This window comes from Mesoplodon densirostris, chromosome 8, assembly GCF_025265405.1.
Source record: "Mesoplodon densirostris isolate mMesDen1 chromosome 8, mMesDen1 primary haplotype, whole genome shotgun sequence".
Taxonomy (NCBI): domain Eukaryota; kingdom Metazoa; phylum Chordata; class Mammalia; order Artiodactyla; family Ziphiidae; genus Mesoplodon; species Mesoplodon densirostris.
In genome coordinates, this window is record NC_082668.1 from 889181 (window position 1) to 958716 (window position 69536).

Below are 69536 nucleotides of genomic sequence, written 5' to 3' on the forward strand. Positions count from 1 at the left end.
AGAAAAATCCTTTTTCCTAAGTATACAACTTTATGTTGAACAAGTAAAAACAGCGTCTCCTACATTGATTGAACTTTCATTGAAATATAAAAAATCTTACCTCTCCTGGGAGCAGTCTGGGCAAGGAGGGTCCAGAAATCGCCAGCAAGAACATTGGTCAAATAGTGCGTGGCTCTCATGTCAATGTTGAGAAGTCTTTCCGACCCCTTTTGCATTTGGGGTGTATTCCTCTTTCATCTGTGCACGTTTACTAGGCACCTCCTCTGTGCTGGAAGATTCAGTCCCAAAGGTGTGACGCTGAGACGCCAGTGGCCACCACAGAGAGGCAAGTGTTGACACTTTCCAAGTGTCAATCTCCAGCTTCCGGGTCCTTCCTCCCCACCCGCCAACCCTGGGGTCCTTCCTCCACGAGGGAGCTGCCCACCGGGTTGCGGGGTCGCCGGGTCGGGGAGGAAGGGAAGGGACTTGCCTACTAAATGCCAGGCCCTGAGCATCAGAGCCGTGTGTCTCCCGACCCTACCCTTCCTGTCTGTACCAGGCTCTCCAATGGTGGGGGCAGCCGCTGCGTTGCTACGTGCGCCAATGGGCCGCTGAAAGCTGGTGAATAACTGGGTGGGAACACCACCGCTAACGCCTCCTTTGCCCAGAGCAGCGTTGTTAATGGGTCACCATGCTCTTCCCCTCTGAGTCTGGGCTAAACTTCAGAATCCTTCTCAACACAGCCACCAATAATCAGGCAGAGCTGACAGGCAGAATGAAACCGATTTTTTGTGCAGTTCACAACATATGGCAACTCTGTTACTAGGTTCAGTCAGAAAGGAAGGCCTGACAGGACAGCCTGTTTTAAGTGCGGGATCGTGACTGGAATGGGTGGGCTCCAGGAGCTTTGGCCCTTCTCACCCCCATGAGTCCTGGAGGAGGAGGTGCTTGGTGGGGGTGGCAGCTAGCACCTGTGGACGCAGGAATTTCCTGGGCTGGCTGGTGCCCCGCAGATGTTGTAAACACGTCACTTACAAAACAAAAGAGGCCATTTGGAGAGGAAACAAATCACTCTGACCAGTGTTCACGGGGGAAAAGAGAGAAAATGCTAACAGGTGAACCAGGCATCAGCCTAAGATGGCTGCCTCAGTCTCCGTGGCAACCAGGGCTGGATTCCCGCAGGAATTTTCCCAGAGTTTATAGGCTGGGAAAGTGGGTGGTTCTCTAACAACTTTAACGTTTACACCCTGATGCCTCTCAGGGGCAGTGAGTCACCGGGAAGGGGGGGGCGGTGGTGGGGAGCACGGGGGTGGGGTGGGGACTGGACTCTGAGTCACTTGCAGCCACCTGCCACTGTGACGGCCCTGCAGTTCCTGTATACGGAGGTCCGGCCGCCTCTGTGCGCAGGGATGTGGTAGCTGGGCCCTGCGGGACATTATGTTTTTGGCTCCAGTTGGTGGAAATGTTTTCCACGTGTTTCCCCATGTTTACAGAGCCGAGGGCACGGAATGCAGCCCGTAGCTGCGGAAGCTGGCCTGCTGGGGCCTGGCCGCCGGGGTCTGGCCGGGTCAGCACATCCACAGCGGTGCCAGGGCCGATGCCGGCCGCGGGAGGCTCCGTGCGGCCGGGGAGGGGCGTGTCGGAGAGCAGCGGCCCTGGAGCTCGGGCCACGCCAGCCGGAGGCGGGGGTCCCAAGGGCTGGGGGAGCTCTGTGGTCAGGGGATCAGAGGGTGCCCACTGACTCCTGGCGCGGGTGGTGGCTTCCCCGGCCCGGTGCCCCTCGAGCTCGGCCCCCCGGCTGAGCAGCACGAGGCGTCGCTTCCCCAGCAGCGGTTCTGCTGCCGCGCTGGTCGGGGCAGTGGCAGCCGGGCCACCCAGGGGTCGGGAGCCGGGCTCACTTCTCGGCCCGGAAGGCCTGGCCAAGGCGGGCTCGTCACCGCTGCTGCACTTCCTGGTCCCGCGGCTCCTTCAGGCTGGCCACCTGGGGACAGGACAGGAGCTCAGGCGGGCGGGCGGGCCCCGTGGCTGAGCTCCGTGACCGGAAGGGCTTGGAGGCCGCGGCCCACGGCTCCCAAGGCGGGCGGTGTGCGTGGAGAGAAACCCCGGCAGACAGACTCACCAGAGGCCAGACGGGGCGTGCAGTGTCCCACCTCTGATCAGGGTCACCCACCCGTGGGCTCTTAGGGACTGGGCTGACCACCACTCACAGCGGGTGGGCCTCCTTCCACTCAGCCATGAACTCACTCAGAATGATGAGGAAATCATGCTCCTGGGCTTATAAAGTGAGCAAACGTGGCTTGGAGGGTCAGGGACACTAACTCAGGGTGTCAGGGGGCCGTCACTTTATGTCTCTGGGTCTCAGTTCCCTCCTCTGTTCCCTCATCAAGCAGCTCCCCTGAGGCAGAGAGCTCGGAGCCCGCGGGGCAGCCCCGGCTGGCATGTCTGTGTATGTGCGCGTGCACGTGTGTGTCTGTGTGGGTGTGTCTGTGTGGGTGTGGGTGTGCACGCATGCACGTGTGTGTCTGTGTGCGTGTCTGCATGCACGTTTGTATCTGTGTGCGCGCACATGCACGTGTGTGTCTGTGTGGGTCTGTGTGTGCACATGCATGTGTGTTCGGGGGTGTGGTCAGCACAGGCACACGCTCAAGGCTCTGTCCTGCTTTGTTACTGCCCCGTCCCCCCGTACGCTGCTGCGCCCATCCCTGACTCTGCAGGGCAGTGCAGGGGCCACCGCCACTAGGACTGCCATGCTCCAGGCACTACCTGGACATTTCACACTCAGCAACCACTGGCTGAGGGACTGTCCTCACCCCTCTTTATGGGGGGGCGATGGCGGCACGGAGAGTGTGGTGACCCGCCCCGGAATCCCCCTCCACCCCTCAGTGAGGTGTGGGAGTGACGGAGGGTAGTGTGGGGTCCCCTGGGAATGGCCTGGAGCCCACTGGGCAGTAGCGCTGCTGGAGGACCTCGGGCTGGGGCCAGGCGGGGGCAGGGACCCTCCCCTACCTCTGCACCCCCGCCGGACACTGGGTCCCCGCCCACCTGCTTCTCCAGCACCTTCACCCGCTGCCGGTGGGTCCTCTCTCGGGACGCCAGGGCCTGTGCAGCCTGTACATGGGCCCCGTGCAGCCGCTCGGCCTCCATCGCCAGGTCTCGCTGGTGCTGGGTGGCCAGCTTCTGGAGCCGCTGGGCATAGTCCTGCTCCAGCTCCGCCTCTGGACCTAGGGGAGACCCCAGGCACCTCACTGTGGCCTGCCCACCCAGGGCTGCGCAGAGTCCCGGGGCAGGCACGTCCAGCCCTCCCCTGGGGACCGCCAGTTGGCCCGGCTGCCCTCTACTGGGGCCCGGGGCCTGGCCAGGACCGGAAGGTGAGCGGAGGGTTTCGTAAACACATTCGGCCCCCCGGGCCTTGTCTGCTCCGGAGCCCCACCCGCTGGCCGGCAAGGTGAGCCTTACATCTGTTTTAATGGCATGCTAGTTTCCTCTTGGCTGGACCGGGGGTCCCAGAGGCATCGCAGGCTGATTCTTGCCCCCACCCCCCCTTGCCAATTCCTTGTCTTGCGATAGAGGGTCTGTCCAGTTGTGAAAGGGGGATACCCCAGAACACACAGGAGCAGCCCCTGGACCTGCCTGTAGGCCTGCCTGGCCCTGTGTTTCCCACACTCCTCCCTCTTCTGGTCCATGCACTGGCTCACGGTCCCCTGATGGTCCCCCCACTCCCACGGGGCCCATGGAGCCCTGAGACCCGAGGTGTCGCCCTGGTGGACCCCTCTGTTGTCTGGGGCTGCGTCTCCGCACCTGTTCTGTGTAGGAGTGGTCCAGCCTGCCCTTCCCATCCAGGCGTGTATATATGTGTGTCCAAGCGCACGCACATGAGACAGAAGCACTGGGACCCACACTCACCTGGACACCCCCAGCCCCGGGCCCCGGCCCACTCCCAAGACTGGGGTGCATGGAGCCCAGCTGGTTTTGCCTCAGGGCCCTGTCTGCCTCCTGGTGCAGGCAGGTATGTTCCAGCGGCTCCTTCTCGGCCCCTGCCCTCGTGTTGTCCCCTTCCCTCCTCAGCTCTGTCTGCAAGAGCAGAACCTGCCACGGTCTCTGGCAGGGGTGTGAGCTCAGGCCAGCCTTGTCCCTGGAGAGCACGTGGGGTGCCCCCGGGAAGGGCTCTGGAGCCCCTGAGAGCTGGCTGGGTCGGGGGAGGGAGCTCCCTGGCCAGGATGCCCAGTGGCCTGGGCCGTCCAGTGTGTGGGGCTGCTGTGAGAGTGAGGGGGGACCACCAGTCACGTTGCTGTCCTGCTTTGGACCAGCTGCATCTCCTGGTACCTCCAGGCCCCTGCAGCGCTGCTCCCAGCCTCAGGGAGCCTCTGCTCGCTGCATCCTGGCACCCCTGCACCTCAGCACCTGCAGCCGGCTCACAGGCCCCAACCACTCCCTGACCAGGTCCCAGCCAGCCTGTGTCCTCTGCGTCCCTGTCCCCACAGTCCGTCTTCCTTGGAACTGCCCGCTGCTTGAGCACAGCCCCCTTCCTGGCCCCCATCCTCACCATGCAGGCACAGGATTAGGGGGAAGAACTAGGGATGAATGCTGGGTGACCAATGGAACAAACATTCTTCGTAGGAAGGTTTGGGGGTTCCTTTTTGCCCCCTTGTGGATGGTCCCTTTGGAGGAAGGAACTGACACTCAGGGCAGGCCTGGCCCGTCAGCCACTGGGGCAGGATGGGAATCTGGGCCCCAAACCAGACCTCTCCACTTCCCCGGCTCTGGGCTGGGTGGGGCATTGGTCAGAGGGCCAGCCCCAGCCGCTGGAGGCCTAGGCCTGTCCTCGCTTCGGAGCCCTCTCGACCTGCCCACTCGCCCTCAGGTTGGACAGGGCCTGGTCTCTCGGGGGGCCCTGGGACATGGAGGATCGGTCTTGAGCACAAAGTGACGGGGGCAGTGGCCAGAGTGTTACAGAAGTAGGGGATCCTTTCTTCTTCAGGACTGAGGAAAACAAAGGGCGCCCCTCCACTGAGGAAGGAAGTCCTGTTTCTTTAAAAATCCAGTTACACTCCTGGATGTGCATGTTAAAAAGAGAAGAGAAAAGTGAAATCCAAAGTAAATAAACGGCCGCATCCGGGTTTCCCCTCCTGAGACACCAATAAAGGGTTTATGGGTTTTCGGGCCCCTCACAGCTGACCTCCTGGAACTCATTAGCTGTTCCTCCCCTCCCCCATCTGGGCTCCAGGGACCCACGGTTGGCTCTGCTGCCCGGGGCAGTGCCATCTCGGCCTCCCAGCCCCCAGGCCCCCTACCCCAAGTGGCCACGGGAGCCCTCGGCTTCCCCAGCTTGGCACTGGGCCTGCCCTTCGGGAGAAGCTGCAGGGTCCTGGTGACCATGCCCGGCTGGACAACCCTTCTTTGTGAGAGGGCAGGTGGCCTTGTGTGGACAAGCTGGCCGCTGTCTCTCAGTGACTGTCCTGATCTGCTGGCCTCTGTGCCTCTGTCCTGACCCCATTTCTGTCCCCGGGGTCCCTGCCTTCCATGGCCACCCCACTGACCCGGCCACTTCCCTCTGGAAAGCCATCCTGTCCCCGAGCCCACCTAGCTGTACAGGTGTCCCCATGTGCTTGGGGACACGTGACCCGGGTGGCTGCTCTCCTGTGGAGGCTCCAGGCCGGGCAGCTCCTCACCAGGCGGGGCCTCGCTGTCCTCCCTTGGGGTGCGTTGGTCAGTCTGCTCTGGAGCCTGCCCTCCGCATTGGGGGGGCCGCCGTCACCCCCTGTGGGGACCGCACTGTTCCTAGTTCTGCACGTTGCTCCTGGCACGGTGAGACACTCATTCCTGCCCCTGCGGTGGCCGGTGGCCTCTGCCTCTTCTCGGCCCTGAGCCTGTCCTTTTCACTCCTTGCTGGTGTCCACACGCAGCCCCCTGCCGGCATCTCTGTCCTTCCAAGCCTGAGAGCCCTGGGCACTGTCACCTCACCACTCGTCCTAGCGGCCACGACTGTGTGCTGGCGAGGCCAAGCCTGGCCCCTGTGGTGCCCGGGCCCTCCTGCCCTGGGCTGCACTGCCCAGACAAACCCCACCCCCGCACAGAGCCATTCTGCGCAGGACCTGGCAGGCAGATGGCACAGTGACAAGCTCAGGGATCCACTGGGCCTGAGGTGGCCCCTGCAAAGTCCATGGGCTGAGCCCTGTAACACGGACCCTCCACCTCCCTCTGAGACGCCCTGGCTGGACACTGCCGCCTGGACTTGCCGTGAGGGACGAACCCTCCCTTCTTGGCCCAGTTCCCTTTACACAGGTGAGCCCAGGCTGGCGGGGTCCGCCCACAACTCCGCCCAGGGCCAGTGTTGCGGGCGAGGGACAGCAGCTGTACCGGGTCATCCATTCCCTGCCGGCAGGGCCGTGTCCCTGTGCCTGCACATGAGTCCAGCTCCCGGCACCAGGGGACAGGCAGCGAGACCTCTGCCCAGGTGTGCTCACACAGCCTCCGGCCACCACCTGCCAGGCCGCCCGGGCAGCAGGACCCAACCATGCCCTCGCCCCAGAGAGGCCTTGGGAAGGCTGCCCTGCTCTGGGGTCCAGGACTGAGCCCCTAGCTCTCCCCACTGCCAGGACTCCTGCTTCCCCCCCGCTCAGGTGGGGACACTGAGCCTGAAGGGACAGGTGCCTCGGGTGCCTGGTCACGAGCCCAGTGCAGGCTTTCCACCTACTGCCCGATGGTCTGTCTTCTCTCTGGACTCCCTGTCCTGCCCACCCCTGGGGTTGCTGAGAGGGCATCAGAATCCCAGGCCCAAAGCCCAGCCGCGCACTCCGCCGGGGTCAGCTGGATGGGCTGTGCCTGTTCCTACAGGGCAGAGGCAGGACATCCAGGTCAAGAGAGCTGCCTCTCAGGCCACGTGACCTGGGAGATCCCTGCACACGGCAGGCCTGCCGGGTGGGTCCACAGAGCCATAGCTGGGGTTGGGGCCTGGGTGACATTCTGCCTGGTTCCAAGAACGCCATTTCGTTTCACTAGCCTCAGTTTCCCCATCAGTTAACCTGGGCCCCAGGAAGATTCTCTGGTGATCCCAACCCCTGATTTTAACCCAAATACCTCCACTTCGGCCCGTTTCATACGTGGAGATGGTCCGTTCACTCCTGGGGACGGTTCAGCTATCAGAGTCACTGGCCAGCGGCCCCTGGGCCTCCCGGCCTTTCTCATCCTTTCTGCCCGCCTCTGGGCCGGCCCATGCCCTGTCCTGTCCTGCATTCATTCAGCCTCTTTGGTTGGTTCCCTGTCTTGCACCCCAGCCCGTGTTGGGTCTGAAAGGGTGACGAGACAGGGCTTCCGGCGCTCTTCCTGGTCTCTGTTGTGCGGGCCTACACCTACCCTCCCATTGCCCCCACCTGCAGGGCACCCCCTGAGCCTTGGCCATCTCCACCACGGACAGGGGAATCTGGGTTCCAGAGGCGGGCAGTGTGGCAATGCCACACAGCTCCAGGCAGGACTGGTGCTCAAACACTGGGAACAACGCCGCGGGTGTGTGTGTGTGTGTGCCTGTGTGTGTTTGCCATGACCTGTGATCCTCCCCCGAGGAGAGCAGAGGTAGAGTTGGGGTAACATCACCAGAGGGCTGTGGAGGTCCACAGGGTGACCTGCCAACGCCAGGCTGACCCTGAGCTTGGAGGCGGGTGGACAGGCCCAGGGCGGGCATACTCCCCACTGGCAGGTTGAGACACAGAAGCCCACCCAAGCCCGTGCCTCCCTGGCCCCTCAGCCCCTGCCTCCCTGGCCCCCCAGCCCCTGCCTGGACGCCCGCAAGGCCCTCCCCATTCCCCGCCTCCCCACCCCCACCTCTCCAGGGACCACCCTTCCACCCCACCCCCGTCTTCCGGGACCATCCACGGATCCGGGTACCTGGGCCCGGTGCACCGCGAGCTCCCCCTGCAGGCGGGCCGCCCGGGGCGCAGCGCGGCCGCTCCTCCCGCAGGACACGCCTCTCCCCGCGTTGCGCCCGCCGCCCGCTCACTGCGCCGCCTCCGCTCCCTGCGCCGCCGCCGCCGCCGCCGGAGCGCGTGGGCCGGTCGCTCCGGCCTGAGGCTGAGCCCCCGGCTCGGCTGATTATTTTTCCCGGAGCTGCGTGTCCACAGTCCACCCTCTGTCGTAGGGGCGCCCGCAGTGGAGCAGGAAACCCGGGAGAGAGGCCTTGGGGCTCTGACTCCCTGCATGCCCCTCCTGCCTCGGTTTCCCCTCTGTCAGCTGGGGATTGGACGCGTCTGGGTGACTCCAGGCCTGACACCTGCCTCCAGCGTCTCCCTGGACTTCCCTTTACACGGAGGGAGCGATTCCCAAAGGGAAGGCAGGGCCCTGCCCCCCGGGGCCCCTCACCTGCCGCAGGGCCTCCCGCGCCTGCGCTCCAGGGGGGCGACTTTCTCCTCTAGCAGCGCCCCCTCTGGGCCAGGCCCTGCCTGTGCCTCCTGCTCTCGTCCAGGGCCTGGTGCCACGTGTCCAGGTGCTTCTGGGGGAGGGTGGCACAGGCCGTCTGGAAGCACGGCCGGGGGTGTGCTGTAGGCGAGGCTGTGGCACCTGGCGTCTGCCCAGACCACGTGCAGGGGCTGGGAAGTAAAGAAGCAAGAACAGGTTGAGTGCCGAGTGCACGGATCGGGCAGTTTCCGATGTAACCACGGGCGGGGTGGGAGGGGTCCTAGAAGCAGGCCTCGTTGGCCCGGCGGCGTGGGCAAACGTGGGTTCTCCGCTGTGGTCAGAGTGGCTCAGAAGACACATCCATTTCCCCTGCCCTGCTTCCGGCCCTTGGAAGAAAGACCGCGACAGTCCCCCCAAGTCCTCCCAAGCTCCCGGGGCGGGTGGGGCTCAGCCCCCACACCCTCCACCTGCAGCCTTCTTCCTCTGTGCCCACCTCGTACCGCCGTGACTCAGGCCTCCCCACCCCTGCTGCCTGAGCCCGGATTGCTGCCCGCCGCCTTCCTGGCCTCGCAGCCCGGCCACCCGCCTCCGCCGCTGCGCGGCCCCCTCCCTGTCACCCCTCCTCTCTGAGCCTTCACGAGGACAGCGCCTGTGGTGTCCCCGGGCTGGAGCTGGCGCGCAGTGGGGCCTGGGGATTCTCGGGAGCGCACGGATGCCGTCCTGCCCGCGAGTGTCCGGTGGGGAGGAGGTGGTGGTGACCTTTGGAACAGAGCAGCCTGGAAAATCAGGAGCCGCGTCCACCCCATTGCGGGGGCTGGGCGGGAGGGCGGAGGAAGGCAAGCTGGGGGCCCCGGGATTGTCCACACGGAGCCTGCGGCGGCTTGGGCTCAAGAGGCCAAGAAGTGGAAGAACGTGCCACGGAATGGAGAGGTAGCCTGAGGGCTGCGTGGCGGGTGAGGGGCAGACAGTGCCCCGAGGGCTCCCAGGCTTGGACTGCGCGCGGGGTGTCCAGAGCCCACTTGCTGGGATGGGAAGGAGGGTGTGGGAGCACGTTGAGGGGTCTCCCGGGGGTCACTGCGCCGGGGGCAGTGTCACAGGACCAAGTGGCTATGGAGGCCCTAGCACCGAAGGCCAGGGGGAGGGGAGGAGGGGGAGAGAAGGGGTCCAGGCCGAGTGGACTTCAGAGCAGAGAGAAGAGGAGGCGGGGCCCAGGGAGGACCAGAGAGCTGGCGGAGATCAGAGGGAGAGGTCGGGCCCCTGTTCGGAAAGCTCCAGAGGCTCGGATAGACATGGACCCCAAAAGCACCCTTTGGAAGGGACCAAAGTTGCTGGTGATCTCTGTGTCTGTGTGTGTCCCGGGAGGTTGCAGTGCTGATGGTCTGGGAGGGGCAGCCCTTCCAGAAACCTGGCTGGGGGAGGGGAGATGGGGCCAGCAGAGAGGGGAGGGGGTGTGGGTTGTGGCAGGCAAGAGGTGCTTATTTAGGAAGAGGGAGACTGGGTCTAGAGCCAGAGCGGGAACGCCTGAAAGCACAGGGACCCCCGAGGACCCACCCAGGCTCAGCCCTCAAGTTTCCGGGTCTCGGCCAGCAAACACGCGTCATTCACGAGGACGCAGCAGTTGTGTCCTGGGAGCCGTGTGTCTAAGGGGGCTTTGCATCCATCTCCCACTGCGTTTTCGCTAAATACAAGAGGAGGACTGGCTCAGAGGAGGAGGGGAAGCAACCGGGCATCCCCCGTCCCAGGCTGGGTGAGGCCGGGACAGGTGCCGTGACCCTGTAGGAACTTTTTTTGGTCTGTCAGTTTAGAAAGTTAAAGGAAAGGAAAGAGGGCAATGCTTGTACCTAAAATTGAGGTTTCACCCTTCTTTACAGTTTTGGAAATTATAGTTTTCTGTTTGTACACATTTTCCAGGAGAAAAGCAGAAGTTTCCTTCAAATATGGCTTAAATATTTCATGGTATTTTAAAGAGGCTCCAAACCACTCATGTGAAGCATTGTGCTCCTCTTGTAGTGACTCAACGTTTATGGAATTCAAATGAACCATAATAATTGAACGGGGCACCCTTTATGAACATCTCCCTTTGCCCCACTGAGTCAGTCTCATTGCTGGCTTGCTTTGGTTCTGAGCCTTGATCCTGAATGGGGGGCGGCTGGCCGTGCACACGTCACAAGCCTGCACTCAGCGCGGGGGTTCAGCTGCCTCAGCGCACAGGGCTTGACCGCGGGCTGCTGCGGTTCCAACCCGGGCCTGGGGAAGGGGGCGGGGCTTGGCGCCTGCCCTTGGACCAGCCCCCAGCCTTGGTTTCCCCCTCTGCGGGCGGGTGTGATGCGCTCTCGCAGCGTTTTCATCGGAAGCAAGAGAAGGACGGGCGGGATAAGACCTGTGAGGACTGCCCCTCCCCTCCTCCCCGCCCCCGTATGGGGGCTGCTGTAAAATGGGCGTCTGTAGAGGCTAGAAATGCCTCAGGCACTAGCACAGCAGGCAGAGGTAACGTTCCGCACCCTGCCTGTTGCACAAGAGCAGAACCTGCCGCCAACCCAAGCGCATCCTTCGGAGTTCGGGTCCTCAGCCTTTTCATCCACTGGCGACAATGCATCGATTTGTTCATCGGCTGGCAAGTGTCCAGTGTGGGTGAGCGCTGGGCAGCAGTGCACGGCCGCCTGGCCCTGCCCTCTGGAGCCTCACGAGCCCTCGGGCCGGTCACAGGACTGAACTAGCTCTGGGAAGTGCTCAAATATAAGGGGCCCAAGCCCCTTACTTCACACAGTGGGCCTCAGTGGCCCAGACAGGAGGCTGGGGTCTGGTGCCGGTTAGGGATAGCTGGAAACTTCTGGACTCTGCCCTGTCCTGCTTGCCTCTTTGTCCACCTTTGTGCCAACCCCTGCTGCTTTGACCACGCTGCTGTTACAGTCAGTATTACTATTTCAAAATTTTCTTAGAAAATCTCAAACATCTATTCTTCCCTGTAAACTCTGCAATCAGCTTGTCCAGTTTCCCTCCAAACATACCACAAACAAATAGACAAAACCGAACCAAGAAAGCAAACAACTGACAACCAAGAAACAACCGACAAACCAGGAACATAAGCAAAGATCCATCCAGAAGCTGATCAAAAGATTATAACTGCCCCAAAGCCAGCCCTCTCTCCAGTAAGACAAGACACAGCAACAGGAAGAGGCACAAACGTTTAGTTATTCTTCTAAATAACCTTTGAATTAAAGAAGAAATAAAAACGGAAACTCCTAGAGAATTGGTAAGAAAGGAAAAGAATTCATATTAAAAACCTTTGGGGGGGCTTCCCTGATGGCGCAGTGGTTAAGAATCCATCTGCCAAGGCAGGGGACACGGGTTTGAGCCCTGGTCTCGGAAGATCCCACATGCTGTGGAGCAACTAAGCCCGTGTGCCACAACTACTGAGCCTGCGTTCTAGAGCCCGCAAGCCACAACTACTGAGCCCACCTGCCACAACTACTGAAGCCCATGCGCCAAGAGCCAGTGCTTTGCAACAAGAGAAGCCACCACAGTGAGAAGTCCGCACACCGCAACAAAGAGCAGCCCCCACTTGCCGCAACTAGAGAAAAGCCCGAGCGCAGCAACGAAGACCCAATGCAGCCAAAAATAAATAAAACAACAACAACAAAAACCTATGGGGGCACATACCAAACCACAATGAGGGAAGACACAATAACACTGAATGCTTTGACTATTGAAAGAGTAAGCCCAAACATAACTACATCACTTATGCAATTGAAGAAATCAGAAATATTACAACAACAAAAAAGAGTATGTTAATAGGGATAAAAACTGAAACGAATAAACTAGATGAAAAGGAGAAAAGAGATAAAAGTTGATTCTTTAAAAAGACCAATAAAACAGATGAACTGTTGGCAAGTTAAAGAGAGACAAATAAAAATCTCCAACATCAGGGACAGAAACAGATCTAACTATAGATATAAATAAGATCTAACTACAGGTGTAAAAATAAAAAATGGCTACCAAATATAAGAGCGCGTTCCTGGCAACGCATTTAAACATATGAGATGGGTGACTTCCAAATGTCAAAAACTGACCCCAGAAGAGATAGAAAAACTCAAAGAGACAGCGAGGGAAAAGCTGGGATAGGCAATGAAAATGTATTACTTAAGATGACAGGAGGGGCGGAGCGTGTGCAGGTCGGTTCAATGTAACCTTTCAAGAAGGCTTAACTCTGAGGCTATTTCGATGATCCCAGGTAGTAGAAAGAGATGGAAAGCTCACCAGTTCCTTTTATGAAGATAAAATACTCTTAACACACAAAGAGATCTGACACGTATGGTGCCCTAAAGGAACACAGACCTTCTTGAGCAAGTATCAGGGATGCACTCCAGCCACAGCGCGCCCAGAAGGCCAAGCGGCTCCCCACTTCGCTTCTAGAACCTGGACTGAAGCTGGATTTGGGCCCTGGGGGGTGAGCTCTCTGGAGAGGAGGGGAGGGTGTGCGAGGGAGTGTGAGGTGCTGGTGGACGCTGTGAGCCCCTCTGAGCCATCGAGGCTGTGACCTGGCACCAGTCCGAGGACAGCCTCGGGCGGTCTCTCCCAGTGGGCGGGCGCCAGGCCCCCCGCCGCGCCTCGTGCTGGCTCAGGCCCCACCAGCTGCCTGCAGGCCCCCCGGGGGCTGTGTTCGCGCGTGTCCTAACCTTGGGGCTCGGCTCTGCATTGTTGATCTATTGAATTCCCAGGGTAGCCCTGGAAACAGGGAGGGATTTGCTCTCAAACAAGAATCTTACTGTTTGCATAGCACAGCCTACCATTTAATTAGAAAAATATGTTTTTAATTAACTTTCTCTTGACAAACACATTGGCTTATGTGAAACGAGGGAAAAATCCAGTCCATGAGAGTGAAAGATGTTGTCAGATGCAAGCCTTGCTCTAGCTCACGCTGGCTGCCTGCAGCCTGGCCTGGACGTGGTGCAGGCAGTGGGCGGCAGGCAGTGTGGCCACGTATCCTGAGCCCACAGCGGGCTGGAAACGCTGCCGCCTGGGTTGGCTGTGAGTGGAGAGTGCCCGGGGCCTCCGGTGACTGAGGTGTGTCTGAACCCCCTCCCGGGCGCCCACTGCAATGACCAACAGGTTACAAAAATAGGGGAAGACTTTCCTCAGCTGGAGACCAGGGACTTTGCGGGTTCCCGGAAGATGGAGAGCAGCACGTGGAGGGAAGGGGCCTACAAATAGGATGATTGCGAATTGCCAGAATTCTTAGAACAATTGGACAAACGATGGATAGATTGTAGCACACACACTTTGCTGAACACTTGATCGAGCAGAAGAATGAACAGGGGTAGAGAATATGTGAACAACATCCAGCAGAGCCGTCTGCGCCCCGTGTGGAGACCCCACATGGGTACCTCAGAGGCTGGGGCTGGAGGGGACAGTGGGCGTGTGGAGGGGAGGCCTCCAGGGATGAGGGTCACAGTGGGTGAGGCACCAGGAAGGCCCCCACCCCCCTGGCAGGCAAGTGCCAGGGGGAGGAGCCTGAGGACAACCCCGCAGCTCTGCCCTGAGGTCGGGGCCCTCACCCTCCCTATTCCTGGAACAGAAAAGTTCTGGTGGGGACTCAGTGCTGTCTCTGCTGTTGCTCCCCACGTCTCCCCTTGGACTCTTCCTCTCTGCCTTCCCTTGGGGCTTGAAACATCTGGCCAGAGACGCATGAAGCCCCTGAGAGGTTCCTCTGTACCCCCAACTGGGAATAAGACCAGACCCCCTTCTCAAAAGGAGGAAGAAGAATCACTACATGAGTCGCACGCGGTCAACTGTGATTCAGGAGAGCAGTCGGTCCACGGAATCTGATCTGAGGGTCTCGAATCAAAAAGAGAACAGAGTTATTGCAAGAAAGGGGAATCGTGTCAGAAAACGGTAACTGATGTTCTCGAGAAGTGAGCCCAGCGGGGAGCCAGAGGGCGAAGCATCTGCGGTGAAAACACCAGCGCCAGCCCGGGGCCGTGGGGTGGCAGGGAGAGCAGGCAGAGTGGCTAAGCCCACGGAGACCCTAAGTCCTCCCAGACTTGGTGGGAGACGTGATGAGAAGGTGAAGTTCAAGGTCAGCGAGGAGGGCAGGGCCCAGAGTGCAGGGTGGGCGGCTGAGAGTTGCAGGGAGTGGGGGGAGGGGAAGAGACGGTTTCGAAGTGGAAAGAAGTGGTATAAACTGAAGGTACATTTGATCCTCACGCGGAGCGGGCTCCCCACGCGCAGGCCAAACATTTCGAAGATCAACGGGCCCTCTGGCTCCCACTCCGGAAGGAGCAGCTCCAGTAACCTAAAACACCCTCACATTTCTTGACACCGTCTGACACTGAGGTCAGAGGGCAAACAACGCGCCTGAAATCTAAGGAAAAACAGGCCCCGCTCAGAAGAGGTGGGACGTGAGCCTGACTCAGGGAGCCATCTGTGCTCATGAAGAGCTCAGCTGCCGTGTTTAACAGAACCCAACTGTGAAGGGCTGCATCCTGAGATGGCCCGTGACCTTCGGCCGGTGTTCTCCCACGAGTACGTGAGGTTATTGGCGAAGGGATTTGCAGCTGTATTTAAGGCTCTGCCCATTGGCTCCGAGTTCACCCAAGGGGAGGGTACCCAGGTGGGTGGGCCTAGTCCCTTATAGGGCCATAGGCCGGGGCAGCGGCCAGCGGCGGGGCAGCCTATGAGAAGGCGTCCAGAAGACAGCTGGGAAACGGGACCTAGTCCCGCGGCTGCAAGGGGACGCTTCCTGGAGCCTCAGGAGGGTGGACCCAGCCTCCCAAGTGTGGGAGCCCGGAGGGAGCCCAGCCCCGCAGGCAGGCCAGTGGGACTTCTGGCCAAGGACAGGGGCTCACACGTGGAGTGAAGTCAACCGTCCACGGTGACTCGCAGCTGGGCTGTCAGAAAGGAGGATGCCGGCGGGGGCTGCCCCCATCTCGGCAGACACGGGCAGGGGGTGGGGTGGGGTTCAGACTCAGGGGCCAGCTCTTCAGGGACCCCGCCTGGGCGCTGAGGAGAAAGAAGGGGGTGGGGCAGGTCTGGAGGAGGGGAGCCCTCAGAGCAGAGCAGAGCCAGGGCACAGGTGCAGAACCCTGCGGCTGGGGGTGGCCGTGGGAGGTCCCTGAGCTCAGGTGACACACACATTCTCTTCACACTTAACACCGAATATTAGGGGAAAACGCTTCAATTGTTGTAACAATCCCCCTCCCCCCCCCCCCCCCCCCCCCCCGAGCGGTGACCAAGAGACCGGACAAGGGATGACACCAGGATGCAGACACTGGAGGGAAGGGGCGGGCAGATGACCCCACAGTGAAAGGACAAAAAGGAAGTCGTGAGGAGTCGTCGTTAAAGGGGCAGGTGTCTCGTCAGCGATGGAAGAAAAGCAGAGCATAAGTTATCACAAAACTTGTAAGTGGGGCAAATTCTCCTGCGAAAGGGAAAGACTCTGAAGTAGGATTGTAACCAAAGCCAGGCTGATGACACGATGGCCGAAAACCTACAGAGCAAAGTGCAGAGGCCAGGGTCAGGAGATGGTGGGGACACTGCCAGCGTTGGGCAGTGTAGAATTCAAGACAAATAGCACGGAGCAGGGCACAGAGGCCTCCAGACCAGTAAGCAAACGTTAGAGAGAGCGTGTCAGAGAGATCTAGAAGTTACAGACCCTTAGAGATAAAAGGAGACATTGCCCCAAAAAACTGTCTTGGGAAAATTCCACACATGATTCTTAGCTTCGATAAATCCAGGAGACAGAATCAAGGTGGAATATTTGAATGATGTAAAGGTTGGTTTAAGAGGTATACTTCAAAACGTGTAACCTGCAAACAGGAAACACTATTTTCAAATGCGCATGGAACAAATACATGTGGACATACGTGTAAAATGGAACACAGCCTGGCCCCGCCTCCCCTGCTTCCTCAGACCCCACACTTCCTGGGCATCTCCCAAGCCCCCAGCAAGGCACCTGGGCCCTGGGACTGAGCCCTCCGAGCCTCTCCGCAGCAGCTGCAGCCACTGGGGCCTTTGAAACAGAAATCTCCTCTCAGCTCACCAATGTTTTCCAGGCTGAGCTCCTTCTCTGCTCTCTGCCCATCACCTGCAGGAGGCCCCTCCTCAGAGGCTCCTGGCCTAGTGGGCACCTGGGGCCCAGGCCCCTGCCACCAGGCTCCAGGCCGAGCCCCGCATGGAGCAAGTCAGCGCAGGCTTGGCATCCGCACCTGCCCTCTGAGGGGAGGCCTGCCTGCCGGCTGCCCCGGGGGCCCTACAGGCCTCGCCCGGCTCACTGCTGTGCTGACCTGCAAGGCCATCTCTCCAGGTCCCTCCTCGCAAGGCACTGGGAGGGGGTGGCCTGGACCCGAACCCGTGTCCTCCTCAGCCCCTCCACTCTGCTGTCTCTGTCACCCTCGTCTGTTCGGCATGGGGCCGGGGGGCCCGATTCCCTGACACCTCGGGGTGACCGCCTCTGGGGCCTGTACCCCCTGAGCCAGGTGCGCTGTTCTTGGCGCTCTGAGGCCCTCAAGCAGCCGCAGCGGCCCAGACCCAGCTGAGCCCTGGCGCTGTCCTGCCGAGCGATCTTAGCACAGTCCAGGGCTCCTTGGACTCGTGGGCCTGGGTGGGGTGCAGTGAGGGGGGTCCGGGCCAGCCCCCGTCCACCCAGGCCTGGCCCCCACCCCAGGCCCAGATCCTCACCTGAAAACTTCACCCCGGTGGCCGCCTTCACACCCCAAAGGCCAGCACGTGGCATATTTACCCAAGTCCACCCTGTGCAACCTCCTTCCATGTGTGAGTGTCATAGAAGAAAATGCGGTCCCGCGGCGGCAGACGTGTGACCCCACACATCTGGAGAGTTCCAAAGCTAGGCCAGTGCCACCCTATGCCTGCCGCCAAAAGCACAGACCTGGGAGGCTGGGGGTCTGCCCCCGACTCGGCCCCTCGCCGACTGTGCCACCAGGGCCAAGCCGCTCCCTGCTCAGGACTCAGTGTCTGCAAATCTGTAAAATAAAGGCTGGGACCACTGCAAAGACGGCTCTGCCAGGGTGGCCCTGACGAGCTCTGTGGGGGCCCGATGACCGGGGGCCACCTGTGCAGCCATGCCGCTGCCCACAGGGACCTGGAACACGCCCTCCCCCAGAAGCCTTCCTCCCCACCCCGCCCCCTGCCCCGGGGTGTGAGGTGCACCCACCTGGAGCCTCTGCTCTTCCGCGCCTCGGGGGCACCTCCTCCTGCAGGGCCCGCGCAGCCTGTGAGCCGCTCAGCTCCCCCTCCGCCTGGCGCCGGCCTGTGGGGCAAGCGGGGCAGCTCACCTGGCTCCCAAGTTCTGTGGGGCTGCCTCCCGGGGAGGGCCCCTCCCATTGCACAGGCTGGAAAACTGAGGCTTGGTGAGTTTAAGTGACCAGCACCTGGATGGTAGGGGCTGGAGAGGCCCCCCTCTGAAAATTCCCTGCCTTTCCCGTCCTGCCTCAAAGTCAAGGTCCCCGGGGGCAGGTCTGGGGTGCCAGCTCCCTCTGCCTGGACTCCAGGCCCCTCCCCTCCCTTCCTTCTCTCCTGCTGGCTTTGCTCCCGGACATCCCTCCCTTGGACTCCGTGCCAGGCCCGGGCCTGCCTCCTGGGCAGACCCAGGAGTGGGGGAAGGGGGACAGAAAGGAGGTGGGGTGACCAGCAGGGCAGGGGGCCTCCCTCTGAGGAGCTGACGTGGGCCGAGGACCTGGTAGGGGAAGAGGGCCCGGGCGGCAGGCACAGCCAGTGCAGATGCCGAGAGGTGGGACTGCAGGAGGCCGGCGTGGCGGAGGAGCTGGGGGCCAGATCGGGGCGGGCCTTGGAGGCCTCTGGACTTTACTGCCTTGTGACGGGGAAGCCACGGCTGAGAAAGACCCACCAGCTGCCAGGTGCTGGGGCACCTCGGGGTGGGGGGCGCACTGGTTCCGGGGTCTGGCCCCGTGGCCTGAGCCCGAGCAGCTCCCGGGACGGACCCTCGTGGTGCCAGGAGGTGGGCTCTGGGGGCCCTTGCAGTGGTGCCCAGGGCAGGGTGGGGAAGGACGGCTACCTTCCTCTGCCTCGGCCAGCCCCCTCTGCAGCTGCCCCGCGTGGCTCTGGGCTCGGGCACGCTCGCTCTCGGCCTTGCTCAGCCGGCTGCTCAGCCTCCCCGCCTGGCAGCGCCAGGCATCCTGGGCGGGAGAACCAAGGTCAAGGGGCAGCTGGTGGGCGTGGGTTGGTGAAGGGCCAAGTACTGGGCTAGAGGGTCGGGTGGGGCAGCTCATGGCTGCTTGGGTGGGACAGGGCGGTGGGTGGCTGGGCTGGCCAGCGGGTGCGGGGAGAGGGGCACCGAGGGCTGGAGTGGCGGCTGGGCTCCCGTGTCCAGCTGTGCGGGATGGACACAGAGCGGGGCAACAGGGCCTGCAGGGGCACAGGAGCCGGCCGGTAGGTGGGGTCAGGGTGACCTGCAGGGACGGCCCCCCACCGGAATCTGGGCCTGTGTGGGCCTGGAGCCCGTCCCCGGGGCTGGCACTGGTCGGGTGGGGCGGGGGTGGGCGGTGGAAGGGGAACAGGTGTCCGTGGAGGACCCCGGGCCAAGGCCCGGTCACTGTCAGTCTGTCTTTTCCCACCCTCGCCCCTTCGAGTCTGGCGAATCTGGCGGGGGCAGCTCATGGACTGCCCTGCGGGATCCCTGGGGCAGCAGGGTGGGGTCACTGGGGCACTCTAGGGGGGACCGGGCCAGCCCCTGGGTTGGTTCTTCAGAGGACAGGCACTGCTGCCTGGTCTGAGGACGGAAGGCAGCCCTGGACAATGGGGCAGCTGGGTTTCGAGGGATGCTGGTATTTATTGGTGTTTATCCCTCAGGGTCCTGCCAGGGTCTCAGTGGATCCAGGACGGACAGACAGAAGGACAGCAGACCGAGTGAGCGTCTCCTCGCCGCCTCCTGGAGCCTCCAGGACGGGTCCTCCCCGCCCCCCTTCCCGCTCCCGCCGGGCATCCCGCTGCTTCTGCACCAAGTCCCCCAGGTCGTCCCTCACCGAGGCCACGGCCCCCTCTGTGCTGCGATCTCCCAGGGCAGGCGAGGGCCATCGGAGCGGCGAGCGGGACCGGCCGGGGGCGCTGGCACTCCGCCGCCCAGGGGAACCCTGGGTGCCCTCTGAGCCTGCAAGACAGTGATGCCTGAGAGAGCGTGGCAGGGATGCGGTGACAGACACGCAGGTGCCCTGTCCCCCTTTCTCTCTCCCGTCCCCGGCCATGGGGAGCCTGGGGAGAGGCACAGGGCTCAGGCCCCCGCTTCTCTCCTGCTGGCTCTGATCCCAGACATTCCTCCTTTGCATTCCTAACCCTAACCCGGACCCGAGGATCATGAGCCCTAGGGGGCGGGGAATGCCCCAGGAGGGTGACCCAGCTGGGACAGGAGCCTGCCTGAAGCCACGGAGGACACTGACCTTTGGCAGGGGAGCTGGGCCGCTTGGGGAAGGCCACGGGGCTCTGTCCCCGGAGCCCCAGGCCCAGGCGGAGCGTGGACCACAGCCGGCCCAGCTGGGCCTCCACCTCCCGCTGGGCGCCCTCAGCCTGGGCCACCTCCTGCTGCAGGCTGCCGACCCGCTGGCAGGCCCTATCCAGGCGAGCCTGGAGGCCATCGGCCGTGCCGCTGGCCTGCTGCAGCTTCCTGGTGATGCCGTGCAGCTCGGCCTGGAGGGCCCGCTCGGTGCCCCAGCTCTCGCAGAGGCGCTCCTCCAGCTGCTTCTCCCGGGCCTCGGCCCTGGCTTCCGCTTCCGCCAGCGTCCGCTGCAGCTTCAGGACCTGGGGGAGGGACTCGGGGGCTCCAGACCCACCTGCCCTCTGAAGACTCCCCAGCCCTCGTGGTCTTACCCTCTCCTCAGCATGTCACAGCTAGGGGGCCCTGGACCTGCTTCCCACCCCGTCGGACTATGGGGACACCTGAGCCCAGGTGGGGAGGGACACCCCAGAACAATGGAGCAGGTCCTGGCAGGATTAGAGCCCACTGGCAGCCACACAACCCTGGCCAGATGGGGCGATGGCCCCAGGCTGTCCCCTCCTTGGCCTCCGTGGGGCAAGCCCCAGGCAGACCCTGTTCGCGGCCTGACTTGTGCCCCCATCCCCTGGGATGGTCCCTCCGTGGACTCAGGCAAGGTGCCCTCTGAATACTCATGAGTGAATGGGGGATAAACGGAGATGCCACAGCCCCTCAGGAAGTGCCCAGGCTGGGGTGGAGACAGCCAGTCCCCCAGCTTGAGGCCCCGCGCCTGCCAGACGGGAAGCCCTGGGCGCTGCTGGGCTCCTACCTCCCTCTGCGAGCCCTCTCTGGCTGCCTGTGCCTTGGCCGCCAGCCTCTGCAGCTCCAGCGCCCCCTGCTGGCTCTGCTGCTGCTGCTGCGCACCCTGTGCGCCCCGGACCTGCATCCGGCACAGCTCCTGGCTCTTCCTCTGGTTCTCGGCCTCCAGTGACATCACCTGGGTGTGTGGGGTCTACACTGATGGGATCGCCTGGGCCGCTGTGCCAGGAGGGCAGGGGGGGCTGGGGGGGGCCGCCCTGACCTCTGCCTCTGCTCACATGGCCCGGGAGGGAGCCTCCCTCCCGGGCAGCAGACTGCACTCGGGGAGGCTAAGGCCAAGTCCAGTTCCAGCCTAGGGTCTGTGCCATGCCCCCCGCAAGACCAGGACCAAGCCCTTGGAGCTGACTCTCTCGGCCACTCCACACCCCCTCCTGTTGTCTCGTCTCTGGGGCCAGGACACTCTGTGGAGCCCAGAGACGTGAAAAATGCTGGTGCAGAGGCCATTCGAGCGAGGAAGGGTGCCTGTGCCCGTCCCTACAGTAGACAGTTCACCAACAAATTTGTCTGCAGAAGTCTGGCAAGACTGGGTGTGCACACTTTGAAGGGCGGTCTAGGGCCCTCCTGGGTGGGCTGAGACCAAGGTGGTCAATGTTAAGTGGCCGTGACCTCGGACGCCAAGACTAAAGGGTGAAGCAGTACCCATCTGTTCACCCTGAGCCCTGAGGCGGCCGTGATGGGAAGAACCCAGGCCACTCGGGGCCACGGGAGCTGTCCACCCCGTCCCCCCGACAGCCAGCATCAGCCACCGGACACCTGAGAAGCCGTGCTGGGAGAGCCCCACCATCGGTCCCTCTGTGGAGTGGAGTCTCCTCGGCGTGGCGCCCTGGCTGCCCTCCTGGCCCTCAGAGTCCACGGGCGTCCGAATGATTGTTTTAAGCCAGTAGGTGTGGGGCTTGTCCTTGTGCTCCACAGGCAGACCCAACCCAGACCCTGTGAGTCTAAGCAGGGCCCTTCTGCTGTGGCTCCAAGTCTGGGGAGTGGGGGGGACGCTCCTGGAGGGGTGTGGGCTCCAGGGCGGCCCCTCACCTGTCTGCGTAGCTCCTGGAGCTGCCGGCGGGCATCTGCCCGTGCCTGCTCTGCCCCCTGCAGAAGGGCCCGCAGCTCGCCGGCCTCCTTCTGAGCCGCTGCCCGGGCCTCCTCCAGGACCAGCACCTTCTGTGCCTTCTCCTCCTTGGAACGCTGAAAGCTGAGCAGAGGGTCACAACCTTGGGCCGGGGAGCTCCCCGGGGGCTCTGGCATCCCCCGAGGTGATGGTCCTGGCCACCCGGCAGGCCGCCCGCCTCACTCCAGCCAGACACTCCCCACATCCGATTTGAGTGTCCCGAAGCCCAGCCTCCTGGGGCACACCTCTGTCTGGGTCCGACTGCCCAGCTGGCCGGGCCCCTTGCCGTGTCTCAGCCCCTCTCCCCACTCCCCTCCCTCTAGCCACGCTCCCAGAGACCCAGTGTCCAGCACCCCCGGCACATCTGCTGCTCCCCGGGGAGGGCCACAGCTCCGGCCAGTCTGTCCTGCCTCTGGTAGGCATCCCGGAGCCACTGACCAGGTCCTTGGCCTCCCTCTGCTCCCCAGCCCTGGGCTGTCTCCTTCTGGCCACCTGGGGCCTGTCTTGCCTGCTGAACGGAACTTCCTGAGGGTGAGGACAGGCCTGGCAGCGTCCCAGTCTCCACCTCCTGTGCCAGCACCGTAGACCCTTTGGACGGGCAGCTGGCACCCTGGGTCCGCTTGGTGTGTCCACTTCACCATCATCTGGCCCAGCTCAGTAGGACCAGGGCTGCTCTGTGGGGCGGCCGCCCTACCTGGCCTTCTCCTGCTCGACTCTGTGGAGGGTGACCCGCAGCATGTTCTTCTCTCGGGCCTCGTCCTCCAGCGCCCGGCAGGTGTCCCGGGCCTCCCTGTGCAGCCTCTCCCGGCTCTCCTCGCTGCCCTGCAGCTCCCGGTGCAGGGCGGCCAGCCCCTCCTGGGCCTCGTCCAGCTGTGCCCGCAGCCTCTCCGCCTGGGGAGGAGTGTGTGTCTCTAGGGGCCAGCTGGGGGCCACGGGCCAGGGTCAGCTGTGGCCTCCGGCTCTGCTCTGGCAGCGCCAGTGCCCCCCCGACCCCGGCCCCGGGTCGTCCAGTGCTCGAAGGAGAAGCAGGCAGCCTGGCTTTGCCCACGCCGCTGGGGCTGCAGGACGGCCCACGGGGGCCCATCCCAGAGCCCTGGCAGGAGACACCCTGGCCCTTCCTGACCCTGGTGCTGCCCTGGGCTCCCTCCCTGGACCCTGGGGACGTTGGTCACCGGTCAGCAGGGCCTGTGTGGGACACAGCTCCACCCACACATCTGCACTGTCCCCACCTGTGTCCCTCGGACCGGCTCCTCCCTTCAATTAGGGTGTGGCCCCCGGGCCACCGCCCACCCTGGCGTGGAGAGCAGCCTCAGCAGCCCAGGCTCCTGAGCCCTGCAAGGCCGTGGGCACGTCTACTGCCTCAGGCCTCGGCTCCCTCTCGGTGAGGGAGGGAGTCGGGAGGCCAGGTCTCTGGGTGACGGCGCCCTCAGCGTCCTCTGGCCACAGCAGGGCCGCTCGGACCGGGCTGTCACTGTCACAGGAGCACGGTTCAAGGTGCCCGCCACAGAATCGAGGGCCTCCTAAACCCCAGGGGTGAGGGCAGCAGAGGCCCCAGGGTGGGAAGGCTGTGGAGCCAGTGGGGACCTCAGGGCCCAGCAGCCCGGACCCTGGCCTCAGGCCACTCCACACCTCTGTGAGCTGACCCGAGGAGGGGGAAGAGGCTGCAGGTGTGTCCTTGTCCCCTGCCAGACCTGCTCCGGGTCCAGAGGGGGACTCCCACCGCGCTGGAGCCGGAACCTGTGTCATCCCCTGCTCCGGGGCCCTCCTCACCCCCTGGCTTCTGGGCAGGGCCTGCGGGCTCCATGGTTTTGTGGGGCTGAGAGCCGAGCTGAAGCGTCGGTGGCGGTCAGGGTTCCTAAGCACTCTGGGACACGAGCTGCCTCAGGGCCCCCGGGGCTCACCCTCTGGTGGGAGGTGCTGGAGGGAGTGCAGACCCCCGGGAAGGGGCAACTCAGCCCGACGTGCGGGCTCTGGGGCTCGGCTGGGACCCCTGGTCTCCCCACCGACCACCACCAGCGCACTCTGGAGAAGGCGTGCCCCAGAGGAGGAGGTGGAGGAAGCCGGCGGGGGAAGCCACAGAAACAGAGACATGTCCAGGCGCTGGTTTGCCAGAGCGAGCCCCACTTTGCTGGCTGTTTCAGCGGGACACTGTCCAGGCCCCTGGCCGGCCTGGCTCCCGCGTCCGCTGGCTGTTATTGTTGTTCTGTTTTTGGGAAGGGCCCCCCTCCGCTCCCCTCCCGCCCCCCACATGTGGGAGCCACAACTGTGCAGAGCATTTTCCGCCGAGCTCAGCAGAAATCCACCCCAAAGGTCAAGGACCAGCAAAAGGGCCTATCCGTCATAAAAGAAGCTGTTTTCATTTCTCAGGGCCGAGGAGATGAAAACAAGCAAAACAAACGTGGGGGAGCCCCCCCGCCCCGCCCCCCGCCTCATGAGAACAACCGGCCCTTTTACAGGAATTTTACAGCCAAATCTCTTAATGTGATTATAATAATTATTTCTTTACTAGAAATTGTATAAACAGACTCTTTTGAAATCTCCTGCAGGGAGGTGACCCGAGGGCTCTGCATGGAGGAGGGAAAGCAGGGGAGGGGCTGCTGAGGGGCCCTGGCTTGTGTGTGCGTGTTCACGTGTGTGCGTGCATGTGCAAGCACACACGTGTGTATGCACACAGCATGCGTGTGTGGTGTGTGCGTCTGCACACACCTATGTGCAGACATGCGTGCCCACATGTCCGTTCACACGCATGTGTCATGCTCATACATGTGAGTACACTCGGAGTCACATGTGCTGCTTGTTGCACATATGTGGTGCCCATATGTGTTTGCATGTGTGAGTGCTGTGTCCACGCATGAGTGCATGTGTGTGCACTGTCACTCTGCACGTGTGTGCATGGGGGTGTGGTCTCCATGTGCACAGGCGGTGTATGTATTGCGTGTGATACACACACACACGCACACACGCGCGTGTGGACCTCAGGCACGGCTGTGAGAGGCCTGGACGTTCCTCCAGTTTAAAGGCTGTGAAAGTGTTATGGTTTCCATGGTGACTCCGGGCCAGCCTGGCGCCTGGGAGGGTCCTCTGGGCTCTGTCTCTCTGCCATTGTTCCCCTTGCCCCCCTCACCCGCCCCAGCCTCCCCGTCACCCCGTCCCCATTCTGGGGCCCCTCTCCTTTCTGGGGGCGGCCAATCGGGGAACTTGAACTTCCCACGAGGCATTGCTTTCTCCCTTCACCCACCAGCACAAACGTGCCCCCCTCTCCCCGGCTCCTCCCCCTGCCGCCCCCAGTTTTAAAATCTCATTCTGCTTCCCCGTGTGGTCGCTGACCGGGCCTGACTTCGAAATCTGTTGAAAGGAGACCTTTCTCTTTGGGGGCCAAAGTAAACAGGCTGTCATGTTCAATCACGCTCTCGTCCTCTCCTGGCCCGGCTCGGGGGGCTGGGGGAGGGCCCGGCCCCTCTCCTCACTCTGCTGGCCACTCCCCCGCCCGCCTGCCAGCCTTGGCGCCCGGCCCGGGGAGTGCATGAGGTCGCCAGGCCCCGGGGCCCCTCCCCCCGCCCCAATCCCTGTGCCCGCCTGCCCGCCCCCTCCTGGCATCCCCACGTCCCATCAAATCCCCTTCAGAAACACCTCCCCAGCCTGCCCGCCGAGCTCCGCTCGCCCAGGCGCAGCCTGACCCCCACCCCGGCACACCTCACAAGGCTCTGGGGGCCCTGCACCAGCCTCTGGGCCCTGGTGGCGCCCGCGCGTGGCTGCCCCGGGACACCCCACTCACTCTGCGTGTCTCCCCCTGCCCAGGGAGGCCTCGCCCCCCCAGGGCCTGGTCTGGTGGCATCCAGGCCTCACGCTGTGTGCGGGCCGCACCGGCTCAGCAGCGTCTCGCCTGGGCTCTCCCCACGGCTTGTTGGAAGGTGGGTCCTGGATGCAGGTGCCCTCCTACCCCTCAGGTCACACCTTCCTCGCAGGGGCCCCCCTTCTCACCCTGCCTCACCTCTCTCCAGGCGCTGCTCCGCTGGGCGGCCATCTCCCGTAGCCTCTTGCCCAGAGCCCTGGCCTCCCTCTGATGGGCCGAGACGGCATCCTCAAAGTGGGCCTGCAGGGCCTTCAGGTCTGCAGTCGTGGCGCTGATGGTGGCCTGGGGGGAGCAGCAAACCAGCCGCAGTGTCAAGCGCGCCTGGCAGTAGGCTCAGGCCCCCACGGGCAGCCACACGCGGTCCTGGGCCAGGCGGGCAGCCCGCTCGGGCCACATAAGGTGGGCCTGGGGCTCTGGAGGACCACGGTCAATGCCACCAGTGCCGGTTCCTGAGGGTCCCAGTGGTGAGGGGGGCGGGGCAGAGGCCCCGGGGGTGGGGGGGGAGCTTCCCATGGGAAGGGCTGACTCTGCCCCCTGAACTTTCAAGGAGGCGGGTGGATTGGGGGACGCCCCCAGGCTCTAAGTGTGTGAGTGCCCATGACACGCCCGGGAGGGGTCGGGGGCTCTGCCTGCACCCCTTGGGCAGGGGTCGTCCCTGTTCGGACACGCGGCTACGCTCTGAACTTGGATGTCCACTCGGGCGGGACTCAGCTTGGCCTGAATCTGCTTTCCTGTGGCCACAGCACCCAAGACGCTCCTCTAGTGCTAACCGAGGGGCACCTGGAGCAGGGGGACCTCTGGGCCACAGGCTTGGCCATGGCGGTGCGCGAACCCCTCCTGTCCATGAACGAGGACACCACCTGCTTACCCTGAGCCCGAGGCCCAGCCCGGCCTCCTGGCCAGGACACACCCCCGCCACCCGGCCCGGGGTGGTCTGGGCCCCCAGGGGCAGTTTCCTCCGCAGGGCAAGGGACAGAGCTGGCTTTGTGCTCCCGGGAGGCCTGGAGCCCTGCTGCCCCCCGCTGGGTCTCCGGGAGACACCCTTCCCCCACCTCCCCAATTCACAGGCCACTGCCTGAGGGATCTGGCAGGCCGGGGCTCTATCAGGCCAAGCCTCCTGTTCTCGGGGAAGGAACCTCGCTGGTGCCACCTCTGTTCCTGGCCCCTGCTGTCCATCTCCACTGAGAAGTGTCACCTTGGACGGCCAGGTCTGGCTGTGCCCCCAGGACAGCCCTAGCGAGGCTGCAGTGAGTGCTTGGTGGGGCCAAGGTGGGGTGCGAGTGGAAGGACTGCCTCTTCGGGGTCATGAACTGCAGGGCAAAGCCGGGAGCCCCTCCACCTACGGGGGGCTTGCTCGTAGGTCACCCCACAACTGGTGTTTCTTGGCTGGCCTTTCTCCCCACCCTCCCCTCTCAGTGGGTTTTAATTTCCGTTTTCCAAGCCGAGGTGGCAAAAGAACCCTTAATGAGCTCCTGGAAGAGCCCAGCTGGCGGGCAGGCCCCCCACCCCACCCCCCAGCCCATCCAGCAGGAGACTCAGAGCCAGCGCTAGGGAAGACTCCCAGAGAGGCCCCTCTGCAAGCCGGGGCCTCCGCTCCCGGGTCTTGGGGTCTTTCCTGGCCCCCTGACCACAGGGTGGGCCGAGGGAGCAGCTAGGGGTGGTCGGGGAAAGGAGGCCCCAGCCCCATGGGGCTCCCACGCCCCTCGCGGCTGTGCCCACGGAGGGGCCATCCGGCCTCCGGGGTGGGACGGAGCAGGGCGTGGGCTCCAGGGAGAGAGGCTCTTAGGCAACACCTTCCCGGGTGCCAGGAGCTGCCCGGACTGCTCTGCTAGTGACCCGGGGGTCCGGGTCGCTGCATCAGGAGGGGGTGAGGAAACACCCTGGCAGCCAACTCCCAATTGCAACACTCCTTCCCTTGCCCAGCGCCCCTCCCCCCACTGCCCGCTAGGTCGAAACAAACTGCCTGGCCTCCCCAGGCCTGCCATCTGGGCGTCCTGCCCTCGTCCAGGTCCCCGTGCGGTCACTGAGCACGGCCCCGCTTGTGGGGTCAGAGGGTCGCCACCCAGCCCTGCAGCCTGCGTTCCACCCACTCACTTGTTCATGGACTCACTGAATCATTAATGCAACACCAGGGGAGCATCTAACCCCGCACCCTTGGGGCTGGGGACACACGAGGGACTGGGGTGAAAAATGAAGGTGGGCAGGCTGGAAGGACAAAGGCAGGGGGCAGAGGAGACATGGCGCTGGCCCAGCTGAGCCGACTGGGTGCGGCTGGAGTCCTGAGCAGCAGGGTCCGGCCCTGCCCTCGACCACCCCCACTACCCGCGGGGGACTGCGTCCCCCGACCTCACCGTGAGCCATCCCCCCGGCCCCCTCCCCCGTGAGCAGCAGGGCCCTGGCCTCTGTGTCACCCACCCAGGGCCTGGCACCACTCCGTAAACAGGCCGAGGCTACCCTGCCAGTGACCGCAGCGGTGCCCAGCCCCACCTGTGGGGTGGGCACAGGACCCCAGCGTTGCCACCCCTACTCCCCGGAGTCTTAGTTGCTCTTGCCTGCCCTGTCTCCCCCAGACGTGGGCTCCTGAAGAGGAGTCAGGAGCCCCAGGTGACTCCAGCTGGCTGCCCACAGTGGCCTCTATGCACGTGTGGGCCTCTGTCCACTGGCCCAGGGTGAGCGGCTACCTGCTGGGGTCTCTTCTGGCCCCTTGGTGGATGCCTCCCTCCGGCTCTGCTGGGGATTCCCTATGGGATCCTTTCCGGTGAGCGTTTGCCTCAGTTACAACGCCGGCCTACCCACTGGGTTTCTCCTTTGGGAGGGGCCTCTCCAGAAAGTCAGCCCCAAGAGGCCCTCGGAGTCTCCTACAGCTATGCTGTGCCACAGGCAGCTGAAGTCAGACAGGGAAGGCCAGGGTCTGGGGGGCTGGCGGGCATAAGCCTGGGTCTGCCCCCTCTGTTGCTGGTGCCAGGCCCTCCCCTCTCTGGCTTCTGCCCAGTGGCACGAGGGTGACTGGCCTGCTGCCCCCCACCCCTGTCCCAACCCATCGCCTTTGCTTCCCGCAGAGACGCTGTTCCCTCCCAGCAGGGGATCTGGAGATCCCTGGGGGAAACGTCGGCTCGGGTGGGTTGGGTGTAGGGGATGCATCCCTGGGACCAGGCAGGCAGGGGGCTCCTCTGGGGGTCTGCCGCCCCCGCTGGGCTCTGCAGGTGGCCAGGCCAGGTGTCTGGTTCCGGCTGGGGTGCGGGCTCACCTCGGCTTGCTCCTGCCGACCCTGGGCCTCCTGCTGCACCAGCTCCAGCTCCCACGTGGCCCTGGACAGCTCCTCCCTCAGCTGGCTGGCCTCCGCTTCTCTCAGAGACAGGGCCTGGGCGACAGGGGCGGGGTGCTCATGAGAGGGCTGGGGGGCTCTGAGGAGAGGCTCAGCAGAATTCTGGGTGCCACGGCCCTGCCAGGACGTAGGTTCTGGGAGGAGGAGCCCCTCAGAGGCAGCTGCATCCTGAGGGGGTGGGTCCAGCTTCCCGGCCTGCACTCAGGCAGCTCCCCTACCCCACCGAGGGTGCCCTTCCCCTCCCACCTGCATCTGTCCAATACCTGCTCTTTCCCAACGCAGGTCAGGGGGCTTCACGGGCCACCTCCTCCCTGGAGCCCTCCACCCGCTCTGGGCACAGAGCAGGAACCGCTAGGGGTCCCTAGCCTCCCCGAGTGCTCCGCGTCACTGAGGGTGAGGAGTGCGTGTGAGCCCCCAGAGATGCTGCATTTCACCCACCAGCCCCGAGGTGGGAGGGACCCCTGCTCTGTCATCAGGCTGTGGGGTGGCAGAGATTTGGCAATGCCCGTCAGTCACAAATGCACATCCTCTCCATGCCAGGCCCACTGGGGAGGGCAGCCTGGAGATGTGCATGACCTACGCTCGGGGTCTCTGATGAGTATTTATAATGTTATTTATAATGGCAACAAGACTCCCACCGAAGGGAGGCCAACAGAACAAAGGGGGGTCCCTGCACACGTCGGGACGTCATGCAGCCATCGAGCTCTGAACACAGTGTGCAAAGACCCCAGATCTGCTGATCCTGAGAAGAGAAAGGCCCAGAACATTGTGTGTCCGCTTCCTCCTTGTGCTACAGAGGCGGGCGTAAGAGTGTGTATTCCCACTTGCTGGCCTGTGCACGGCAGTCTCTGGGAGGAGGTTTGTAACAAAGAGTGTGTCTACTTTTTGCCCTGGGTGCTGGGGGAGCCTCTAAACTCCCGGAATTTCACAGGTGAGGGTTGTCTGTTATTTGTGGACCCTGGGGCCACACCTGAGCTTGTGCTAACACGGTGGTCAGAACCCTGGGGCAGTGAGCCGCTGAGATCAGCCTGACCACCCAGCCTCTGGGAGGGGGCTGGACCCTGAGTTTAGTCCATCACACCGACACAAGGAAACCCCAATAAAACCCTGGAGCTTACTGGCTGGTAAACACCCTAATGTTTCAGTGGGTGACCTGCCCTGGCTCTGTGGAGAGAGAGCCCGTCCCTGTGTCTCTCCACTGGGCTCGTCCTGGCCTGTGTCCTTTACAATAAAACTAGTTGCAAGTGTAATGCTTCCTGGAGTTCTGTGAGTCACCCTAGTGAACAGTTGAAACCGGGGCTCTGCCCTCCCCGGACATTCGTATGATGCTCTTCCTCTACCACAGCCTCCTGACCCTCCTTCAAGCCCCACCCTCGACATGCCGTCCTCACTTTCAGGAAGCAGGAGAGCGGAGTGGCCAAGGACACGGTCCCCACTGCCCAGCAGGTGTACTGTGCCACCCTGGGCAAGTTATTCAACGTCTGTGAATCTCTGTTTCCCACCAGTCAAAGGGGGCCGATAGGAGCGTGCACCTCTCAGCATTGTGAGAATCAAACTAGAGATGCAGAGTCTGACAGTAAACCTTGGTTATTCCTGCTACTGTAACTCTTCTCCCGCAATCTGTAGCTTGTACCAACATCTGAGAGTCCTGTCACAGTGTGACAACCCACATGAATGTGTTTACTTGTCTGTTCCATTCACTCAACAGTGCATGCTTCAGGGTGGCACGGAATACTGGAACAGCCTGGACTCAGAGGGTAGCTTTTACCTGCCCAGTGTCTGAATTCCAACAGCCTATGGAATGGGAGGCTGGTCGGGTGGGTGGCTGATGGATGGACACACTGATAGCTGGCTGGCTGGCTGATCAGATGGATGGAGGGATAATCAGACACATGGATAATCAGTGGATATGGATGGGCAGCTGAGTGTGTGGACAGAGGGAAGGATCTTTAAGTGAATGGATGGATGACTGGTTGAGTGAGTGGATCTTTAAGTGAATAGATGGATGGTCAGGTGAGTCAATGGATAGTTGTGTGGATGGATAGTTGGATGGATGTTTAAGCAAGTTGATGGCTAGATTTATGGTCAGGTGTGTGAATGGCCTATTGGGTATGTTAATAGATGGCTATGTATGTGGGTAGACAGCTGGGTGTGTGAATAAAGGATGGATATTCAAGTGAACGGATGGATGATGGACAAGGGAGTGGAGGGACAGTGAATTGCATGGATGTATAAATGGGCAGGTAGTTTAGTGGGCAGATGGATGAATGGTTGGATGGATGGATGGATGGATGGATGGACAGGTGGATGGATGGATGGATGGATGGATGAGTGGTTATGTGGATGGATGGACAGATGGTTGGATGGGTAGATGGATGGATGTATAGATGGACGGATGGTTGGATGGGTGCATGGTTGGATGGACAGATGGATGGACGGGTGGATAGATGAATGGGTATACGGATGGATGAACAAATGGTTGGACTGGTGGATGGATGGATGGATGGATGGGTGGATGGGTGGTTGGGTGGATGGATGGATAGGTGGATGGATGGATGGGTGGATGGTAGGTGGGTGAATGTCTGTCCACCAGGGCTGCTGTGGAAGATCAAAGCTGCAATAACAGTGACGTGGAAAGGTTGCCCCCCACACCCTCTTGCTGGGTCTTGCAGAAGGCACAGGGAGCAGACACGAGAACTCCCCACTGCCTCGTGGTCCGCCCATCACCTGCTGCATCTCATGTTCCAGCTGAAGGAGACTCTCATCCCGCTCATGCTTCAGGCTCTGAGTTTCCTCCTTCAGAGCCTCCCTCTTGGCTGCACGTTTTGCCACCAGCTCCTTCTCCTGTTCCAGCCTGCGTGCTGCCACTTCCTTCTCTGTCAGAGACAGACTCAGGGTCTCCTGGGCCGAGGAAAAGGGACAGGCTGTGAAGACTCACAGGTCAGGACTCGTAAGACCAGCAGGCGCCTGTGTTCCTGAGTGACACTGGGTTCATGGGACGTCAGGGTAGGACAGGTGCCCAGGGACCATCCAGTCCAGCCAGCCTCACGCCGACACCTCACATGCAGTGACATGCGCTGCAAAGGGCTCTCTGGGCTCCAGCGGCCACCCCCCACTCAAGTCACAGCTCAGAAACCTTTCCTGAGCCTCCACAGAGCACCAGGCACCCCGACATGCAAAGTGTGTAAGGACGTGTTACTTGAGGCCTTTGGGCCTGTGACCAGTGGGACATCTCAGAGTAGGTCAGAGCTCCATCCAGGTGTGGGCCCTCAGAGCGCGGCCAGGTCAGCCGATGCCTGTGGGCGCCTCTTCCGTGAGGGACAGGGCCCCGGCTGCCCACGTGCACTGTCAAGGGTCCTCCGGCCCAACCTCAGTGTGGCCTGGGCACCCCTGTCACCCGGCTGGTCTCCTGGGCCCCTCCCCAAGTGCCTGCCATCCCTGGGGACACGGTAGACTCCCGAGAAGCGACCGGGCAGCTGGGGGCTGGTCCCAGGGAGGCAGACCTTCTCCCTCTGGAGCCGGGCTAGATCCTCGAGGTGGGCCAGCGCCTGGCTCTCCAGGGCCAACTGCGTGTCCTGCTCCTGCTGTACCACCTGCTGCAAGAGCCGCCCCACGTCCCCCTGCAGCTTCGTCTCCTGGACCTCCCAGGTGCTCTTCAGCTGCTCCATTTGCACTGTGAAGGGACAGGCACATCCGACACCCGCCGTGGGGCCCTCCCTCACCCCCACCTCATCCCCTGGAGCACCCTGCTGCCCTGTAAGCCCCTGTGGAGTGGCAGCCCCCAGCTCTGAGGATACAGCCCAAGCCAGCGGGACAGAGCCCCCCAGGCACCACTGCAGGCACGTGTCCTGATCCCAGCCCGTGCTGGGCAGCCCGCACGCTGCAGGGTGGGCTGAGCAGGGACAGGAACACAGGGGGTGGGACCGGGGGCTGCCACGCTGACCCTGTGGCCACAGCCCATTCTGAGCCTCGGGCCAGCGCTGGCAGCAGCGCCCAACCATCACAGAGAGTAGTGGCACAAGTCATTCAGACACATGAGCTCTAGGCTGTGTTTGGGCCCCTTTGGGGGCCAGGGAGTGGGAGCAGCGCATCAGGGGACGAGCTCATCTAAGGGGTCCTTCTGGGGCTGATCTGGGGACAGGAGCAGAGGGGGCCCGTCTGCGGAGCACCTTGCAGGGCCTGCCGGGCCAGCCTCGCACTCTGGGCCTCTCCCTCCAGCTGCTCCTGCTGTGACGCCAGCTGTGACGCCAGCTGTTGGGCCTCAAAGAGGCTGTTCTTCAGGGAGTCTCTCTCGGCCCTGCAGAGAGTCATCAAACAACAGGCGAGTCACTCACGCTGGCGGAGGATCCTGCCAACGAGGGACAGCGTGGAGCCCATTTGCTAGGACGGTGTCCGTCAAGGCTGGGATAATAAATCAGAAAGCAAACAGAGGACAGCTCATTCATCTTAAATCTCTAAGAACAAATTGGACCCTGCATAAAAAATGTTCCAGAAAGCTAAAATGCAAAAACAAAACAAATAGATAACAACTAAGCAACTCAGAACTGTAAAAATAGTAGAAAAAGAATCCAGAGGGGTATTTTATAATCTTAAGCAAGACACAAAAGCCAGAAGACAAAAATAAGGAGGCCAACAGATCTGAATACACTGAAAGAGAGGGAGACGGAATCTTTTGTGCAGAAAAGATTCCACAAACCAAGTCAAAAGACAAGGGACAGACTTGGAGAAAATATTTGCACTAAATATGCAAAGGGTGAATATCCGTCACATAAAAGGAGCTCCTACCAATCAGTGACAGAAAGCGTCTGATCCTACAGAAAAATGAGAACAATGACTGTTATTCACAAAGAAAACACAAATGGTGGATAAACATAAGAAACTCACTAGTCCTCAAAGGGGTTCAAATCACAACTATTATGGTTATCGATTACGTGTCACATTAGCAAGAGCTTAAAATAACCATCATATCTAGTGTTGGCAAGGGTGTGAGGATGACTTTCTCTGGTGGAGGGGGGACTGGGAAATTTCAGAACGTAAAGCGTGCATATCTTTGGGCCAGCAATCCCACTTCTAGGGGTCAGTTCTTCAGAAATACACATGAACCAATGGAGCAGCGCAGGGATGTTCCCCTTAGCTTCACACAGGGCATCAGTCAGACTCAGCCTCAATGCCATGAAATGCTGGAATGTTTCAGAAACTACGGGGCACCTCGTCAGCTGCTAAGACAATGAAGACATTCTCTTAAAGAGTCACTCTGAGAAGCAGCCTCCAGAGCGGAACTCGCGCAGCACAGATTCCCCCGCATGAAGAAGCCGCCTCTGCATCTGGGCACAGACGCAGCCCTTCAGAGAGTGCCTGGGGTGAACAAGGTGACTCACAGCGGCGCCCGCTTCTGGGGAGGGTGATGACATGGGCTGCATCTCTGACAGTGAATCCATCAGTCACCAGCCAGCCAAGGAGCGTGTGCTCTGTCCAGTGCTGGGTGATGTACGGTGAAAAAAACAACCAACCAACCAACGAGGACACACCACAAACACTCAACACAGATACCCACATGAAGACACAGACAGCCGATGCACAGCCCCAAACGGCTCGGTGGATCAGGGAGGGCCACGGGCCATGGGGGACCTTGCTCAGCCCGTCCCGGCCCCGCCACAGTCTCCCTCGGGCCCCCTGCACACGGCTGCTGCCAGTGTCAGAGTGGGGTGTTGTCAGCACCTTCCGGGTCGCCCTGGTGTCTGCAGAGCCCAGGAACCTCACTCCTCTGATATCCCGTCCCCCCTCTTAAGCACCCCACATGTTCCCCACTCTCCAAGTCTGGACGGCTCTCCCCAGCTTTCTGTGCCCACCCGGTCCCCTCTGAGGGAAGTGACCTGTGCCAGTCCTGGACACTCTAAGGATGTGTCCAGTCTGTCCCTCCACCAGAGCCCGGGAGCATCTCACTTCCTTGAAGGAGGCCCGGCACCACCAGCAAGGGTGCGTGGGGTACAGGTCGGGACCCCAGTCCATCTCGCTGGAGCCTGAGAACTAAAAGAGGTCCGCGGCACTGCAGCCTTGTCAGGGCCCGGGACTGGGGGCCGGAGGACCTTGAAACCTGGGCTCCTCGGTCATCAGGAGAAGCACGCCATGTCCCGTGCCGCCCTATCACCAGAAGCTCAGACTGGTCCCTGCGAAGTGCTGTTTAGTGGGTGTGGGACTCCGTCTGGGAGCTGCAGGGCCTCCATGCACAGAGGCCCTGGGCCCAGTGCTGAGGCTGGGGGAGGGTCCCCTGACCAGGGCCCATGATCTGGGCAGCAAATGCTGGCGGGAGGAAAGAGGCCCCCTCCCCTGTCCTCTGAGCACTGGTGGGGCCTGGGACAGGGCCAGGAGTGGGGTCTTGGGACCCTCTGCTGCCAGCCACCAGGAGGAGACTTCATCGGGCTTCCTGCTCCAATTTGTGCCCACACTTTCCTTGGGAGGAGAGGTCTTCTGTGAAGAAGCTCGAGGACCTGGGTCTCTAAGTTTCCTCATGGCCCCCAGTTCTGGAATTTCGGGACGAACTCTTTCTACAAAAAGACTTCGATGTTCCTGAGAAGGGTACAAGGTGCAGAAAGCCACTAGCTTTTGGATGTCCTTAGGGGCCACAGGCCAGCTCAGCTCACCAGGCAACAGCTGGCAGAGCACCCTGTTCTCACCTACAGTGTCTGTTCCAGGTCTCCTGGAAGTGGCCCCGATGGTCTTCAAGGTTCACCCCCACCCCCAGCCTCGTGGTTCCCTGGGGCTGCCACCACCTTGGCTACAGGGGTAGTCATGGGGCCCCAGCCTGCATGTCGGAGCCCTGCGACGCCCAGGATCTCCTCAAGGATGTCAAGCAGCTCAAGACGGCTGTGGGGAGAAGGGTGCTCTGTGTCTGCTGGAGGAGGAGCTGGGCGTGGCCGCTGGCCATCTTGCCAGCTCTCACCCCGAGCCTGCCCAGGAATGAAGTCTCCTTAGAGTTGAGCCATGCTGATGGGGGAAAGGCAGGCTGTTGAGGGCACCACAGGAGCGCCTGGATCCAGCCTTGCCTGAAGCAGTGTGTACCCTGAACTGCTCAGATCCATGAGCAGGACATTCCACACCTTTTCTTCTGCTGGTCTGAGATGGGCCAGTGCAGCCATCTATCTCAGGAAAACTGTCCTAGGAAGGCTCTTGCTGCATTCACCTCTTCTAGGTGCTCTCTGACCCCACGGGCACTGTTTGCCCCTCCCTTACAGCCTCTCTCCCATGTAGACATACCTGCCCTGCCTTGCAGTTGCTGAGTGACTGCCCATCCCTGCCACACCACAGGCTCCCTGAGGTCAAGGCCACATGAACATTCCCTGCTGACCCCAGGTACCTGAGGTCAGCTGCCTCCTCAGCTGTGAGCTGGCTGTGCCTCTCCAGGGCCTCCTGCTTGGCCAGCAGCTGGGCCTGTTCTTCAGACAAAGCCTCCTTCTCCTGCAGGGCCCTCTGGAGAGCGTCCATGCGGGCCTCCTGGTCTTGCAGGCTCTGGGCCAGCTGCTCTTCCAGGGCCTGCTTCTTGAATGTGACCTAGGGGAGGGGGAGGGGAAAGTCCAGCAGAGAGAGTGGAAGTGTGAGGAGGGGCCTCTCAAGGGAAAAAAAAGGACTTCAGAAAAAGTGGTTTCATGCAGAACGGCATGGAGGAAAGAGTGGAGGAGCAGGGTGGCTATGAGACATATTGGACCCCTGGTGCATGTGTGTTTTCACAGCAGAGGGACCTCCACTCCTGTCACCATGATGGAGAAGTTATTGAACTGAGCACCCCCAGGTGGGACCCAGCTGCCAATCTAAATGGTAACCTCTGTTGGGCCACAAGTTTCTGGGGGCAGGAGACATGGCACAGAAATGCAAAGAAGGTGACAGTGGAACAGATTGTTGCAGACTAACACCTCCACCAAGAACGTCATAAAAATCTAGACAAAACCTATCACAGGAATCTGTAAAAGGCCTCAGAGAGCTGTCAAGGCAGCTGGGACTGAAGGAGCCAAGATCTTGGAGGAAAGGGAAGCACAGGAGTGAGCCCACCACTCAGCATCTCTTCTCTCCTCAGAGCATGTGCTGACTTAAAAGTCTGGGCTGAGGAATTGAGAAGCCAGGGAGAGATTCTGGCAGTACTGTGACCTTAGGACTACAAAAACTCGAGTTTACAGATATCAAAGCGGAAGGGTCCTGATAAACATCCCAGGTTTCTAGTTGTATTCGCAGGAGGGCTTCATCCTAGTAGTGGTGGTGAATCAGAATAGACTCTCCCTCAAAAAATTGAAGCTCAGGTTTGAATCACCTCAATCTTAGATTATGGTGATCGTCTACCTTCACTACCTGCCAGAATCAAAAGTAAATCCTCCTTAGAAGAAGAATAGCATCATCAAGATCCTCAAATTATTTCTATAATTTTTATGTATGATACTTGGCATTTAATCAACATATCAGACTGGGCCTATCAGAGACAGAATCATATGGCATAAAATCACATGCAAGAACATAAAATAGACACACTGCCTCCCTGTCCCCCTGGCTCTCAGATGTTGGAGTTATCAAACACAGACTTTAAAATAGTTGTGATTAACATGTTCAAGAAGATGGATGGTGAAATGCAGAATTTCACAATAGAACTGTACACTTAATATCAATAATATAATTTGAAAATACAATAACCAAAATTAATAGATGGGTTCAATGGCAGGTTAGATAGGATAGAAGACTAATAATCTGGAAGACAGACAAAAGAATGTACTAGATTGAGTCATGAGGAGAAAAAAGGACGGAAAATATAGATAAGAGTGTATAGATGTATAGGACAAGGCAAAAAGATCCAACATATGTGTAATTAGAGTTACAGAGGGAGAGGAGAGAGAATATTTGAAGAGATATTGGACAAGAATTTCCCAAATCTAATAAAATACATCAAGCCACCAATTTAAAATGAGCCACAATCTTCCAAAAGGATAAAAACAAAGAAAATGTCACCTAGATATATCTTAGTAAAGTTTCTGTGAAAAGATTTTGAAAAAGAATATGTATTGGGTTGGCCAAAAAGTTCGTTTGAATCTGAACAGAAAGTGCAGCGGAGCATCTGGAATATCAGGCAGAACTTTTGGCAATCTCAGAATTGAGACAACAAAACTCGGAGTTCAGGGTGGGGGCCCTAGTTAGGAGCACAGGAGAGCTGTATTATACCGTGAGGTCAACACCCTGAGGTAGCTCACTCTTCAAAAAAGACTGAAACCTGTTACAAAACAGCTAAATCCAAGACTGGATAAAGGTGATCTGCTCTGACTCTGATATCCTAAAATGAAAAGCAAATTCCCTTTGGAAGAAGTTTATATCACCCAGAGCCTCAAATTAGCTCTAAAAAACCTCAAAATCTGTCACTCAATAAAAAATTATTAAGCACCAGGAGATAAGGCCAAAGGACTGAAAACTAAGAGATAAAAGACAATAGAAATAGACCCAATTTGGGGGTCCAGATGTTGGAGTTATCAGACAAAGACCTGAAAAATATTATAATTAATGTGTTCAAGAACATATCCAGAAGATGGAGAATTTCACTAGATAGCTGAAGAGTGTGTGTGTGTGTGTGTGTGTGTGTGTGTGTGGTTGAAGTGACCATTTGAAGCAGAAATATTAATAATGTATTATAGAGTTTATAACAACATATGTATAAATAAAATATATGGCAATAAGCCCTAAGGATGGTAGGGATAAATGGAATATATTGTTGTCACGATCTTACATTGTTTGTGAAATAGTATAATGTTATTTTAATATAGACTGTGCATATCATAATTTTAAAGTAATCAATAAAATAATAACAAGAAGAAGTATAGCTAAAAAAAAATTAATAGAGAACATAAAATGGAATACTAAATAAATATGCAACTAACCCAAAAGAAATCCAGAAAGGCAAAATGTAAAAATTTACAAAAAAAAGAGATAAATAGAAAGCAAACACCTAGATGGTGGACTTGAACCAAGCATATCAACAGTTACCTTACATGTAAACGATGTAAACACTCCAGTTGAAAGGTAGAGATTGTCAGAGTAAATACAGAAGCAAGACCCGACACACTTTAAATATACAGACATAGACGAAATGAAGGTTAATGTATGGAAAGGATATAACATGGAAACAGTAAGTAAAGAAAGTTGGTGTGACTGTATCAATATCAGGAAAATTAGATATCAAGAAAACAAATGTTACCAAAGATAAGAGGGGACATTTTATAAAGATAAAAAGTCAGTTCAGCATGATGACATAAAATACTAATTTGTATGCTCCTAAAAATAGGAATTCAAAATATATGAAGCAAAAGTAGACAGAACTAAAGGTAGAAATAGACAATTCCACAATCATAGAGATTTAAATGTCATTAATAGAACAAGTAGACAAAAAAAATCAAACAAATAAAACAAACAAGTAAACCCCACAAGTACACAGAAGACTTAAACAACACTATCAAGCAACTTGACTTAATTGATATTTATAGGCACTACACTCAACAATGGCATAATACACATTCTTTTTACATGAACATGGAATGTTCAACAAAATAGATAATATGCTGGGCCATAAAGCATGCTTCAATACATTTAAATCTGTTCAAATAATATGGAGTATGTTTTCTGACCTTATTGGAATTATATTAGATGTTGATAACAATTAGATACTTAGAAAATTCCCAAATTTGGAAATTAGGTAATATATGTCTAAATAATCCATGGGTCAAAGAAGAAATCACACAGAGAATGAGAAAATAGTTTGAACTGAATGATAATAAAAACACAACAGGCAAAATTATTAGGATGCAGAAGAAACAGCCACAAGACCAAGTAGGAAATCTGAATAACCCTATATCTAATAAATAATTTAATTTTTATCACAACTCTTCTCACAAAGAAAACTCCAGACTTAAATGACTTCACAAGTGAATTCTACCAACATTTAAGGAAGAAACAGAAATTTTAAAACACTTTCAGGAAATAGAAGAGGAGGGAACACTTCCCAACTTATTTTGTGAGGCCAGCATAACCCACATTCCAAATCTGACAAAAACATTATGAGAAAAAAAATTATAGACTAATGTTCCTCATGAATATGGATGTAAAAATCCTTAACAAAACATTATGAAATTGTTTATCTCAGGTATGCAAGGTTGTTTTAACATTAAAAAAATAAACCAATATAATTAGCTGTATTAACAGAATAAGAATGATGGCATGATCATCTTAATTCATTCAGGAAACACATTTAACAGAATTCAAAACCCATTCATAATTTTTAAAAAAATCTCAGCATGCTAGGAATAAAAGAGAGCTTCCTCAATCTGATAAGAGGCATCTATGAAAAGCCTATAGATAACATCACACTTCACGGTGAAATATTGAATTCTTTCCCTGTGGTTGAGTTTGGTAGAAGGATGGCCACTCTTACTACTTCTTTTCAATTTTGTTCTGTAGGTCTTTAGCCAGTGAATTAAGAGATGAGATAAAAGTCACTGAGATCAGAAAGGAAGTAAAACTGTTGTTATTCACAGATAACATGATTATTTACATGTAAAACCCTGGTGCTTATCAGTGAATTTGTCAAGGTTGCATGATTGAAAGTTAATCTATGAGATTGTATTTCTATATACTAGTAATGGACATAGGAAAATGGAATTAAAACAGCAAGGCACAATATCAAAACTAGGAATTAATTTAATCAAAGATGTGCAAGACCTCTACACTGAAAACTACAAAACACAGCTGAGAGGAATTAAGTAAAGAAAAAAATGGAGAGATATACCATGTTCATGGCTGGACAACTAGATACAGTTAAGATGTCCAGTCTTCTCAAATTGACCTATAAATTCAACACAATCCCAATCAAGGTTCTACCAGGCTTTTTTGGGTATAGAAATTGACAATCTAATTCTAAAATGTATATGAATATGCAAAGGTTTGAGAACAGCCAAACAATCTTGAAAAGAAGGATAAGATGGGAATACTCACATTACTTAATTTCAAGACATTAAAAAGCTACAGGAATGAAGACAGTGCAGTTTTCGTGAAAGGATGAACAAATAGATCAGTTTGCACAGATCAACAATATGATCTAGGCACATATATGCACATGTATGATCGATTTACTTTCAACAAGTTGCCAAGATAATTCAAGGAGGAAAGGAAAGTCTTTTCAAAAATTGGTGCTGGAACAACTGGATATTAGTGTGAAAAATAATGGACTTCAGTTTCTATTTCATACCACACACCTGTGGTTCTCACACCTTAATGTGCATCAGAATCACTGGGAGGGATAATTAAAATCCAGATTTCTGGGCCCCACGCACAGAGTTTCAGATTCAGTAGGTTTGGGGAGGGCAGCTGAGAATTTGCACTTTAAACAAGTTTTCAAGTGATACTGATGCTGCCGGTCTGAGGAACACTTTGAGAGCCACTGCTGTACAGAAAAATCAACTTGGAATGGGTCATAGACCTAAGAGCTAGATGAAAACAGAGTAGGATATTGTCTCGTCCTTGAGCTAGGCAAAAATTTCTCAGACAGCACCCAGAAAACATTAACCATAATTTTTTTTTAAACTTGGTGAACTGAATTTTGCCAAAGTTAAACTTTTCTGTCCATCAAAAATACCATTAAGAAAATGTATAGGCGAGTCACAGAAATGTGAGTACATCTGTCTGGCAACCTACTTTTATCCAAGATATATGAACTCCTATATATCCATAACCAAAATATGAAAACCCAATAAAAATAGGCAATAGACTTGAATAGATAGTTGACAAAATAAGGTATATGAATATTTAGTAAAAGCACATGAAAATGTGCTTAATGCCATTTGTTGTCAGAAAATGCCAATTAAAACCACAGTGGCGTATAACTTCACACATACAGAATAGCTAAAAAATAAAGACGGATGATGCCAAATGTTGATGAGGCAGAGGAGTGGCTGGAAGCCTCCCACGCTGCTGGTGAGTAAAGTGATACCACCACTGTGGAAGGCTGCTCGCCAGTTTCTCATAAAGTTCGACACACACCTACCCAGTGACTCCACAATTGCACTCCTATGTATTTACTCAAGAGAAATGAGAATATCCATAGTGACTTGACCACGAATGCTCATAGCAGTCTTGTCCACTCCCCAAATGGAAAGAACCCAGAAGTCCAGCAGCGGGTGAATGGGTAAGCAGATGTGGTTTATCCGTATGATGGAATATTACTATGCAGTCAAAAAGAAGGAGCTCTTGATACACCTAAGAACAGGGATGACTCTCAAAGACGTCGTGTTGAGGGAGAGAAGCTAGGCTCAAAAGAGTCTATGCCCCATGGCTCCATTTACAACAAGGTCTAAAACAGGTCAGGGCAGAGGCCGCCTGGGTGGCCGTGACAGGAGGGAGCCTGCTGGGCTGGTGGAGACACTCTGCATACTGACTGTGGTGGTGGCTACACAGGTGCTTACAACTGTCAAAAACTGTGCGGTGGCTTACTGAGTGTAGTCACTCTTTGACTAAAAAAAGAGGAAAAGATGACCGCAAAAAGGAGAGCACAGAGTCTGAGAAACAGAAAGAGGCTGGACTGAGTCCCAAAGGTGACAGACCATGAAGTCTGAATGCCACTGGGGGCCGGAGACGCTGCAGAGGCAGGGTTTCCATGTGTACCGACAAGGCTGATGTCAGGAGAAAGCAAAGGTGCTGCAGTGTCTCGTCCCAGGGAGTCTGACCTCCGCCATGGAAGATCCACGTCAGCAGATTTGGGAATGAACGCAGGAATGCATGAGCTAGTGAGTGATGGGGCAGCTCTTTTGTGTGGATGTGGTCCAGGAAGGAGAGAAACAAGACAACGGAGGAGCCGTGAAGACTTCCCCCCGAGTGTGTGAGCATCAGTGGGCCCGAGGCCTCCGACCAGGGGAGAACCCAGCCCCCGGATGTTGGGGACAGGCCTGATGTAAAGGTCCTTCTTTGTGTGCCCCTCCCCCGTTCCCCGCCTCCCAGCACTGGGAAGACGGCTTCGAATCAGCCACGACGTCAGGCAGCATTGCGGTTAGAAAGCGCTGGTGCTGACATACATCCTGAACCAGCGTGACTTCCAAAGGTGCCGTGTGCCCGGCCGCCCTGGAGGCGGCGGTGGCCCTGCTGGGTGGGGCTGGGGGCCCGGGGCCCCGCGGACCCCTCACCTGGCCCACCTGCTCCTGCAGCTGGGCCCGCTCTTGCCGGAGCCAGGCCGCCTGCGCCTCCAGCCTCTGCAGCCGCTCCTCCAGGCGATGGCAGGCCTGCTGCAGGCCCCTCCGCTCGGCCCGCACGAGCTCCAGCTGCTGCTCTGCCCGCGCCAGCTGCTCTCGGGCACCCGCCCGCTCTTGTTCCAGCTGCCGCCAGAGGGGCAGGGAGGGGTCCATGTTCAGGCCCTGCCCCCACACCCTCAGCCCCCAGGTCCAGGAGGGGAGAAGGTGGGGAGAGGATGGGTGAAGGGAGGGCCCTGAGCTCGGGGGAGCAGGGCAGGGGCAGGAACTCACAGCCACGCTGGGGAAGCGAGGCTCAGGCAAGGTCCATCCCCCTGGGCCCTCGTCTCACCTGCAGGACCAGGTGGCTCAGGGAGCCTTTGTCCTGAGCCAGCCCCGCCATCAGGGCAGCCATGTCAGCCAGGGAATGCCTCTGCTCCGCCCCCTCCGCCTTGAGCTGGCACACGAGCAGTTCCAGGTTGGTTTTGCTGGACTCGGCCTGGGGGGGTGGCGGGAGGGCAGAGGGCACCCCAGCGGGGAAGCCAGGGAGGGACTTTCAGGTTCATGGGCAGAGCTTCCCCTGGGCAGAGCTGTTAGCACCGGGGAGGGAGTGAGCGCCGCATCACGGAGGTGTGCGAGCCGGCGCTCTGGGTGGGGTCTGGTGGAAGGGGGCCCACGGTGGTGAGGCCTCTGGGGCAGACGGTGGCCCCCGGGTACAAGGCTGCAGCCAGGAGAGGTGACAGGGCGACTGAGGGAGGGGGCACCCTGAGAGAAGGTGTGCCCAGCGCTCAGGGAAGGTGGGCCGGTGCCCACTGGCCAGGGACCCAGGAGGCCACCGCTGAATTTGGGGGCTCTGGGCACGGCCTGAGGGCCCAGGCAGCGGGGAGAGAGGAGCGGAAGTCGTACCCGGGCCAGGGTGCTGCGCAGACCCTCCCCCTCGCTCTCCAGGATGTCCCTCTGCAGCCGCGCTGTGTTCAGCACCTCCTGGGTCCACACCAGCTCCTTCTTGAGCCCCGAGACCTTCTCCTCCAGCTGCTCCAGGCGCCCTTGACTGAGACCCAGAAACCAGAGGGCAGAGGGCGCTAGGTCGCCTCAGGGCAAGATGGGGGCCCAGCAGGCAGGGCAGCTCCCTCCAAGCCCAGGGGGCCCAGAGGAGCGTGGCTTGCCCTGCAGGCCAGGAACTGCTGAGCCGTTTCTGGCTGGGGGTGGCATTGTCAGCGGAGGCCTGGCCGTCACGCCTGGGTGAGGAGCACGTGCACACACACGCTGGGGCACCCATCTCGGCTGGGCCCAGGGTGGTGGATTTGCCCCAGGGTGGTGGATTTGCCCCAGGGTGGGGCTGGGCCGGACTTGGAGTGGGTGTCTGGGTGGCGGTGGGGGCCGGCCGCCATGGGCAGGGCCTGCTGTCTTGCTAGGCACCCCGACCCCTGAGATGAGGCTGGTGAAGAAGAGGTCCCATCAGCAGCTGAGGACGCCGGGGCCCAGAGGGGACAGGACAGCCCGCTGGTGGCAGCTTGGCCCCCCTGCCCCCCAGCTCCCTCCAGCCCCGCAGGCCCTGCTTCACCAGCTCCGCCTTCTGCCCCGCCCCGCGCCGGAGGCTTCTCTGCAGCCCCGAGCTCCTTGTCGGAAACACCCACCGTCCCCCTCAGCTCCTCCATCGCCTCCTCCAGAGCTGCCCCCTCTCTGGGAGCAGGGGAGGAGAAGCCGGGGGTCCCGGGCGTGCAGCCGGAGAGGGGAGCCGAGGGACCCTCACTGGGCGCATTCGAGCCTCGGGCGAGTACCGGGAGGGTAGATGGGGCGGAGGCCGTGGAGGCCACTCGGGGCCGGGGCTCAGGGAGGAGTGGGGAGGGACGAGAAGACCCCACGGCTCGGCCCCTGGCTGCCCTGTCCCCTGGGGCGGCCACCTGTGGGCTTGCCTGTCTCCTGGTGGCCCTGTGGGGGCCCCTAAAGCCCTGGAGGGCCCTGCGCCAGGGGTGTCCCTGCCCTCGGCCTCCGCATCTGCAGAGCCCAGCGGGGAGGAGGGGCGCCTGCCCGCCGGGAACCCCACAGCTCCAGGTCTGCTTGCAGTGCTGACCTCCCCTGACGGCCGAGCCTTGTCAAAGCTGTGCTCGCCGCTGACCCCCACCCCCCCGGCCCCAGCCGGGTCCCCTCTGCCGGTCACCCACCAGCCAGAGCTGCAGTCTCAGCAGCTCTCCCCTGGCCGTGCTCTGAAGCACCGGCTCCTGAGGCCCCATTTCCCAAATGTCCCTGGGATTCAGCCCCTCCTCCCCCCCGTGCTGAGGGGCCGCTCCAGCCTGCCCCTCCCCCCCCCCCCCCCCCCCCCCGGCCCCAGGACGCTGCGGCCAGACCAGCCCTGCCAAAGCCACGGCTGTGAGGGCGGCGCCCCTGCCAACGGCTCCCCCGCGGCCCCCCGTGACCTCTGCTCCTTGGCGTGGTGAGGTGGCCCCGCCTGCCTTGCTCTGTGCCCCACTCCTGCTCCTGTCTCCCCCTGGCAAGGCCCTTCCGCCCCCCGGGGGCCACCCCTGGCTCCTCCGCTCCCGGGCCCCTGTGCCAGGCTGAACCCGCCTGCTCCCATGTCTTTGCCCATCTCTCGTGCATTTCTCAAGAGCGGGACTGGGATTGGTTTTTCCTTTGGACCTCCTGTCTCAGACCCGAGTGCACTGTCAGGACACCCAGAGAAGGGGCAGCCCTGAGGGACCTGCAGTCCCAACCCCCCGGGGTGAGCGAGGGGAAGCACAGGCGGTGCTCCTGTCTGCCCCTGCATCGCTCCCTCCTGCAGGAAGCCTTCCTGGGCCGCCAGCCCACTCCCCGCCCCATCTCCTGGCTCGGGCAGTGTGTGGATTTGGGAAGGCCCACCGAGCCTCTCACTCAGGACTATAAATCCTGGGGGATTCTCTTTCCAGGTCCTTCACCCCCACCAGCCCCAGTGCAGTAAGACGTGCACAGAAGAATCCAGACAGTCTCACGGCCGACTGCACCACGGAACACCAGATCCGCAGGACAGGCCAGGAGGGCACGCGGGGGCCACCCCAGTGGATGGGGCGGGAGTTGGGGTTTTATGGACCACCTGTGAAGGCTGGGTAAGACCCCCGGAGGAGTCCTGGCAGCCAGCGGGGAGGTGGGAGAGAGCAGAGCCTGCTCCCAGGAGGGGAATGTGGAAATGGGCCGGGCAGCTGGGAGCCTGGGATGCAGGCCAAGGGGCAGGCATGTGCTCAGCCTGGGCTTTGGGAAGGTGAGTCCTGGGGAGACACAGCCCGGACGGGCCCAGACGAGGGAAGAGGGGCTGTGCTCAGTGCAGGCAGGGGCTGGGGGGTGAAGGGGCGAGGAGGCAGCCTTTGGGCTGGGAGTACCTCCTGTCCGGGAGATGGCCCTCACTTCTCCTGTGGGGGGCATCGTGGAGAAGGTGAGCCCAGCCCGCCAGCCTCACCTTCCCGGGAGCTCGCTGGACTCCCGGCGGCGCTGCGCCCCCAGCTCGCCCAGGAGGTCCTGGCGCTCCCGGGTCTGCTGCTGCAGGAGCCTCCGCGAGGCCTGCAGCTCCCGCTGGCTCTCGGACAGCTGCTCGTGGAGCCCGGCGGCCGCTGCCACGGAGGACTCCAGCTGCCGGCGCAGCTCCTGCCCGCGAGGGGGAGCGTGGCGTGAGCCCCGTGGCCTGGCCAGGCCTTCGACCACAGAAGCCAGCGGGGCTCCCAACTGCCCGAGAAAGGATGCACTTCAGACCGGAGACCCTCCCCGGGGTGTGGGGCTCAGGGGCAGGCGCCTGCTGGGGTACAGGCCGGCCCTGTAACTGCCCTTCTCAGCCTGGCGGGCTTTGTGGCTTTGCTCCGGTGGGGATGGGGCACAGCGTTGCCTCTGTGGCCGCCCACCTGCTCCCGCTGCCGCTGCCTCTCAATGGCCACCTGCACAGCCCGCAGCGCAGGGTCCAGGGCGGCCGGGGAGCAGGCCCGTGGTGGGGACGCAGCCCGTGGGGGGCTCCTTGGTTGGCCCTGCGCCTCCTGGCCTTCGGTGCTGCTACTCCAGGCTGGCTCCGGGCACCCCGCGTCTGCCTGCGCCACCTTCAGGGTGCAGGGAGGAAGGGGTGGAGGGGAGAGAGCTCAGGGCTGAGGTCGAACGGGTCCTTCCAGACCATCTCCCGGGCCTGCTCAAACCACCAGGGCCCTGCAGCCCCTCCGCTGCTCCACGCAGGAAGGACCCGAGACGGGCCCTCGCCTTTGTGACGCTGCCCAAGGTGAGCTGCAGGGATTTGACCTCAGCCCTCAAGTGTCCCGGGGCCGGCCGGTCTCCCCTGCGATGGGACTCCAGCTGGCGGGGGAGGCTGCTCAGCGGGGCCCGGATTCCCCCACCGCGAGCCGCCCCTCTCCCAGTCCCACGCACCAGTTCCTGAACCTCCGTTCTGAGGGAGGAGATGGTTTCCTCCTTGTCCGCATTCTGCTCTGTGAGCTTCCCCACCAGCAACGTCTGCTCCCAGAGTCTGGAGAGAAGTCAGGGTGGGGTCGTCAGCACAGAGAACAGAGGCCGGGGCACCGGCGGGCCCTGGAACCCCCCGGCCCACGTCTTCCTCCTCCTGGGGTGTGGCCTGCCTGCTGGCTTCGGCCACCTCTGCCTGCGTGGGCCTTCGTCCCACTCCAGTCAGACACCTCTCTTCTGCTCTAGAGCCTGCAGTGGCTCCCACTGTCTCAGGGTAAAGCGCAGAGCCCGAGTGCAGCTCTGACCCTGACTCAGCTCTCTAGCCCCACAGCGTGGCTTCCCAAGGCCCTGCTCTGTCCTTGGGGTGTGGCAGGGGCCGTGCTCACCTCTGGGCTTTTGTCCCGGCTGGTCCCTCTGCCACTGTAAGTCTAATGGTGTTATTGTCTTTCCTTCCCGGGAACCACCTTCTTCTCAAAGACCTCTGGTTGCCCCCCAGCACCCGGGCCTCCCTTCCCGTGGGCCCAGAGCACCCGGCTCAGGCCCCGGGCGCTGAACCCTCGGGCTGTGCTGGACTGCCCGTACCCCCGGGCCCTCCGGGGCTCTCCTCCGGGGTGGCTGGGGTGTGTTGGACTCAGCTGGCCCCGAGGGCGTTTGTGACCACGTGAGCCCCAGGTCCCGTGGAACAGAGGCCCGTGGCAGCGTTAGGAGCTTCCTCCTGTTACCTGCAGAAGCTGCCCTCACGAGACCTTCGAGCGCCACACGTGAGTTCCGTGTCCAGAACCTCCCACGATAACTGGGAGTGGACCCTGGCTCCTCTGGGGGCCCTCAAAACAAGCGCCCACCCTGGAAGGATAGGCCTTTTAGGCCTGAAAATTCCACTTCTGGAAGCAGCCACGGGGAAACGGTCCGAGGGCACCCAGGGCAGTGTTCACAGAGACGCGCCCAGTCGCAGGGCGCTGGCTCCGCCTCCAGGGGGTGGTGGGTAAGGAGGTCTGGGCCCGCCTGCCTTTGCCAGGAGATGGCGATTATGAGCCGTGGGCGGCACCCGGTGTCAGGGCGTGGGGTGAAATCAGGAGTTACAACTGCACCTGAGCAAAGTCCCAGACCCGCGGCCGCTGGGCAGATGGGTGGGCGCGGCGACCCGCCCCCGCCCCCCACCCCTGACCTCCTGCACCCACCTGGCCTGGAGTGCCACCTTCTCGGCGTCCCAGCGACCCTGAAGCTGCAGCATCTCCCGCACCTTGTCCTGCAGCTGCTGCTTCAGGGCGCTGGCTGTGCGGCTGGCCGTCAGCTGCAGGTTGGAGCCGAGGTTCAGGCAGGCCATGTGCAGGCGCTGGGCCGTCCTGGCCGCGTCCATTCGCATGTCAGCAAGGCCCCTGGGAGACAAGGGCGGCTCCGCTGAGCCTCGGGGCTGTGTCTGTGGCTCGGCCTGGAGGCTCCACGCTGGGTGGCAGAGGCAGGGTCTGGTGATAGGCCTGCCGCAGACCCCTCCCGTGCCATCCTCAGGAGAGGCCCCGCCAGGTGGCATCTCAGCGGGGCAGGGGTGAGCAGGAGCTGGGCCAGGCCGGACAGGACAGGCTGTCCACCTTGAGCAGCACTTCCACCCTCTGAGCCTCAAGGGCCCAAGGTAGACCGTTCGAGGCTCTCGGCAAGGGCCGGAGGGAAGCCAGAGTCCTTGCGTGTGGAGCCACCCCCTCACGCCGCATCTCCCTAGCTGGCCTGCCTCTCTCCTCTCCCCTGCACCCTTGCCTGCATCACTCTGTCCATCCGTCCATCTCCTCCACTGCCCACCTCTCCTGCCGTCTCCACCACTCCCATCGGGCCACCCGTGGGAGGAGCGTGGCGGGCCCGATGCCTGGGCCCAGCATCAGGTGCCCTTCTCCCTGACCCTGATGTAGCCCACGCCTGGCTCTGGGTGGGCAGGGTGGCTGGTACGCACCTCTCGGTGGCTGCACGCAGCTCAGCCAGGTGTCCACGGAGGGCTGTGGCCTGTCTCTGCAGGAGGAGGACATCCTGGTGCCCCACTGCGCGAGTACGCTGAGTCTGAAAGCAAGAGGCTTGCATCCACTGCAGGCGGAGGCCAGGCGCCGAGGGGTGAGGGGAGCCCTGCGGCCACATTCACCTGCCCCACAATCCGCTCCTCCGGCTCCAGGGGGGCGGAGAGCAGACCCTCATTGCTACCCTCCTGCATGCGGCACCTACCCCACTGGCTTACCTTCCTGAGCAATGCAACTCGCCCCGTCCCCGGGGGGCAGTGCTTTGCTCCCCTCCCCAGAGGACCTGGGGAGATGACCACTCCCAGCTCCAGAACCAGGACCCACGCAGCCTGGTCCCCCCACGGGGCCGTGGGCAGCACTCCGCTCCCGCCCTCCAGCTGGGGGGTGCGGAGAACGACACAAGGAAACAGGCCTTTGCTTCTCCTCCAGGACCTAGAGAGCAGCGCTTACTCTCGGAGGGCCCCTAGGACGTCGGGAGTGGGGCCTGGCCCTTCAAGGTGGCAGGGAGGCAGAAGCCTCTGCCAGTAGGAGCCCATGCAGTGGTAGGGGTGGGGGAGCCACCCTGAGAACAGGCGGAGTGAACAAGGTTGTAAGGTGCAGGGAGAGCCCACTGCTGGGCTGTGGACGGGGTGGGGGGGGTGGGGGGGATGGGGTGGAGAGCTGGGGGCAGGAGTGCGATGGAATTCACGGGCGGTCAGTGGTGCCAGCCTTGCAGGGAACTAAGCCGGAGCCCAGAAGGTCCTGAGTCTCCCCACCACCTTCCCAGCCCCTGCACTGGGCTGTGTCCTGAACACTGACCTCCAGGGACCCCCCCAGGGCTCACCACCACCACCTGCCTGTTACAGCCCCGCCCACGGCTTTTCAGTGTTGCTTCAGACAAAGCACTTTCACGTCCTGCGGGTCCTCCAGCTCAGGACCCACACACTCACCTGCTACTTCACGAAGCCCTTGCTGATCGCCCTCCCCTGAGCCCCCATCTGAGGTGCCCCCCATCGAGCCCAGTAACACCCTGCTGTGTACCTTGTGTAGGGAACGCCCTTTGCGCCTGGTGCCAGCGCCTTGTGTATACGTGCACCCCACCCACCGACTGTGATCATCAAAGAGCTGGAATTAGACATCCCTCCTGCTAACACGGAAGAGCGGACACCTGTCCCGCCTGCCCACAAGACAGTGCAATACTTGAGATGCCGGACTTTACAGCTTCTTGAATGCAAGGCTGGGAGGCCGGTATGGCAAGGGACACGCAAGCCAGGAACCAGTAAACTCAGGGACTCGAGAGGGACTTGCCAAACAGTAACTTGAACATGTTTCCTTGACAACAGGGGCTCTGGGGACAGAGAGGAAAGCTTAAGGTCCACCCAAGGGGGAGTGTGCTCACATGTGGAAGTGATTCCCCAAGCTGCACTCCAAGTAAGGTGTGCTAGAGATGGGCGAATCAGCACACACGCGCGCGCGCACACACACGCAAACGCACACGTACACAGCTGCTTGCAGGGCGCTGTAAGGAGGTGCCGTGGACGGTGAACAAGTGCACACACACAAGCACACATGCACACACACATGCACGCAAGCACACACACACCTGCCTGCAGGGCACTGTAAAGAGGTGCAGTGTCCCCACAATTCACATGTTGAAACCTCATCCCCAATGTGATGGTATCTGGAGGTGGGGCTTTCCAGTTCCACCTTCAGGATTGGTGTTAGTGTCCTTATAACAGAGGCCCCACGAGGGTCCAGTCCCTTCTGCCATGTGAGCTTATAGCCAGAAGGTATCGTTCTGTGACCCAGGAAGTGGTCTTCACCAGCCGCTGAAGGGCCTGGCACTTTGATCTTGGACTTCCAGGCTCCAGAGCTATGAGAAGTACATGTCTGTGGACAAGCCCCCAGGCTGGAGTGTTTCTGCTACAGTGGCCTGGAGGGACCAAGACCGTAAGGAAAATATATCCCTGTGGTTTTGGAACCACAAGTTAGCCTTGGTGCAGTTTTCAGCCTGGATTCACAAAAGCTGGGTGGCTTAAAAAAAAAAAAAATAAAGCTGAAAATTTACTTCAGTGTGGCCCAAAGGTCGTCAGAGCCCCTAAGAACCTGTCCTAAGCAAATGACAATCCTTTCTGGAACACACCACATTCATTCCAGGTTTCAAAGAATTTTCAGAGTCCCAAGGATAACACACAGCTCTTAGTTAAAAAAATTTTTTTAAAAACCACCAAAGACACAAGGAAACACAGCACCATGACCAAGACCTAGCAGAAACAATAGACTCACACCTTGAAGAAGTTCAGATATTAGAACATCAGACACAGACTACAAAATAACTGTTTTCTAATATGCATCAACAAACACATGAGAGGCTTGAAAATACCAGTTAAGAGTAAGATATCTGGAAAATACCCAGAATAAAAGTCAGAATTTTTAAAGATGAAAAATACAACGTTTAGAATTTAAGCCTAATAGGCAGGTTTAACAGACGTTGGACACCAGAAGAGAAAATTGATGACCAGGAGGGTAGATTCGAAAAAATTATCTACCACATAGACCAGGGGGATGGCATGAGGGAAAGTCTGGGAGGTTAAGAGCGTGGGAGGGAGCACGGGGATGGGTGAGGTCCACGGGGCGGGAGAGGACAGGGGAGAGAGGGGCTTGGGTGGCACTGAAGGAGGTAACAGCTGCTCTCCAAGGACAAGGGAAGAGCAGCATCCTGAGGAGTCCTAACCAGATAAACAAACAGAAATCTGCACGTCTTCGGCACAGCACAGGAAGCCGGCAGCACGCAAAGTCACAGCAAGAGCAAGAGCTCATAGCGGCCAGAGCAAGAAGACGATGCCCTCCGTGGCGGGCCAGCAGAAGGGTGTCTTTAAGGCGCTGAGAGGAAGAGCCGCCAGCCAGGGAGAGTCGTTTTCAAGGCCAAGGGGGAATAAAGACTCTCGATAAACCAGTGCCAAACTGGACCCGAGGCCCGTCTCCAGGGCATTTATTTCCCTAGTGGCCAAGGCGGGGGCGTGATGTGTCTCCCATGTCTCCCCAACCCCACACGGGAGCCCGGCCATTGACGACCACCCTGTGATGACGAACGCATTCCCTCTTGGCGCCCCTGATACCCTCCCGTCCCCGTGCAGGGGTGGCTGCAGCAGGAGGGGCCACTCGGCTTCTGACCGGAACAGCTGTCCAGCAGGAGGGGCTCTGTCCGCACAGTGGGGTTGGGCCTCCCACTCCGCCCGATCCGTGTGGGAAGTGCCGAGATGGCCCCTCTGAGATGGGCTTGTCCGAGGGACACCTGTGCAGGGTCAGCCTGAGGCCCAGGCACCCAGGACCAGCTCGGCCTCTGCTCCTGCCACGTCTGGGGAGAAATCCTGCCCATGGGGCCCGCGGCAGACGCTGGGAGGTCCGTGGGGACATCCAGAGACGATCGGAGCAGAGGTCGCAAGCTCAGCGGGGGAGATGTGGACAGGCAGAGGCGTGGGGTGACCCGTCTCAAGTATGTCCCCTACTTCAAGCTGGACGTCCTACCCCCGGTGACCAGCCCGGGATGGTCAACACAGCATCTCCCCCCAGCAAGGCTGAGGCCTGGAGCCCCGTGTCCTGACCCCGCACCCCAGGGCTGTGGGTTTCAGAGGAGGCTGCGTGGGCCCTGCTGGGCTGGCCAGGGAGTGGGGGGCTGTGGTGCGGCCCGGGCTCCTGAGTCTGACCACGAGTCGGGCCTGCGGAGACTCCTCTCTAGAGCAGCACGGCCACGCCAGAGCCAGGGCTCAGCCCTCACTCTACTTTCCAAGCCCAGCCAGGGGTCCTTCTCTCAAAGCGGGGGTCTTCCCATCCAGTGTCCCCCACCCCCCAGACTAATGTGGCCAAGCCGAGTGGGGGACATGGTGTGGCAGGAGGCCAGGGGCCTTGCCCCCAGGAGGGGCCATGGCAAAAGCCAGCTCGCCCTTTCCCGGTTCCTGCCACCCACCCCGACCCCGGCCGTGGGCACCAGACAAGGCATCCCCCCTGCCCACGGGCGAGAGCTGGGGAGCACCTCTCTCTGGGTCCAGCGCTGCCTCTCCCGCAGCTCCAGCTCAGCCCGCAGACGGAGCACGCTGCCCGTCGTCCCGGCCAGCTCCTCGGCCAGTCTGTCGTTGGCTTTCTTCATGTGTCCTAGCTGTTCCCACAGGAGGGTGTTCACCTGGGAGAGGCCGATGATCCTGGACGGGCAGGGACGGAGCGGCATGGCCATGGGCGGGTGGCCTCTCCCTACAGACGTGCTCAGACAGCCGGGCTCCGAACCTCCTGGGCCCAGATGACACCAGCTCAACTGTGAAGCCCCCAGACTGCCCCTAAGAGGCACTGACCACCTGCACCGGTCCTCAGTGGCCCCGCAAACGGGGGCCAGCCTCTGGGGGCCACCCCGGCACACCCCCTCCTGCCCTGACTCGCTTCCTCTCCCCACCTCCTCCCCCTCTGAGCTCCCCTGGCTCTGCCACACAGCTGTGGCTAGCTCCTAACTCCAGGGTGTGGGGGTGGACCCCGAGACCAGCAAGAGGGTTAGGGCTTGGGAGCCTGGCCGACGGTACCAGGGCTGGGAGGGTACCCTGCCGGGCAGGGCGGGGGGAGAGGGAATCAGGCCCGCCCCATGGGGGGGCAGCCCCTCTGTGACCGTGGGGTCTCTCTCCACCCAGGGCAGGTCTGCATGTGGCTGCAGTCGGGGACCCCGAACCCTCTGGAGCCCGTACCTCCCGGCCAGCTGCGAGGCCACAGGGGCTTCCTCTGCGCCTCTCTGCTCTGTGGGCATCAGCCTCCTCTTGGCTTATTTACCAACACCCTCCACCCCCCTTCTCCAAAACTGGTTTTCAAAATGCTTCTCAGCACTTTTCTTCCTTTTCCAGAGGCCCTGAGGATGAACCAAGGCCGGGAAGTCTTCCACAAATGGCTTAACCTCCCCCAGGTCTGGAGACAGAGCAGGCCGTGGAGTGGAGGCTCAGCCCTCCCGCTGGCCTCCCTGCAGGGAACGTGGAGAGATGCCTTTCCCTTCCGGGGCCGTGTCCTGGGGCTTGGGGCTACCTCCGGGGGGCTGGGGTATGACACACACTTACCAACGGTGCGCAAGAGAGCCCGATCATGATATCTGGCTTGAAGCCAAAGGGGCCTGGGAGTCAGGGCCCGAGTGTGAAGAAGAGTGGGACTGAGGGGAGAACCCCCGGGCCCCCCGGGATTGGCCAGGCCAGCCGAGGGCCATGAGCAGCTCAGGAGACCTGCCTGTAGTACAGGCCGGAGCCCCAGCCTCAGCAGGTGTTGGGGGCCTGGGGGTGACACACGAGGGAGCACAGGGCCAGGGAGGCCCCATGACCTGCGGGACCTGCACTCACCTGAGGCCCTGGGGGTGGTCCTCCTCCCCATGCTCCCCCCGCCCCCCCCCCCGCTGCTCCTCCCGGTGCTGCCCCGCCCTGGAGTCACCTGGGAAGAGGTGCCCACAGCCCCGCAGCACAGTGGCGTCCGCTGCCTTGCGGTGACGGCCGAGCCCCCTGCTGCCCCACCGCCCCGCCTGCCCAGCCTCACCTCTGCTCAGCAGCCTCTAGCCGGCCGAGGGCTTCCTCCAGGTCGACGCTGTGTTCCTGCTCTGACCTCCGCAGCCGAGCCTCGGTGGCCTCCAGCTGGGCCTGCAGCTGGAGAGGGGCATTAACCCACCTGGCTGGACACTTCCAAGCCCAGCGGGCTGGGCAGCTTTGGCACAAAACCCTCCCAGGGATGGGTGAGAGGGTTCCCCTTGGGTCCCTAGTTGGGGCGGGGCCAGGCTGGGATAAGGGCTGGGGTCGAGCTGGGTCTGCTAAGACGGGTCAGGCAGGCAGCCGTCCGTGCCATGGCCCTGTGCCATGTGCCCACGGCCGGCGGAGTGGGAGGCCCAGGCTCTGGTCCGGCCACATAAGGGGCAGGACGGCTGAGATGCAGAGCAGGCCTGGGGTCACTCCCATGGGAGTGAGTGAGCGTGGGGTCCCACCCCTGTAGCTGCCCTCTGGCCTGTGCTCAACCCTTCGTCTGTTCCCAGCCCCTCATCCAGCGGGTGGGTGGGTACCACACCCCCAGTAAGTGGGCCTGGCAGGGCGGGGAGCCCCCAACATGGGGCCAGGCCGGCCCCCGAGCCTGCTGGAGCCTGAGCAGACAGGGACCTGGGGCTCTGAGGGGAAAAGGCAGTGCTGGGGGCCCCGACCCGAGGAGGCCGGCTGGTGGGGGGCTGAGGCAGGAAGGTCAGGAGAGCTGAAGGGCACCCCTGTGGCACGACATGGGGCCTGAGTACAGGGAGGTGAGTGCCCCCCGCAGCTACCAGTGGGATTGGAGAGGAGGGGCCGGGGATCCAGCTGAGCCGAGGGGGCCGGGGGGCGGCTGGGAGTCTAGCCGGGATGGAGGCGCCCACGGAACAGTCACGCGGCCCCCCACTACCACCATCCGCCCCGCCCATCTGCTTGGGGGAACCTGGGGAGGCTGGGCCCCTCTGTGGCCCTCACAAGGGGTGCTGAGCCGCCTGCCGGAGCCGGCGCGGGCCTGTGACTTCAGAGCTCACTGACTCACGAGGTTTCCTGATCAGCCGCAGGATTTCTGCGGCTTCTATTCCCACAGGCCCTCTTGTTCCCAACATGTCCCCACCCTGTGCTAGGAAGATCCCCTCCCCCGTCCCCGCCCTGCGCAGGGCCCAGGGTGGGCGGGAGACATCGCAGTGCTCTTGGTCCTGCCGGGGATGAGGAGGGCCTTCCCAGTCCTGCCCGGGGGTGGGGCTGGTGATGAGAACAGGTGTGACAGTTCGGGGTGGGGGCAGAGAGCCCCTCCCTCTGTGGGGCTGGGGACACCGGCTATCCCAGGAAGCCCTCGGAACCCTCGAGGAGACGAGGCTGACCCAGGGCCCTCGGGCATTCGCCACTGGTCACTGGTCATGCCGGAGAAAGACCTGAGTCAGGTCTCAGCCCCAGCAGTGGCAGCATGGCCCTGGACAACTCGGACTAGCTCTGAGCCTCAGTTTCCTCATCTGGAAAGTGGAGTCATCTGCCCTGCCACGTAGACCAGGGGGACTCTGCAGACACGGGGGCTCCCAGTGCGCCACCCTGTGGGCCGGGCGCCCCAGCCCAGTCCTGCCTCAGAGGCCATCATGTCCTGGAGTGGCAGACATGGGACAGAGGCTCTGGCCTAGTTCCATCACCTTTCTGCCTCGGTTTCCCCATCTGTCCACTGGGAGGGCCTCCCAGCCCCACAGGTCATGACCAAACGGCCTCTTGCTGCAGCCAGTCACCCTGGAGGGCACCGCGGCTGCCCAGGGCACTGAGGACAGAGGACCGGGGCCGAGGGCATGTCCGGGGTCTGTCCGCCCTCGGCTGTCGGGGGTGGGGGCTGGGGGCGGGGCCAGTTCCTCGGCAGGCCCCCAGGCGGTTCCTTTGGGCTCCCCCCTCCTCCCCTGGGCAGCTGCTGCCACGTGCTCACGCTGGGCTGGACGCTGGGGCCGAGGGGTCAGGGCTGCCCCAGCTGCCCCCAGGGCTTCTGGCAGGTGGGGCACAAGTCAGTGCCTAAGCTGGTGGGGAGTCCTGGAGGACCCTGGGGCCGGGGAGCCCCGGGCACCTGTCCCGCTCTCACAGGTCCCCTCCAGCCTCAGCTTCTCTAGCCACCGCCCAGGGTCCAGCTGTGCCGTGGCTGACCACTGTCATTCCACGTCCTGAGACGCGCTGACGGATCCACCGGTCTCCCCGGGCCTGGCTGCCACGCGTCCCTGCGCACACTCACCCGCTCGCTGACCGCGTGGTACCGGCCGGCCAGCTCGTCCCGCTCGGCCCCCGCCTGGGCCGGCAGCTCCTCCAGCCGGGACAGCTCCTCCTGCACGTGGGCCGAGGCGGCTGGCGGCTCCCGCACCGCTGCAGGCACAGCAGCAGGTCAGCCTGTGGCCAGGCCAGCCCCCAGCCCGGCTCCCTGTCCCCGCCACCGGTCTGCTGATCTGCTGGGACTGATCCGGGGGACCCCGATCTGGGGCCTCCCTTCCTCTCCTGTCGTGGACATCACGTTTCACCCCGGTACAGACCCGTGCCTAGGGCGAGCCCCAAACCAGTTACAGCGGAGTGTGCGGGGTGGCCTAGATGCTGGGGATCCCACACCTCCATCAGGCAGTGAGAACTGCTGACTCAGGGTAACCAGATCTCACCCCCAAGTAGTAAGCTGCTGTTCTAACCACACAGTGGGCTTTCTTTTTCCTTAACACACGCAGTGAGGTCCCCAGTTTCTCTAGGAGGCTGGAGAGCCCCTTATTTCAGAAAGGGGTCTCGGGACCCCCGCACGAGGGGGTCGGGGCACACTCTGGGGCCAGGCTGCCCTACTGGCTGGGTGGTCTCAATGCAGGGACCCAGCCGCGCACGCAGCCATGACAGACAGTGAGAGGGCACCGCGAGGGGGCCCGGGGTCTGGGGGAGCAAAGCTCTTGGGGGTAGGGGCTGCTCAGCATCCACGCTTCCTGAGTGTCAACCTTTAGGATTTCACTCATCTAATGAAAAATGAACATGGATTAAATCAAGACTGGTGGGCACAAATGTGTGACAAACCAATGCAGGGCTAGGTGGGCATGGTCCTTGTGGCCTAGTGGTGAGCGCGCTGTGGGGATCGGCTTCTGACCCCCGTGGACGATGCCGTGGGAAGGTGTGGTTCTCGCCCTAGCACAGGGGAAGATGATGGGCCGGGAGGGGCCAGCCCGGTCAGGGGACAGTGAGGGGCTTGGCTCCCTGAAGCTAGACTCTGACGGCTCTGCAGCGCCCCTGGTGCCCCCCTCACCTTGGGGCGGCTCCTCGCCCAGGCTGCCAGCCACAATCTCTCGGATGCGGGCAGGCACGGGGATGGGTGAGGCCTGCTCGCCTCCCCCATACACGGTCAGCGCCCGGTCTTCTCTGCTGGCCATGGGGCTCAGGACGGTGTCCTCCAGCCTCTGAAAAACACCCGCTCAGAGATGTCTGGGGCTGGCAGGTCCCTGGACAGCTGCCAGAGCCCCACATGAACCCACTGGAGTTAGTGGGGGCTGCCACGGGGCTCCCATACGGTGGCAAAGTGCCCTGGAGAGGACTGGGCGAGGCTGAGGTCACCCAAGGCCCATGACTTGGTTTCCCCACCTTTTAAGGTGGGAGGGTGCCCTGCCCATCCTGGCGCTGCTCTGAGCACAGGTGAGGAAAGAAGAGCTGGTCCGGAGAGCTCCGAGCCTAGGGCACCACCTCGTCCCACCCTCCAGCCCTGCTCCGCCTCTGCGGGGGCTGCACTGACCGTCGTGTTGGACCTCTCTGGGGACGCTGGGAGGCAGGCTCTTGCCTCTGGCCCTCCTGGAGCAGGCAGCCTCCCAGTTTTCAAAGTGGGATTGGCAGGGAGGGGTCTGAACCCCACCCAGCAGGCCCAGAACCGCACGGCAGGAGGGGCTGACAACAGCAGAGGGACAGCTGGTACAAGGCCCACCCACACACCCCCCTTTAGGACATGGCCATCCATGTGGGGCTTCCCCGTCCACTGGGCGGGGCACGCGTGGGCCCTGGTATGGGGCAGGGTGGGAGCCGAGGGAGGGGCAGTGGGAGGATCGTGGGGACGGCCCTCCTTCCCAGCCGTCTAGAGCAGCTGACCGGCTGTGGCAGAGGTCCGAATAGTCCCGGACGTGGGTAGGAGACCCTGGGTCTTGGGCACCCAGAGACTGGTCTTGGGGTCTTGGGCTCCAGCTGGCACTTTGCCTCGGCCCTGGGCACTCTTGGCTCCACAAGGATGGCACAGCTGGGGGAGGGCCTGGGCTGCCCTCCAGAGCCCAGGGCCAGGGTGGGGCCTTTGTTGCCAGGTCTATTGTGGTGCTGACCGTGGGGGGAACTTGTGAACGCTGCAGGCCGAGGCAGCCAATTCTAAACCAGCATGAACATCTGGACATGAGCGGGCAACGAGGCAAGATGGCCCAGGACTCAGGACAATCCACAGCTGCCCACCGGCCCTGCTGCATTTGCGTTATGAGTTTTCGGGCAGTGCGTGAAATAGTAGAGGGTAACCAGACGCTTCCCAGGGGGTACTGGAGATGGATGTCCCCTCCAGTGACTCTCTAGGGAGACAAACCAGGGTCCTCCCATCAACCCCGAAAGTCCCAGACTTCTCAAATTCATCATGATGTGCCCAGCCCCTCCCTACCCCTGGTTTCCCAAGACCCCCCACCCCGAGACTCCCCAGATCTCCCTCCCAGCCCAGGGCCCTGGTGAGTGACCACCTCACAGCCTCCTACCTGCCTGTCCTCCTCTGATCCTCCCAGCTCTCCCTGAAGACCCTCTCGAGGCCTAGACCCCTCCACCTGGCTCTGACCCTCAGGCCTGGGCTGGTAGGGATGGAGGGCTTCTGGGTGCACCCCTGCTCCCGCCACCCCACTGCCCTTGTACAATCTCAGCCCGTCCCCTCCTCCTGAGACGCCAGCCTGGTCTCTTCCGCTCACGTCTGCCTGGACACGAGGCCTGCCCCTCCCTCAGCACCAGCGCGGCCAGGGCCACCCCGAGACCCGGCCTCTTGCATGACGCCTGGTGAAGCCACGTTCCCATCCCAACAGGAGCTCGGTGCTGGGCAGACACTGAGCAAACTCTGGGACTGAATTCCACTGCCCGCCACAGGGACTGAGAGCCCTGGCTCTGGTTCACCTGGACCGCAGTCCTCCTTCACCTGCGTGTAGGAATTTGAGTCCCCTGGGAGGTCTTGGGGAGGCACCTTGACTGCACTCCCAGCGGACCCCCCTTCAGCATGACTTGGGCTGGGCGGTGAGCAGCCTCCCTTGAGGGGAGGGGAGGAGGTGCCTGCTGCCCCTCCTGGGCAGAGCCGGGAAGGGGGCGCCAAGACCACCAAGGCCCCTCCTGTCCTCCGGGGAGGACACGCCGCTGGTAGGGGCTCAGCCATCATCCGCCCTGAACCCCCTTTGCACTCAGGGAAACCGAGGTCCAACGGGGAGGCGAGAGCCACCTGAGGCCCGCGGGACTGTCAAGTCCAGGAAGCCTCCTGCTAGGCCAGGAAGGCCCCTGCCCCTCCGCCCTCCACACCGCCCTCCCCGCCCCCCCGGGCGTCCGCAGCACCACCCGCTAACGGGAAAGCAGCAGCGGCACAAACTTGACTCATTCCTAACATTTACAGAGGGTCACTTATTAGCCGAGACGTCCCAAGAGGAGCTGGGGGCGTAATGGGTTCCAGCTGTGGCCGGGTGCCTGCGATGGGCCGTGGCCCAGCTGGAGCCGAGGGAGGCAGCGGGGGCGGCACGGCGGGGGTGCACGGAGGCCCCGGGGCTGCCCCCTCCCACCCTGCCCCACCTCCTGCCCCCCAACTCCCCCCCAGTAACGGGGGGCGGGGAGGGGCCCGGAGCGAGAGGGACCTTCACCCAGGGCGGGTCACTGGGCCTGCACCAACCTCTGGCCTTGGGGCTTGGTTCCCCCCACGGCCTCCCGGGACCCCGCGATGCCACCTGCAGCCCTGTGGGCCAGGGATGGCTCTGGGTCGGTTTTCGGCCCAGCTTTGGGGGGTTGCTGTCTGCCTGTGACCGGGCAGTGCACTGGGAGACTTCTAGAAGCCCCCTCCCCCCCTCACAGTCTCAGCTGGTCAGAGGGGACACCAGGGCTGGGCATCAGCTCCCCAAAAGACCTCAGACTCACAGTTGAGCCTGACCATGTCCCCTCCTCATTTCTGTCCCAGCGTCCTCCTCCCCGTCAGCTCAACCGGCTGCTAAGGACCTCAGGGAGGTCACAGCCCCTGCGTGACACCCCCGGTGAGCCCTAGAGGGGGGGCTGTGGTGCGGCCCAGGGGGGTGGCCACCCCCTCCTTCATCGCCGCCGCCTTCCCCGTGTGGCCGTGTGGACGGGGAGGGTCTCCGCTCCGAGGACTCGGGGCTCCCCTCTGGGAGAGGTGGGCTGGGGCCCCTGCCCTGCCACTGCCGGTGCACTGCCTGACCCCAGGCATGCCACCTGCTGTCCTGAGCCGTGTGTTCTCATCTTTGAAAATGGGGCGTCCCAGGGACCCGGGGGCTGCGGCTCTGGGGGCCCCGGCCGAACCCTCACAGGTGAGGACATGAGGTGGCTGGGAAGGGCGGGTGGAGCCGTAAGACAGAAACGGAAACCACACGGAACAATCTCACTCTTTCCCTCACTGGTGACCAGCGTCGGACCCCCGAGTGGCCCCTCTGAATCCGCAGGCTGCTCAGGCACAGGTCCCCAGGGAGAGGAGCCCAGCGACTTCTGGAAGGAAGATGAGGCTGCCCCATATCCAGAGCCCAGTGAGGGAGACCCCTGGGTGGCCCGGGGTGGGTCCAGATGAGCCCCGTGGCAAGGCAGGGAGGGGCGCCAGAAGCCCCGTTTAAAGTCACCCTGCGAGAGCGGGTGTCCAGCGGGGGACCTCAACTCAGCCAGCAGCGTGAGCGAGTCAGAATCCTGGGCCCCTCGGCAGAGTCGGGGGCGGGCGGGGGTGGGCACCCCCGGTCAGCAGCCTGGGTCTGGGGTGGCGGAGCTCCAACAGTGCCACCGTGTGGCCGCAAGGGGCGCTGCAGGAGCTGTGCCTGCCCGGCGCTCGAGGAGGGAGGCTGGGGCTCCTGGGGGCGGCCGGAAGGCAGAGGCTCCCTTGCTCATGGAGATGTGAGAAGGGTGTCACCTCTCAGGGCTTCCCAGCACCCGTTTTATATCTGTCATCTCGGCTGCAAGGGAGGCTCAGGGTCTTGCACTCACGGCAGCAGTGTTAGGACTGGGCCCCCGCCCGTGGGCCCCCAGCACCTTCCCAGTGGCCCGAGATCAGGACTCCGCAGGCACGCTGGCCTTGGGTCCCCTCCCTGAAGGCAGAGGAACGGGGTGCGGCCCAACCCTCGCTTCCTCCTCTGCCTTTGCCCCTCAGACCCTCCCCAGCACTCCTGCAGGGCCCCAGGCTTTGGCCCTCGCCAGGCGCGGGCACAGCTTGAAGAGCACATCTGAGGACAGGGCCTCCAGCCAAGTCCAGCCACCGGACGTCTGCTTGCCGTCCTTCCGTGGCTTGGCCGGCTGCAGAGAGGGCCCTGGGCCTGAGTGGCCGCCTGCCAGGCTCCATTTCCTTAGGAAAAAGAGCTTCTCTGTGCCTGGGGTAACCCCTGGCCCCCACCATGCTGTATCTCAGCACCGCCCAGTTTCAGATCTCTGTGTGTCCGTTGAGCCCTCTGGGGCCCTGGGCATCACCCCAAGAGCTGGGTCAGGCTTCTGTGGGTGGTAGTTTGGGCCTCAACTAACAATAAAGGGGCCAGGCAGGAAAGCAGGCACTGGGGATGCGGGGACAATTTCTCATTCATCTCTGCGTCCCCACCCCGGCACCATCGGCGCTTGGCACACAAGCAGGCTGAGACACAGGTCACTACCAGAGGGCCTGGAAACCAAGTCCAAGGTATGAATCACCACCTGAAAAATGACTCCTGTCAAGGGACGACAGGACGGCAGCATCCTGTCGGTCTTGTTTGCTGCCGTGTCCTCTGTGCCCACACAGGCTTCCGGGAGGAGGTGGCAGTTGAGCTGGGCCTTGACGGATAAATAAGAGTCCATCAGCCAGAGGGGCCAGAGCTGAGACGCCCAGGTGGAGGGACCGGAGGAGGCAGAGGCAGCGGGATGGGTGTCCAGCCTGTGCAGGGCTGGGGGAGGAGGGTGCACGGGAACCACGAGGTGGGAGAGGTGACTGAAGGCCTTTAACATCCCCGTGAGGATGGTGGCGCCCCATCTTTGCTTCTGAACGAGGAAGGGAGACACGACCCATCTGATGAGCAGTGACCCTGGCTGCCGTCCACACAGGGCTTGGCCACACCCTGGCACTCTCAAACCATCCTGGCTCCTGTCCCAAGGGTGGGCCCTCACTCACCCAGGCTCTGGGGAGCCCCCAAGACCACCTGTCTCACCCTCGTACAGAGGGGGACCCTGAGGCAGATAGTCAGTGGCAGGGCCAGCTCCAAACCTGAACACCACAGTGCTCTCCTTTCTGCGCAGGGGCCAGCTGTGACTTCATGGCTGTGCCAGCCCTCCCGGGCCTCCTGACGGAACCTCCTCCCTCTCCCCGGTGCCCCTCCTTTCCCCCTCTCCCCCTCAGACCTCCCCACTTTGGAACCTTAAACCATAAACACCTCTACAAAACCCGTGGGTGGAGAAGGGCGGGGGGAGGACGTGGGACACAGAGGGCCCAGGGAGCCAGCAACTCCCTCTGCAGTTACTAGAACAGCCAGTTAGACCGTGAAGCTCCTACTTCTGAAGACGTCAGAGAGCCACGGATGCAGTGCGGTAGGTGGACCGACACTCAGGGAGAGGTGAGTGGCAGGGCGTCCTGGGCTGGGGGTGGGTGCTCTGAGTTTGGAAGATCAGCGACAGAGCATTTTGTAGCTGCCTGGGAATGGAGCGACCCTCAAAACAGAGCCGGTTTCTCAGCTATTATCATTTTAAAAATGGTAACAGCTTCCTAACACATCAAATACCTAGGAGCCAATGTGATGACAAAATATGTGCAAGACCGCTCCGTTGAGAACTACGTTGAGTAAAATTAGCAAAAACGTAAATGGAAGACAATATTGTAAAGACGTCCGTCCTCCTCAAATTAATCTGCAGATTCAATAAAATCCCAATCCAAATCCCAGCAGGGTTTTTAGTTTGTAGAAATTAACAAACTGATTCTAAAATTCATATGGAAGAGTCAAAAGTATGTAGGAGATAGTGAAGAAAGCTTATGCTCCCAGACGTAACGACACGTCACAGATCCACAGTGACGAAGACAGGGTAGCATGGGTATAAGGACCAACTGACCAGCGGAAGTGGTCACGAACTCTGGAAGTACATATGCACACATGCACATGCAGACACACGTGCACAGACACATGCACACACTGGTGAGTGACAGAGGTGACACACAGTGCAGTGGGGAGATGACGGGATTTCAGTCTGGGGCTAGGTCCACTGGTTATTCACACAGAAGGAAATGCATGGTGGTCTCTACCTCACACCATACACAGAGGTCAATTCTGAACGGATTGCAGATTTAACTGTGAGAGTAACACAATAAACTTTTAAGAGAAAACATAGAAGAACCTCTTTGTGGCCTTGCAGTAGGCAAAGTGTGTTTCTTAAATAGCACACAAGCAGCACAAGCCTAAGGTGGAAAATGAACAGACTGTGCCATATTACAGTTATGAACCATTCCTCAAAGGCACCATTACAGGAGTGAAAAGGCCACCCACAGGAGATATTTGCAATACACGTATTTAATAAAGGACTTGTTTCCAGATTATGCAATCAAATCCAAATCAATAATAAGAAGAGAAGGCACCCCAAGAGAAAAACGGGCACATTGTAGAGCAGACACTTCACAAAGGAAGATGTCTGGAGGGCCAATAAACACAGGAAAATGTGCTCAGTTTCATTAGTCGTCGGGTAAATGATAATTAAAACCATAAAGCAATACCACTGTACATTCACCATAATGGCTAAATAGCAAAATGACAGGAAATGCCAAGTGTTGGCCAGGATGTGTAGCAGCCAGCCCCTCACACACTGTAAATCCATACAGCCACTTTGGAAATCTATTGGCAGTATTCACTGAAGCTGGATGTATGCAAACCTGTGACCCAGCACTTCTATGGCTGGTGTGCACCCAACAGAAACATATACATATGGCCCCCAAAGATATGTAGCAGAATGTTCGTGACGGGGCTGTTCATGAAACCACTCAAATGGCCATTAGCTATAAAATGAACACAAAGTGCACCATATCCACACACTGGAGCGTACAGCAAACTATAACGACGTGCTGCATTCCGGGTGAATTTCACAAACGTGGTGTAGTACAAAGAGTGTGTGTTTATACACACACACGTATATGGCTCCATTTCTATAAAGTTCCCAAATGGGCAAGACTAATCTATGTTGGGGGAGGGGGCTTCTGGCATTCTGATAATGCTCTACTGGGGAGGGTGCTAGTCACATGACGGGCTCAGTTAAGCTGCACACTTAGGATGTCTGCACGTTTTTGTATGCATGCAATACTTCAACCAAAAGTAAAAAAGAAACTCCAGTGATTTTTCATCTCAAACGCCAGTTTCTAGAATATGGGGATCTGCTCTCATCCCCACACTTTCCATCCATTCTCCAACCTACCACCCGTCCACCACTCCCACCCACCCACTCAACTATCTACCACCATCTGTATGACAGTCCCTTCCCCTACGCACCCGAACGTCCCTTTATTCCTTCGTCTGCTCATCCTGAGCTCGGCAGACTCTATCTGTAGGCTAAATCCAGGCCTGCCGCTTGTTCATAAGTAAAGCTTTCTTGGAAAATAGCCACATCCATTTGCTCACACACTGTCTGTGACCCTCTTCATGCTCCAATGTCAGAGCTGAATAGTTGCTACAGAAGCTTTATGATTTGCAAAGCCTAAAGTATCAGTCATCTGGCCCCCTCCAGAAAAGTTTGCTGGCCTCTGCTTTAATCCATAAATCTACTCATCCCACCCCCCATCCCCCCCATCCTGTCCTATCCCATCCCACCCACCCCACCTCATCCCCTACCATCTTCTCTCTTGTACTAAGGACATTGTTCCAGCAGTCCTTCCTTATTGCTTACGTATCAGTTATTTTTCTCTCTATCAGACCATTCTTGTCGACACAAACTGTCATAATTTATCCTCGCCTTAAAAAAATGTATTGCCCCTACATGTCCCATGGGGTACCCTTGTGGTCAATGTCACCCACGGCCTCCGCGTCGTTGAATGCCGTGGTCCACCGTCTCCTCTTTGCTTGACCTACTATCAGCGCTTGGTGCTGACAATCTTTCCTCCTCCCTGAAACTCTCCCCTCACGAGGTTTCCAGACATTGCCCTCTCCCAGTCACTCTCACCTCCTCGGCCTCCCCATCTTGGTCCCCTTGGCTGGTTCCTTCTCGCCTCCTCCATCTTTAGGTGTGGGGGTGTGCCCGCTCCGTTTCCTGGGTACAGTCTCCCCTTGGGATCTCACCCAGTGACCCACATGCCAACAGCCCTGGACGTCTAGTTCCAGCATGGAGCTCTTCCCTGAAACCAGATCCAGGCGTCTGTTTGCCTCCCGACTACCTCCGTGCGTGCGGACGCTAATCAGCTTTTCCACTTTACGACACTCAAAAGCAAAACCTCTGAGCACAGGATAGTTAAACTAGATGTAAAGAGAAACTTGGAAATCTCTGTATGTTTGAAAACTAAGGTATTTATACCTTTAGATAATCCAGGGATAAAATAAGAAACCACAGTGGAAATTAGAAAACAGTTTGAACTGGGTAATAATGAAACGTATTATATCAGAATTTATGGGATGCAGCTAAAGCCCTGTTTAGAAGGAAATGCATACATTAAAGAAGAAAGTGGGAATGTAAAATGATGCCACCACTATGGAAAACAGTATGGAGGTTTCTCAGATTAAACATGGGATTAGCGTAGGATCCAGCAGTCCCACTTCCAAGTACACACCCAAAAGAAGTGAAAGCAGGGATTTGAACAGATATTTGCAGCACTATTAACGACAGCCAGAGGTGGAAACAACCCAACTATCCATGAACATATGAATGGATTAACAAAATGTGGCCCATCCGTACCATGGAATATTATTCAGCCTTAGAAAGGAAGGACCTTCTGACACAGGCTACCACATGGATGACCCTTTAGGACATAATGCTAAGTGAAATAAGCCAGACAGAAAAAGGCAAATATCGTATGATTCCACTCATATGAGGTCCCTGGAGGAGTTAGATTCATAGAGATAGAAAGTAGGATGGTGGGTGCCAGGGCTGGGGGAGGGGGAGGGGGAGTTAGCGTTCAGCGGGGACAGAGTGTCAGTTTGGGAAGGTGAGAAAGTTCCGGAGTTGGATGGTGGCTATTGCTGCACAATGCGAATGTACTTAATGCCATTGAGCTGTACACTTAATAATGGTGAAAATGGTAAATTTTATGTATATATAATTTACCACAATTTTTTAAGTAAAAAAAATTTTTTTAAACAAAGAAGGCTGCAAATCAATGAGCTAAGCATGCATCTCAAAAAATTTAGAAGAACAACAACCCGAAGAACTGAAAAGCAAAGGAATAAAAAATATATAAATCAATGAAATAGAAGACAAAAATACCGTAAAGAGGATCCACAGTGACCAGTATCAGCAATGAAAAAGGACGCGTCAATTCGGGGTGACCAACTCATTCCAGCCTGCCAGGGACTTCCTCACACTGGGTCCTGGGTGACCCCTGGGTCTCAGACCCCTCAACACTCAGGGGCAGGTGGTTACCTGCTTCAGATCCTCAGGCTTCAAGAAGACAGTAAGAGGATACTGGGAACGACTTTTGGCAATAAATTTGAACATTTATAGACAAGTTCTTAGAAAAAACACCATTAATCAAAACCTAACCCAAAAGAAAGAGTCTGAAAATTCCTGAAGCTTCTAGAGGAACTGGGTCCAGAATTACAAATCTTCCTGCCCATCGGCCTTCTCCACCGCCTCTGCGTCCAGACCCTCAGAGAATCCAGCTCTGAGGGTGGGCCAGGGCCAGGGTCAACAGGGGCAGCAGCTCCGGCTGCAGCAAGCCGGGTGTCAGGAGCTCCTCTGGGCAGGGCAGCGCCTTCAGGTCTGGTCCCTCAGGAGCCCCCATCCTCAAGCCACGCCTTGCCCAGATTCCTCGGTTTCCCCATCTGTAACTGGAGGGGCTGGAGGATCCCCCCTCCTCCCCCTCCGGACGGGCCTATCTGGGTATCTTGAGGCGCCTGCCTGCCTGCTCAGCCCTGGAGTAATTGCACCGCGATCTCCATCACTGTGGTGAAAACAACAGGTGTTGGCTGGGCAGGCAGAGCGGACCTCAGCCAGGGCTCCCCGTGGCTTTCAGATGACGGTTTCCCACGGGCAGCGGGAGTTGGGGGGCAGCCACTTTTGCCAAGCACCGATACCCACTGCCAGATGTCTGCACCATCCTGTGTTTCTCCCTCAAACCAGCCCGTAACCATAGCAACTTGCCTCAACTCTCGAGTCTCTATTTTCCTGGAACCCAAAGGGGTGGTAGAATCCTCACAGGCTGATGGGGTACCTGGCTTGGAAACTGGTGTGCAAGTGGCCCTCCCTCCCCTGACCCCCCACCGGCCCTCATGGTCACCGGCACCCAGGACCTCGCAGAGCTGGGCCTCACGGGAGCTGGACAGAGAAAGTCACCCCACCAAGGGCCATCTTGTCAGCCTTGCTGGCTGCATCACCTGATTCAAATATCCTGCCCTTGTCGTGTTCTGTCCTGCGTGGGCACCTGTGTGTGTGTGTGCGCGCGCACGTGTGGCGGCTCCGCCGTGTTGTTTAATTACGGGGACAACTGTGGGCAATTACTCTTCTGCAGCGACCTGTCTGTCTGCACAGGGCCATGTCACCCCCCCTCACGCAGCACAGTTTTGAGGGTCTAATAACTGGGTTAATAAACAACTCTGAGTCAGCTGGTTCCCAGGGGTTCGCTGGGATCCCTGAGGGGTGAATCAGGGTAGGGACTGTCTGGCTGTGATGGCTGGCGGGGGGCACTTAAGGGGGTGGGGTGGCAGGGCCGGGCACCAGGCACCGGGCACCAGGCTGGAAGTAGGGAGTGAAGAGGAGGGGGCGTGGGGTAATTCCCAGTCGTTATCACTGTTGCTGTTGTTTTTGTTATGCAGGTGGGTGCTATGAAGGAAAACGGAACCAGCACTTCTGGAGCTCACAGAACAGACACTGGGCACGGACCACCCCCATGGGCGCACGCCTCTCCAGGGAAGCCCCCGCTGATTCCCACACTTGGCCCCAAGGCAGTAGTGAGCTAGACCCCAGAAGGTCGGGATGGGAGGGTCCTCCATGCCCCACCCCTAGTGTGCAGGCAGCAAGCCTGAGGCCCAGAGAGGGGGGCTGATAGCCCGAGCCCACACAGCACGGAGCAGGGAGGCTGGCCCTGGGGCGCAGGTCTCCG

At 59.9% G+C, this 69536-nt stretch overlaps 1 protein-coding gene across 1 annotated transcript; it reads right to left on the reverse strand.

The window, feature by feature from the left end:
- Nucleotides 1–1250: 1250 nt before the first annotated feature.
- On the reverse strand, nt 1251–60482 carry LOC132495412 (ciliary rootlet coiled-coil protein 2-like). Its single transcript, XM_060107258.1, is given in 45 exon segments — nt 1251–1400; nt 1402–1474; nt 1878–1960; nt 3022–3330; nt 3883–4050; nt 4835–4890; nt 5601–5703; nt 6718–6807; nt 7361–7464; nt 7861–8060; nt 8332–8389; nt 8392–8558; nt 8861–9389; nt 12703–12823; nt 13285–13460; nt 16756–16962; nt 17537–17632; nt 18398–18518; nt 19287–19489; nt 19776–20133; nt 20637–20717; nt 20748–20804; nt 21713–21872; nt 22483–22679; nt 25780–25923; nt 28889–29002; nt 31694–31867; nt 32470–32639; nt 33136–33263; nt 36321–36514; nt 43156–43383; nt 43559–43696; nt 44104–44248; nt 44434–45195; nt 46625–46809; nt 47061–47249; nt 47569–47665; nt 48780–48977; nt 49541–49644; nt 53611–53776; nt 55128–55234; nt 57333–57460; nt 58365–58515; nt 58962–59103; nt 60031–60482. Coding segments are annotated over 45 exon segments (7983 nt in total).
- Between the last annotated feature and the right edge of the window lie 9054 nt (nt 60483–69536).